The sequence below is a fragment of the Quercus lobata genome, chromosome 5 (assembly GCF_001633185.2).
Source record: "Quercus lobata isolate SW786 chromosome 5, ValleyOak3.0 Primary Assembly, whole genome shotgun sequence".
Classification (NCBI taxonomy): domain Eukaryota; kingdom Viridiplantae; phylum Streptophyta; class Magnoliopsida; order Fagales; family Fagaceae; genus Quercus; species Quercus lobata.
Genome location: NC_044908.1, coordinates 66,000,926 through 66,073,014, shown reverse-complemented (window position 1 = coordinate 66,073,014; position 72,089 = coordinate 66,000,926). Strand labels below are relative to the sequence as shown.

The following is a 72,089-nucleotide window of genomic DNA, read 5'->3' as shown; positions in this document are numbered from 1 at the left end:
TGAAAGAGAAAAAGTCAAAGTCCACAATAGTAGGCAAAATAATTATGGTAATAGTGATAGTGTAGTAAAAGTAAAGATGGAAGTAAAAGGCAAAAAGAGTAATACTTTTAAAGAAGAAATTGATGAGAGACTTAAAACAATTGATAGAACTGAAAATAACAGTTTAATAGAATTGGCTAAAAAGATAGAAATTTTAAGTTTACCAATGGAGACAAACAGAAAAAGAGACATAACAGTTTTAAATACTACAGAGTTATCAGATAATGAAAAAACTGACAGACATGTTAATAGTACTATTTGTCATAAATGCAAAGAATATGGACATACTAAAAAACAATGTGACAGACATAAGAGAATTATTAAACAAATTAGTAAATTAGAATTTGAGAAAGATATAATAAATGAATTGATGGAAATATTTAATGTTAAACAAAAAGAAATAGATCAACTAAAGAAAGAGTTAAAATCAACCAATCCACTTAAAATTAATAAAAGAAAAAGAAAACAAAAAGACATAATAATAAAACTGATAGAAAATCTACCGAATCACCATAAAGACAAGAAAGAATATTTATTAAAATTGAAAGACACTATAAAAATACCTATTGCTTGCATTAGGTGCAGGAAATATGGTCACCATGTTACGGATTGTAGAAAGGAAGAAAAAGCCAAGAAAGAAAAAGAAAAGAAAGAAAAGGTAAAAATGAAATTAAAACAAGATGGTGTAGAGATAAAACCAATAGCTCTACTGACAGAAGAAGAAATGGTAAAAAAGGAAATTAAAGAAATCAAAGAAGAAAATCTGACAGACATAAATGAACATAATATTGTAAAAGAATTTTCTAATTCCATGATAGACCCCTTTGATCCTCCTACAGACAATATTAATGTTTCAAACAATAGTAATAAATTTGATAGACAGAATTTCTTAAGTTTAATTGACAGAGTAATTCTCCAGAAATGGCATATAGAAATTACTAAACAGTTTTCTTTGACAGAAATTGCTTGGACAGATTCAGGTGCTGATATAAATTGTATACAAGAAAGATTAATACCCTTAAAGTATTATGATAAATCATCTGAAAGATTAATTCAGGACAATAGAGAAAAACTGATAATTAATTATAAAATAACTAATGATCATATATGCCATGACAGAATATATTTTGAGACAGCTTTTGTTTTAATTAAAGACTTTCCTTCTAAAATTATTTTAGGAACTCCTTTTATGGCTTTAATTTATCCTTTTTTAATGACAGATAAAGAAATTAAAACTAATGTGTTAGGAAAAGATATATTCTTTAAATTCATTGTACCACCTGTCCTGAAAGAAATACACTCTTCCAAAGAGGTTACTAATTTAACAGATATCAACGAAAGAGGAATCTATAGAACTGAAAGAAGTTTGTCATCTTTAAAGACAGAAATGCTACTTGTTAATCAATTGACAGAAAATGACAAAAAGAAAGATAAGCAAGACAAAGAGACAGAGATATGTTCTTATTCTTCTATTGCTTTCTTACATAAAGTTCAATCTACAGAAGAATTCACGAAAGATGGAAATATGAATATATGGACTAATAGTATATGGACTGACAGATGGCAATTTGAGACTATTGCCCCCACACAAAATATAGATGGTACAATTATTACTTCTTTTAATAATAATGACAGACATACTGATAGACTGATAGAAGTACTAAATGACAAATGTACACTCTTTATAGCATTTTTAAATATTCATATGACAGATATTTTAATAAAAGAATCTTTGACAGACTCTTCTTTATTAATCATTAAAGAAAATATTAATTGTGGTAATTTCTTGAATAATGACAGATTCAATTTCCTAACAGACAGAATTAATTATAATCCCTTGATAGATTGCCCTATTAATGAAAGACTTTACGAAGAAATTTTATCTCACATATTCTCACAAGATGAGATATATAGTAGTACATGTATGGATAGAATGGATAGAATCATATTAGATTTTAACCAATCTCTGAATCCCACTTACTTTGACAGACCCCATCATGACCACTCTAATATTATTGCTACTCAGCAAGAGCACGAAAGTTTACAAAGAGATGTTTGTTTTATAAATATTGTTTATTTTATAAATGCTTCTCTTGTTTTTCTTATAAAATATTTCAAAAGAATTTCACAAAAAGACAGAGGCAAAAGTATTTCAAAAGAAGTTTTGACAGAAAATATTTATTCCAAACATAATCCTTTTCCCAAAACCCAATTGCAGACTACCATGAGTAAAAGATTCTCTCAGAAAGACAAGGGCAAGGCACCAGTGGTGCAACCCAAAGGTACCCGAAAACCTTCAGTAAAAATTTCGGAAATGCATGAAGGCGTCTCGAAAGAGACAATATCCCTTCAGGATACACTGCTAACAGAGGCAATGTATTCATGTGGTAATAAAAGTGTAATTCTGCAAAAAGTGCCCGACAGTGATTTTATGACGGAGAATTTACAGACCTTCCTTTTCATATTAAACTACTTCTTGATAATTTACAGGCAGCCTTTACCCTCAAATAGAAACCCTTATTCCAAATGACCCTTCAGGCTTTGGAATTACATCTTGTTAACACTGGTGCAGTTATTGAAGCACTTAGTTGTCAACTCCCTGGCAAGGAGGATGGAGATTCAAGCTCCACAATGACATAATCACAGTCTCTAAAAAGCTATCTTATGGGAACAAGCTTTTCAAGGCTCCACCCTAAGATTCAGCAAAATACGAGACTTGCCATCACAGCTTTACTTCCTGAAATTCAACAGAAAATATTGACTCATAAAGCCCTAACAAGTTCTTATGACAGATGGATTCATCTTTTCACAATATTAGTTTCTACAGCAATTATCAGGACAGAAGATATGACAGACGATACATGGCTATCTCATAAAGCTACATGGTATGAAAGTTTTGGAAACGCAAATCAGAGTTGTCCTCATCATGCTCGTGGTACACTCCATAACTATTTAATGTATACACTTGTATCTTCCAATTGTCGACAACCCCCAACCCCCTCTTGGGCCGCTTGTCTTAAAGGCAAATGATAACAATTATTTTAGAACCAGATTATTTTTTCGAACACAACTTTTAGCACCAGAGCTAAATAGCCCCCTATAATAGGATAAAAATAATAAACCACCATTCACAGTGGCATCTAATTTATGACTGCCTTAAGTGTAGGGGGCTATGCAGCTCCTTCCCTCTTCCAGCACTAATATGGTTATACCTACACGTATAGGTAGTATTAATTATGCATTTGAAAGTCCAAGGAAGAAGAAAGAAAAAATCAAACATATGTATAGGTTGTAATAATTCTTGATTTGAAAGTTCAAGGAAGAGAAAAAAAAAAAAAAACTTATATATAGTAAATTACTATAAATTCTTGATATGAAAGTTTAAGGAAGAAAACAATTAAATATAGTATTCTCTTTAATTGATATTATTTCTCCAACTTAATTTATACACCTATATCTTCCAACTGTCAACAACCCCCACCCCTCTCTTAGGCCTCTTGTCTTTAAGGCAAATACTAAAGGTTATTTTAACCCCAGATTTTTTTTTTTTGGGCACAACTTTTTGCACCAGAGCTCCCCCTATAATAGTGTAAAAGTAATAAACAATCAGTCACGGTGGCATCAAACTTATGACTGCATTAAGTACAGGGGGCCATTCAGCTCTTTCCTTCCTCCCTCCGGCACTTATACGGTTATACCCACATGTATATGTAGTATTAATTATTGATTGGAAAGTTCAAGGAAGAAAAAAAAAAAAAAAAAAATCAAACCTACGTATAGGTAGTATTAATTCTTGGTTTGAAAGTTCAAGGAAGAAAAAGAATAAATTTATGTATATTTAGTAAGTATTAATTCCTGAATTGAAACTTGAAGGAAGAAAACAATTAAATGGAGTACTCTCTCTAATTAATATTATTTCTCCCATTTAATGCATACACTTGTATCTTCCAATTGTCGACAACCCCCAACCCCCTCTTTGGCCACTTGTGCTAAAGGAAAATGATAACAGTTATTTTAGAACCAGATTATTTTTTGGACCACAACTTTTAGCACAAGAGCAAAATAGCCCAATATAATAGTATAAAAATAATAAACCCCCATTCACAGCAGCATCTAACTTATGACAGCCTTAAGTATAGGGAGTTATGCAACTCCTTCCCCCCTAGGGCACTTATACGATTATACCTACATGTATAGGTAGTATTAATTATGCATTTGAAAGTCCAAGGAAGAAGAAAAAAAACTCAAACGTATGTCTAGGTTGTATTCATTCTTGATTTGGAAGTCCAAGGAAGAGAAACAAATAAAAAAAAACTTATGTATAGTTAATTAGTATTAATTGTTGATATGAAAGTTTAAGGAAGAAAACAGTTAAATAGAGTATTCTCTATAATTAATATTATTTCTCCCACTTAATTTATACACCTATATCTTCCAACTATCAACAACCCCCACCCCCATCTTAAGCCTCTTGTATTTAAGGCAAATACTAAAGGTTATTTTAGCCCTAGATTTTTTTTTTCTTTTTTCTTTTTGGGCCACAACTTTTTGCACCAGAGTTGAATAGCCCCCTATAATAGTATAAAAGTAATAAACAATCATTCACAATGGCATCTAACTTATGACTGCCTTAAGTATAGGGGGTCATTCATCTCTTTCCTTCCTCACTCCGGCACTTATACGGTTATACCCACATGTATATGTAGTATTAATTATTGATTGGAAATTTCAAGGAAGAAAAGAAATCAAAACTATGTATAGGTAGTATTAATTCGTGATTTGAAAGTTCAAGGAAGAAAAAAAATAAACTTATGTATATTTAATTAGTATTAATTCTCGAATTGAATTTTTAAGGAAGAAAACAATTAAATGGAGTACTCTCTCCAATTAATATTATTTCTCCCATTTAATGTATACACTTGTATTTTCCAATTGTTAACAACCCCCAACCCCCTATTGGGCCATTGTCTTAAACGCAAATGATAACAATTATTTTAGAACCAGATTATTTTTCCGACCACAACTTTTAGCACCAGAGTTGAATAGCCCCCTATAATAGGATAAAAATAATAAACCACCATTCACAGTGGCAACTAATTTATGACTGCCTTAAGTGTACGGGGCTATGCAGCTCCTTCCCTCTTCCAGCACTAATACGGTTATACCTACATGTATAGGCAGTATTAATTATGCATTCGAAAGTCCAAGGAAGAAGAAAAAAAAATCAAACATATGTATAGGTTGTATTAATTCTTGATTTGAAAGTTCAAGGAAGAGAAAAAAAAAAAAAAGCTTATGTATGGTTAATTAGTATTAATTCTTGATATTAAAGTTGAAGGAAGAAAACAATTAAATAGAGTATTCTCTTTAATTGATATTATTTCTCCAACTTAATTTATACACTTATATCTTCCAACTGTCAACAACCCCCACCCCCCTCCTAGGCCTCTTGTCTTTAAGGCAAATACTAAAGATTCTTTTAACCCCAGATTTTTTTTTTTTTTTAGGCCACAAGTTTTTGCACCAGAGCTGCCCCTATAATAGTGTAAAAATAATAAACAATCATTCAAGGTGGCATTAAATTTATGACTGCATTAATTACAGGGGGCCATACAGCTCTTTCCTTCCTCCCTCCGACACTTATAAAGTTAGACCCACATGTATATGTAGTATTAATTATTGATTGGAAAGTTCAACGAAGGAAAAAAAAAATCAAACCTACGTATAGGTAGTATTAATTCTTGATTTGAAAGTTCAAGGAAGAAAAAGAATAAACTTTTGTATATTTAATTAGTATTAATTCTTGAATTGAATTTTTAAGGAAGAAAACAATTAAATGGAGTACTCTCTCTAATTAATATTATTTCTCCCATTTAATGTATACACTTGTATCTTCCAATTGTTAACAACCCCCAACCCCCTATTGGGCCACTTGTCTTAAAGGCAAATGATAACAATTATTTTAGAACCAGATTATTTTTTGGACCACAACTTTTAGCACCAGAGTTGAATAGGCCCCTATAATAGGATAAAAATAATAAACCACCATTCACAGTGCCATCTAATTTATGACTGCCTTAAGTGTAGGGGGCTCTGCAGCTCCTTCCTTCTTCCAGCACCAATACGGTTATACCTACATGTATAGGTAGTATTAATTATGCATTTGAAAGTCCAAGGAAGAAGAAAAAAAAATCAAACATATGTATAGGTTGTATTAATTCTTGATTTGAAAGTTCAAGGAAGAGAAAAAAAAAAAAAAAAAGCTTATGTATAGTTAATTAGTATTAATTCTTGATATGAAAGTTGAAGGAAGAAAACAATTAAATAGAGTATTCTCTTTAATTGTTATTATTTCTCCAACTTAATTTATACACCTATATCTTCCAACTGTCAACAACCCCCACCCTCCTCTTAGGCCTCTTGTCTTTAAGGCAAATACTAAAGGTTATTTTAACCCCAGATTTTTTTTTTTTTTAGGCCACAACTTTTTGCACCAAAGCTCCCCCTATAATAGTGTAAAAATAATAAACAATCATTCAAGGTGGCATCAAACTTATGACTGCATTAAGTACAGGGGGCCATACAGCTCTTTCCTTCCTCCCTCCGACACTTATACAGTTATACCCACATGTATATGTAGTATTAATTATTGATTGGAAAGTTCAAGGAAGAAAAATAAAATCAAACCTACGTATAGGTAGTATTAATTCTTGATTTGACAGTTCAAGGAAGAAAAAGAATAAACTTATGTATATTTAATAAGTATTAATTCTCGAATTGAAAGTTGAAGGAAGAAAACAATTAAATGGAGTACTCTCTCTAAATAATATTATTTCTCCCATTTAGTGCATACACTTGTATCTTCCAATTGTCGACAATCCCCCAACCCCCTCTTTGGCCACTTGTGTTTAAGGCAAATGATAACAGTTATTTTAGAACCAGATTATTTTTTGGACCACAACTTTTAGCACTAGAGTTGAATAGCCGCATATAATAGTATAAAAATAATAAACCACCATTCACAGTGGCATCTAGCATATGACTACCCTAAGTGTAGGGGGCTATGCAGCTCCTTCCCCCTTCCATCAGTTATACGGTTATACCTACATGTATAGGTATTATTAATTATGCATTTGAAAGTCCAAGTATGAAGAAAAAAAAATCAAATATATGTATAGGTTGTTTTAATTCTTCATTTGAAAGTTCAAGGAAGGGAAAAAAAAGAAAAAAAAAAAAGAAACTTATGTATGGTTAATTAGTATTAATTCTTGATATGAATGTTTAAGGGCGAAAAGAATTAAATAGTGTATTCCCTTTAATTAATTTTATTTCTCCCACTTAATTTATACCCCTATATCTTCCAACTGTCAACAACCCCTACTCCCCTCTTAGTCTTCTTGTCTTTGAGGCAGATACTAAAGTTTAATTTAGCCCCATTTTTTTTTTTTTTTGGGCCACAACTTTTTGCGCCAGAGCAGAATAGCCCCGTATAATAGTTTCAAAGTAATAAACAATCATTCACAGTGGCATCTAACTTATGACTACCTCAAGTACTGGGGGTCGTTCATCTTTTTCCTTCCTCCCTCCTGCACTTATGAGGTTATACCCACATCTTTATGTCGTATTAATTATTGATTGGAAAATTCAAGGAAGAAAAAAAATCAAACCTATGTATAGGTAGTATTAATTATTGATTTGAAAGTTCAAGGAAGAAAAAGAATAAACTTATGTATATTTAATTAGTATTAATTCTTTAATTGAAAGTTGAAGGAAGAAAACAATTAAATGGAGTACTCTCTCTAATTAATATTATTTCTCCCATTTAATGTATACACTTGTATGTTCCAATTGTCGACAAGCCCCAACCCCCTCTTGGGCCACTTGTCTTAAAGGCAAATGATAACAATTATTTTAGAACCAGATTATTTTTTGGACCACAACTTTTAGCACCAGAGCTGAATAGCCCCCTAAAATAGGATAAAAATAATAAACCACAATTCGCAGTGGCATCTAATTTAGGACTGCCTTAAGTGTAGGGGGCTCTGCAGCTCCTTCCCTCTTCCAGCACTAATACGGTTATACCTACATGTATAGGTAGTATTAATTATGCATTTGAAAGTCCAAGGAAGAAGAAAAAAAATTAAACATATGTATAGGTTGTATTAATTCTTGATTTGAAAGTTCAAGGAAGAGAGAAAAAAAAAAAGCTTATGTATAGTTAATTAGTATTAATTCTTGATATGAAAGTTGAAGGAAGAAAACAATTAAATAGAGTATTCTCTTTAATTGATATTATTTCTCCAACTTAAGTTATACACCTATATCTTCCAACTGTCAACAACCCCCACCCTCCTCTTAGGCCTCTTGTCTTTAAGGCAAATACTAAAGGTTATTTTAACCCAAATTTTTTTTTTTTTTAGGCCACAACTTTTTGCACCAGAGCTCCCCCTATAATAGCGTAAAAATAATAAACAATCATTCATGGTGGCATCAAACTTATGACTGCATTAAGTACATGGGGCCATACAGCTCTTTCCTTCCTCCCTCCAGCACTTATACAGTTATACCCACATGTATATGTAGTATTAATTATTGATTGGAAAGTTCAAAGAAGAAAAAAAAAAAAATGAAACCTACGTATAGGTAGTATTAATTCTTGATTTGAAAGTTCAAGGAAGAAAAAGAATAAACTTATGTATATTTAATAAGTATTAATTCTCGAATTGAAAGTTGAAGGAAGAAAACAATTAAATGGAGTACTCTCTCTAAATAATATTATTTCTCCCATTTAGTGCATACACTTGTATCTTCCAATTGTCGACAATCCCCCAACCCCCTCTTTGGCCACTTGTGTTTAAGGCAAATGATAACAGTTATTTTAGAACCAGATTATTTTTTGGACCACAACTTTTAGCACCAGAGCAGAATAGCCCCATATAATAGTATAAAAATAATAAACCACCATTCACAGTGGCATCAAACTTATGACTGCCCTAAGTGTAGGGGGCTATGCAGCTCCTTCCCCCTTCCATCAGTTATACGGTTATACCTACATGTATAGGTAGTATTTATTATGCATTCGAAAGTCCAAGGATGAAGAAAAAAAAATCAAACATATGTATAGGTTGTTTTAATTCTTGATTTGAAAGTTCAAGGAAGAGAAAAAAAAAAAAACTTATGTATGGTTAATTAGTATTAATTCTTGATACGAATGTTTAAAGGCGAAAAGAATTAAATAGTGTATTCCCTTTAATTAATTTTATTTCTCCCACTTAATTTATACACCTATATCTTCCAACTGTCAACAACCCCTACCCCCTTTTAGTCTTCTTGTGTTTAAGGCAAATACTAAAGTTTAATTTAGCCCCATATATTTTTTTTTTTGGGCCCAACTTTTAGCGCCAGAGCTGAATACCCCCAATAATAGTTTAAAAGTAATAAACAATCATTCACAGTGGCATCTAACTTATGACTGCCTTAAGTTCTGGGGGTCGTTCATCTTTTTCCTTCCTCCCTCCGGCGCTTATGTGGTTATACCCACATCTTTATGTAGTATTAATTATTGACTGGAAAGTTCAAGGAAGAAAAAAATCAAACCTATGTATAGGTAGTATTAATTCTTGATTTGAAAGTTCAAGGAAGAAAAAGAAGAAACTTATGTACATTTAATTAGTATTAATTCTCGAATTGAAAGTTGGAGGAAGAAAACGATTAAATGGAGTACTCTCTCTAATTAATATTATTTCTTCCATTTAATGTATACACTTGTATCTTCCAATTGTCGACAACCCCCCAATGCCCTCTTCGGCCACTTGTCTTAAAGGCAAATGATGACAGTTATTTTAGAACCAGATTATTTTTTGGGCCACAACATTTAGCACCAATGCTGAAAAGCCCCCTATAATAGTATAAAAATAATAAACCACTATTTACTGTGGCATCTAACTTATGACGGGGCTATGCAGCTCCTTCTCCACACACACCCCCCCCCCCCCACGGCCCCAGCACTTATACGGTTATCCCTACATGTATAGGTAGTATTAATTATGCATTTGAAAGTCCAAGAAAGAAGAAAAAAAAAATCAAACATATGTATAGGTAGTATTAATTCTTGATTTGAATGTTCAAGGAAGAAGAAAAAAAAAATTTATGTATAGTTAATTAGTATTAATTCTTGATATGAAAGTTGAAGGAAGAAATAAATTAAATAGAGTATTCTCTTTAATTGATATTATTTCTCCAACTTAATTTATACACCTATATCTTCCAACTGTCAACAATCCCCACCCCCCTCTTAGGCCTCTTGTCTTTAAGGCAAATACTAAAGTTTATTTTAACCCCACATTTTTTTTTCTTTTTTTTAGGCCACAACTTTTTGCACCAGTGCTCCCCCTATAATAGTGTAAAAATAATAAACAATCATTCAAGGTGGCATCAAACTTATGACTGCATTAAGTACAGGGGGCCATACAGCTTTTTCCTTCCTCCCTCTTACACTTATACAGTTATACCCACATGTATATGTAGTATTAATTATTGATTGGAAAGTTCGAGGAAGAAAAAAAAAAATCAAACCTACGTATAGGTAGTCTTAATTCTTGATTTGAAAGTTCAAGGAAGAAAAAGAATACACTTATGTATATTTAATTAGTATTAATTCTCGAATTGAATTTTTAAGGAAGAAAAGAATTAAATGGAGTACTCTCTCTAATTAATATTGTTACTCCCATTTAATGTATACACTTGTATCTTCCAATTGTCAACAACCCCCAACCCCCTCTTGGGCCACTTGTCTTAAAGGCAAATGATAACAATTATTTTTGAACCAGATTATTTTTTGGACCACCACTTTTAGCACCAGAGCTGAATAGCCCCCTAAAATAGGATAAAAATAATAAACCACCATTCACAATGCCATCTAATTTATTACTGCCTTAAGTATAGGGGGCTATGCAGCTCCTTCCCTCTTCCAGCACTAATACGGTTATACCTACATGTAGATGTAGTATTAATTATGCATTTGAAAGTCCAAGGAAGAAGAAAAAAAAAATCAAACATATGTATAGGTTGTATTAATTCTTGATTTGAAAGTTCAAGGATGAGAAAAAAAAAAAAAAGCTTATGTATAGTTAATTAGTGTTAATTCTTGATATGAAAGTTGAAGGAAGAAAACAATTAAATAGAGTATTCTCTTTAATTGATATTATTTCTCCAACTTAATTTATACACCTATATCTTCCAACTGTCAACAACCCCCACCCCCCTCTTAGGCCTCTTGTCTTTAAGGCAAATACTAAAGGTTATTTTAACCCCAAATTTTTTTTTTTTTTTTAGGCCACAACTTTTTGCACCAGAGCTCCCCCTATAATAGTGTAAAAATAATAAACAATCATTCAAGGTGGCATCAAACTTATGACTGCATTAAGTACAGGGGGCCATGCAGCTCTTTCCTTCCTCCCTCCAACACTTATACAGTTATACCCACATGTATATGTAGTATTAATTATTGATTGGAAAGTTCAAGGAAGAAAAAAAAATCAAACCTACGTATAGGTAGTATTAATTCTTGATTTGAAAGTTCAAGGAAGAAAAAGAATAAACTTATGTATATTTAATAAGTATTAATTCTCGAATTGAAAGTTGAAGGAAGAAAACAATTAAATGGAGTACTCTCTCTAAATAATATTATTTTTCCCATTTAGTGCATACACTTGTATCTTCCAATTGTCGACAACCTCCCAACCCCCTCTTTGGCCACTTGTGTTTAAGGCAAATGATAACAGTTATTTTAGAACCAGATTATTTTTTGGACCACAACTTTTAGCACCAAAGCTGAATAGCCCCATATAATAGTATAAAAATAATAAACCACCATTCACAGTGGCATCTAACTTATGACTGCCCAAAGTGTAGGGGGCTATGCAGCTCCTTCCCCCTTCCATCAGTTATACGGTTGTACCTACATGTATAGGTAGTATTAATTATGCATTTGAAAGTCCAAGGATGAAGAAAAATCAAACATATGTATAGGTTGTTTTAATTCTTGATTTGAAAGTTCATGGAAGAGAAAAAAAAAAAAACTTATGTATGGTTAATTAGTATTAATTCTTGATATGAATGTTTAAGGGCGAAAAGAATTAAATAGTGTATTCCCTTTAATTAATTTTATTTCTCCCACTTAATTTATACACCTATATCTTCCAACTATCAACAACCCCTACCCCCCTCTTTGTCTTCTTGTCTTTAAGGCAAATACTAAAGGTTAATTTAGCCCCATATATATATTCTTTTTTTTTTGGGCCACAACTTTTTGTGCCAGAGCTGAATAGCCCCTTATAATAGTTTAAAAATAATAAACAGTCATTCACAGTGGCATCTAACTTATGACTGCCTTAAGTACTGGGGGTCGTTCATCTTTTTCCTTCCTCCCTCCGGCTCTTATGTGGTTATACCCTCATGTTTATGTAGTATTAATTATTGATTGGAGAGTTCAAGGAAGAAAAAAAAAATCAAACCTATGTATAGGTATTATTAATTCTTGATTTGAAAGTTCAAGGAAGAAAAAGAATAAACTTATGTATATTTAATTAGTATTAATTCTCGAATTGAAAGTTGAAGGAAGAAAACAATTAAATGGAGTACTCTCTCTAATTAATATTATTTCTCCCATTTAATGTATACACTTGTATCTTCCAATTGTCGACAACCCCCCAATCCCCTCTTGGGCCACTTTCTTAAAGGCAAATGATAACAGTTATTTTAGAACCAGATTATTTTTTGGACCACAACTTTTAGTACCAATGCTGAATAGCCCCCTATAATAGTATAAAAATAATAAACCACTATTTACTGTGGCATCTAACTTATGACTGCCTTAAGTATAGGGGGCTATGCAGCTCCTTCTCTGCACCCCCCCCCCCCCCCCCCCAACACTTATACGGTTATACCTACATGTATAGGTAGTATTAATTATGCATTTGAAAGTCCAAGAAAGAAGAAAAAAAAAAATCAAACATATGTATAGGTAGTATTAATTCTTGATTTGAAAGTTCAAGGAAGAAGAAAAAAAAAATTTATGTATAGTTAATTAGTATTAATTCTTGATATGAAAGTTCAAGGAAGAAAAAAATTAAATAGGGTATTCTCTTTAATTAATATTATTTTTCCCACTTAATTTATACACCTATATCTTCCAAATGTCAACAACCCCCACCCCCCTCTTAGGCCTATTGTCTTTAAGGCAAATACTAAAGGTTAGTTTAGCCCAAGATATATATATATATATATATTTTTTTTTTGGGCCACAACCACCAGAGCTGAATAGCCTCCTATAATAGTATAAAAGTAATAAATAATCATTCACAGTGGCATCTAACTTATGATTGCCTTAAGTACAAGGGGCCCTTCAGCTCTTTCCTTCCTCCCTCCGGCAGTTATACGGTTATACCTGCATGTATATGTAGTATTAATTATTGATTGGAAAGTTTAGGGAAGAAAAAATCAAACCTATGTATCGGTAGTGTTAATTCTTGATTTGAAAGTTCAGGGAAGAGAAAAAAAACTTTTGTATATTTAATTAGTATTAATTCTCAAATTGAAAGTTGAAGGAAGAAAACAATTAAATGGAGTACTCTCTCTAATTAATATTATTTCTCCCATTTAATGTATACACGTATATCTTTAAACTGTCCACAACCCCCCAAACCCCTTTTTGGCTTCTTGTCTTTAAAGCAAATGCTAACAGTTATTTTGAAACCAATTTTTTTTTTTTTTGGGCCACAACCTTTAGCCCCAAGGCTGAATAGCCCCATATAATAGTATAAAAATAATAAAAAAATCATTCACAGTGGCATCTTACCTATGACTACCTTAAGTAGAGGGGGCTATTCAACAACTTCCTCCCTCCAGCACTTATACGGTTATACCTACATGTATAGGTAGATTTAATTATTGATTTGAAAGTTAAAGGAAGAAAATAATAAAAAATATGTATAGGTAGTATTAATTCTTCATTTGAATGTTCAAGGAAGAAGAAAAAAAAAAAACTTTTGTACAATTAATTTGTATTAATTCTCATAAAAATAAAAGAGTGGGAAGAGATATAAGTACAAGTCTATGCAAATATCAAAACCAACATGACTATTGACTAATCATTCATGACAAGCTTGAAGATCGATTTACAACAATCACACAAAGATGTCATGATTTTTCCCACAAAGATATAAGTGCAAAAATAACAAGCTAAGCTCGAAAATGCACAAAGCCATTTGTACAAAGGTACAAGGCCAAACTCACATGTGATATGTGCTCAAACAAATACGATCAAACTTTTTAAATTTTTCACTTTTAATGTGGTTTTGGATTTTTACTCACACAAAATGAAAACATAAAAGTAAGATAAAAAATGAAACAATGCATACAAATAAATGCAAGATGCACAAAATGCATGGAGTTATGACATTTAATGCATGAAGGGTCCTACAAAGATCGAATGAATTAGATCAAGGACCAAAAGAGCAAAGGCTCAACCATAGGAACCCTTCCTCATCCAAACGGAACGATTGTTTGGAATGAGTGTCTCAAGAGAAGTGAGACGAGGGTTGGAAGAATGAGAACCAGAGATGCACATAGTCAAGGAGTTAAGAGCATCAAACATTTTCTTTAACAACATGTTATTTTCACTCAAAACCGGTTTACTCTTTTTAGCATAACTTCCAAAAAGCTCGAGTTTTCCTTTTCTTTTGATTCTTTTAAGAGCTTGAAACTTAGAGCAATGAGGTCTTAGATGACCAAAGGCACCACAATGGTGACAAACAATGTATTTAGGTCCATTAGGCTTTTTGGGAAGGGATCTAGCAACATGGTTTTGTTCCCTCTTCAACTTATGACATTGAGGTCTTATATGACCAATCACACCGCAATGGTAGCAAGTAGGAACAAACTTAGACCCATTCAAAACCTTAGGTTGAGACCTAAACGAAGGCTTTGACTTAACAGTCTTTCTCTCCACCTTTTGATTTCTTTTATGTGAAGGAATGTACACCGATTTGTCCTTTAAGGTAGAACACACACTAGGCACAAAATCGGGTACCACAACATGATTGCAACAAATATTTTCATCATTTTTAGCAATAGGTTCAGCAATCAAACACTTGGCATGCATCTTAAGAGATTCATTTTCGCATTTAAGATCATCAACAAGTTTGTTAGTCAAAACAAGTTTAGCATCTAAGTCCATATTCAAACATTCAAACTCTTTCAGCTTTTTAAGAGAAATTTCAGCAAGTTTTTTATATTTCTCAACCAATTTATTGGATTCATTGAGCTTAGCAATTAAATCATCATTTTCACAAAATAACTTGCTCAAATTCTTTTGAAACTTCTTAGCATTTTTCTTCAAGAGTTTGTCAACAACACCCATAGATTCAAATAACATGTTATCACACTTATGAGGATTAACACTCATAGAGGCATTTTCACAAACACGTGGCATGTTACATTCATCACCAACCAAATCATGCAAAGAAGCATACAAAGCACAATCCATGAGAAATAAACACAAGGGGTCAAGGATCACACTTAGGTATTAAAACCACAACAAGTGTACCCGCTTTGATACCAATTGAAAGTTCAAATAGTGTAAAAACACCCTTGAACGTTTAGACCCCCAAATTACAACTTAACCAATTCAAGCATTATGTGAAACAACTAGTGTGCGGAAAATTAACATAAGCTATAATATGGAATTGGAAAAACTATCTAAGCCAAATTAAAATCACAACCCATAGCAGATAATAAAAGGCAAAGATAAAAGGGAAGGAAGATGCAAACACAAAGACAACACGCGATGTGTTATCGAAGAGGAAACCGAAACCCTCGGCGTAAAACCTCTCCGCCACCCTCCAAGCTGTAAACAATCCACTAGAAAATGAAGTTGGGATACATGGACAACAATAGACCCTCCAAGCCTAGTCCACCCAGTGCACCTAAGCCCTCCAAGTTTCTTGCTCCAACGAGGTTGCGCCGAATCTTTTTCTTTTCTAGCTTACTGGATTCTGCTATAATCCATAGCATCCGCCATCCTTGGCATCTTCCAATGCTTCCCAAAGCTCCAAAAACACTCAACACTCTAAATGGGTGTAGGTAGTGTTTGGATAGAAATCTCCTCTCAATAGGTATGACAATGAGAGAGGGAATGAGAAGAGACTACAAAGATTTCTCTCTAAGAATAAGTAGCTCTCTCTAATTGGGTGGGTGTTTTGAAGAAACCTCTCTTAGGATTTTTCTTTCTGAATGACCACACATATTTTGTGGGAATGACGGGTATTTATACTGGTGTGAGAATGGAATGCAAAGAGTCAGTTTTTCCAAAATAGGGCTGGCTGGCAACTTGACCTCGCGACTTGACTGAGTCGCGAGTTCAAGCCGCGAGCTAGCTGAATGGCCAGTCTGGATTTTTGTCCTGTAGTGCTCCAGCTGGCATGACTGTTCAGCTCCCTTGCATGCTTTGCACGTGTGTAACTTTTGGCGGCTTGTAAGCCACGAGCCTCCCGCGAGTCCTAGCCGCGAGTCTCTGCTTCACTGCACTGTCTTGAACATTTTTTAACACTTTCTCACACACTACCCTTACATGATTCCCACCTAAATACAGGGTTTCTAAGTGCTGTATTACAAGCAAATTTGTCATGGAATAAAGCCAACACATGGTTGATTAAATTCAACCTTACAACCTTGAACCTCTTCCTTTACCAGTTTTTTGAACGATTCGAGTCTGAAAACCATGATTAAGTTCTCCACTTAAATTCAATCATGTGATCTTAGAAGCTACAAATACTCACAAGAAAATGCATTGGCCAATAAACCAATAAACCATATATTTGTACTCTATCAACCAATAAGCTCTATGCTTGAATTTAATCCAGAAACCTAAGTTATAACACAAAGAATTATACCTAAGTATGTTTCATGTCAATATGAATTGTATAACCCCAATACATCCGGCCTAAAATGAATTGAAAGTTTGACCCAAGGGCATTGTAGTTAGTTGGTCATATACAAAACTACGATATCCCTTGTATCCCAGTGTACACGCTTTGAGCATTAGAAAGAAAAGTTTATCAAGGACTTGCTGTGAAAATGGACTGAAACGTTTTGTACTGCCAGATCTTTTTGGGGTAATAAATCTTAAGAGCAGTCAAGTCATTGGATTCGTTGGAACTCTTCATCAAAATTTAAAGAGAATACGCTATTTGTTTCTACAATTTACATTATTCACGGTGAGGCTTTTGTGGCCAATTCTTAAGAGCAGTCAAGTCACTGGTTAGTTGGAACTCTTTATCAAAATTTAAAGCAGAATACGCTATTTGTTTCTACAATTTACATTATTCACGGTGAGGCTTTTGTGGCCAATTCTTAAGAGCAGTCAAGTCACTGGTTAGTTGGAACTCTTTATCAAAATTTAAAGCAGAATACGCTATTTGTTTCTACAATTTACATTATTCACGGTGAGGCTTTTGTGGCCAATTCTTAAGAGCAGTCAAGTCACTGGTCAGTTGGAACTCTTTTATCAAAATTTAAAGCAGAATATGCTATTTGTTTCTAAGAGCAGTGAGGCTTTTGTGGCCAATTCTTAAAAGCAGTCAAGTCACTGGTTAGTTGGAACTCTTTATAAAAATTTAAAGCAGAATACGCTATTTGTTGAGTCTTTTGTCTAAAAATTGCAAAAAAAATGGAGTTTATTGTTGTCATAGGTACTGTTCAAAGTTATTTGGTAAAATGAGGAGAGAAATTGAATTTTGGCAACGGTGTTGCCGAAATTACAAGAAAAAGTACAATGTGTCGGGGGAGAGAGAAAATTGAATTTCGGTAATGAGATTACCAAAATTCTTGTCCTGCCTGTACTGTCCGAAATGGAAACCAATTGTGGCAATGGCATTGCTGAAAATGGGAGGAAAAAAAAAAAAATTGTGGCAACTAAGTTGCCGAAAATGGAGGGAAGAAAAAAAAGATGCTACGTGCACAACATTTTTCACAACAAATTACAGGTGATTGGTTGTTATTGGTTCAAATTTGAACCTAACACTAAGATTACTTTTTTGCCCTAATAATAACAATCAGTAACAACTTGCCACTTAGGATTTGTTGTAAAAATGTTGGGAAATGTTGTGGACGTATCATTTCTAAAAAAAAATTGTGGTGCCAAAAGAGAAGGAAAAAAAAAGTGGCAAATTGTTTTGTGGCAATAGCATTGCTGAAAGAGAGGGAAAAAAAAAAATACAATTTGCCACTTTTTATTTTTTATTTTTATCCTTCTATTTCGGCACCACAATTTTTTTTAGAAATGATACGTCTACAACATTTTCACAATATTTTTACAACAAATCCTAAGTGGCAGGTTCTTACTGATTATTACTATTGGGGCAAAAAAGTAATCTTAGTGTTAGATTCAAATTTGAACCAATAATAACTAACCACCTGTAATATGTTGTAAATGTAGCATCTTTTTTTTTTTCCCTCAATTTTCGGCAACTTAGATGCCACAATTTTTTTTTTCCTCCTATTTTCGGCAATGTCATTGCCACAATTGGTTTCCATTTCAAGCAATGCAGGCAAGACAAGAATTTCGGTAATCTCATTACCGAAATTCAATTTTCTCTCTCCCCTGACACATTCTACTTTTTCTTGCAATTTCGGCAACATCGTTGCCGAAATTTAGTCTTTCTCCTCATTTTACCAAATAACTTTGAACAGTACCTATAACAACAATAAACTCCGTTTTTTACAATTTTTAGCCAAAAGACTCCTATTTGTTTCTACAATTTACATTATTCACGGTGAGGCTTTTGTAGCCAATTCTTAAGAGCAGTCAAGACACTGGTCAATTCTTAAAGCAGAATACGCTATTTGTTTCTAAGAGCAGTGAGGCTTTTGTGGCCAATTCTTAAAAGCAGTCAAGTCACTTGTTAGTTGGAAATCTTTATCAAAATTTAAAGCAGAATACGCTATTTGTTTCTAAGAGAAGTGAGGCTTTTGTGGCCAATTCTTAAGAGTAGTCAAGTCACTGGTTAGTTGGAACTCTTTATCAAAATTTAAAGCAGAATACACTATTTGTTTCTACAATTTACATTATTCACGGTGAGGCTTTTGTGGCCAATTCTTAAGAGCAGTCAAGTCACTAGTCAGTTGGAACTCTTTTATCAAAATTTAAAGCAGAATATGCTATTTGTTTCTAAGAGCAGTGAGGCTTTTGTGGCCAATTCTTAAAAGCAGTCAAGTCACTGGTTAGTTGGAACTCTTTATCAAAATTTAAAGCAGAATATGCTATTTGTTGAGTCTTTTGTCTAAAAATTGCAAAAAAAATGGAGTTTATTGTTGTCATAGGTACTGTTCAAAGTTATTTGGCAAAATGAGGAGAGAAATTGAATTTCGGCAATGGCGTTGCCGAAATTACAAGAAAAAGTACAATGTGTCGGGGGAGAGAGAAAATTGAATTTCGGTAATGAGATTACCAAAATTCTTGTCCTGCCTGTACTGTCCGAAATGGAAACCAATTGTGGCAATGACATTGCTGAAAATGGGAGGAAAAAAAAAAAGAAAAAGAATTGTGGCAACTAAGTTGCCGAAAATGGAGGGAAAAAAAAAAAAGATGCTACGTGCACAACATTTTTCACAACAAATTACAGGTGATTAGTTGTTATTGGTTCAAATTTGAACCTAACACTAAGATTACTTTTTTACCCCAATAATAACAATCAGTAACAACCTGCCACTTAGGATTTGTTGTAAAAATGTTGTGGAAATGTTGTGGACGTATCATTTCTAAAAAAAAATTGTGGTGCCAAAAGAAAAGGAAAAAAAAAAGTGGTAAATTGTTTTGTGGCAATAGCATTGCTACAAGAGAGTGAAAAAAAAAACAATTTGCCACTTTTTATTTTTTATTTTTATCCTTCTATTTTGGCACCACAATTTTTTTTGGAAATGATACGTCTACAACATTTTCACAATATTTTTACAACAAATCCTAAGTAGCAGGTTGTTACTGATTATTATTATTGGGGCAAAAAAGTAATCTTAGTGTTAGATTCAAATTTGAACCAATAATAACTAACCACCTGTAATATATTGTGAATGTAGCATCTTTTTTTTTTTCCCTCAATTTTCGGCAACTTAGTTGCCACAATTTTTTTTTTCTCCTATTTTTGGCAATGTTATTGCCACAATTGGTTTCCATTTCAGGCAATGCGGGCAAGACAAGAATTTCGGTAATCTCATTACCGAAATTCAATTTTCTCTCTCCCCTGACACATTCTACTTTTTCTTGCAATTTCGGCAACACCGTTGCCGAAATTTAGTCTTTCTCCTCATTTTACCAAATAACTTTGAACAGTACCTATAACAACAATAAACTCCATTTTTTACAATTTTTAGCCAAAAGACTCCTATTTGTTTCTACAATTTACATTATTCACGGTGAGGCTTTTGTAGCCAATTCTTAAGAGCAGTCAAGACACTAGTCAATTCTTAAAGCAGAATACGCTATTTGTTTCTAAGAGCAGTGAGGCTTTTGCGGCCAATTCTTAAAAGCAGTCAAGTCACTGGTTAGTTGGAAATCTTTATCAAAATTTAAAGCAGAATACGCTATTTGTTTCTAAGAGCAGTGAGGCTTTTGTGGGCAATTCTTAAGAGCAGTCAAGTCACTGGTTAGTTGGAACTCTTTATCAAAATTTAAAGCAGAATATGCTATTTGTTTCTACAATTTACATTATTCACGGTGAGGCTTTTGTGGCCAATTCTTAAGAGCAGTCAAGTCACTGGTTAGTTGGAACTCTTAATCAAATTACGGCTCATTTGGATGGTTCCACAAGTCCAAGAAGACTTTCTGACTGAATAAAAGTTTATAAGAGCATTTACATTCGCTAGTGCAAATTTTTTTTATCTATTTTAATGTAAGAACCTATTTTATTTACTTTACACAACAATTTTTCAAAAACATCCATATCAAATTATCTAGTTTATATTACATTTCATTATACTACTAAATAATAGATTTACAAGTGAATAGTAACAGCCATGTAAATATACATAGTTATTGTGACAGCAATGTAAATATACACATTTATAAACTGATTGATGTGGATAATTTTTGGACTTAAATATATAAATTTGGCATATTTTTCTATTATAAATGCGTTGATATTAGTGCTCTAAGGTTTCAAGGTAGACTCGTGGACTTGGATAAATATAAATGGGAAATGTCTTTTACACACACACACACACACACACACACACACATATATATATATATATATATATGTTAACACACACAATACATACGCACATGTTATTGAACTAAGAAGTCACAATTTCTATGCAAAAGTAGTGTGTATAATAGACATCATTCAATTTAAATTATTGAGTATGAATGTGTTAGTGAGTTTCAAGTGAAGAAAATAAAATAAAAATTTAAATAATTTTTTGATACATCGATAGTTGGGTGTAGGGGAATTTAAATCTTAAATGCCTTCATTGGGAAAACAAAGAAGTGTTAATCAAAGTTTTGAATTCCATTCCAGATGTCATTTTAGGTTGATCGTGGGAACATAATATTCTGGTATCGGTGTGGGCCAATGCACCGTTCCGAAGTTACGTGCTGGATACATATATATTATTATAATAATAAGTATACTATAAATAAATAAATTTAATAAAGTTTTTTTTTTTTTTAAATCCTAGTAAAATGAATCAAATTGGACTGAATAAAGTAATATTAATATTAATTAAATCCAAAGTTTAGTAATTAATTAATACTTTGTCCTGGGATTGAATTATATGTATGCAATTCCATGATAAATTATATCCTCGATCAATAGTGTTACAAGACATTATTATATTTAATTTGGACTGAAATTAGAACAACTAAAATTAAGGGTTCATCACCACGCACCCTTTGTGTAGTGGTTATTCCACAAATATAAGTGCTTGTGGGGTGTGGGGGCAAGGATCGGAGTTCAAGTCTCCAAGAGTGAGTTTCACACACTTATACACTTAGATTAGATTAGAGTAGAATTTCTATCTTGTATTAAAAAAAAAAAAAAATTAAGGTTTCCTAATCACGTGTGGTCGGGACTTAATTCATGCAAGTGCACATTAATCGTTAAAACTTGATTTAATGATATCTTTCAATCAAATTGTCCAATTAAGGCTCATGACCTTTGATTTTAATCATTATGACTTCAAGATTTATTTCATGCAATACAATTAGAAATCAAATAGTCAAAATATTAGTTTTACCCCTAAGATGTGAAATGATTGTTGTGATGAAATGAGGTTAAATATAAGTTGCAAAATGGGGTGTTTACACAACTAAATTAATAAAGTAGAGGTAAAGAAATGCAAATCACAAGAAAACATCGAATGTTTTTTTGAAAAAAAAAATTGAAGTTCTTGGGGTCAAAATCTCTTTGTGGCACCACTGTCAAACCTCCACTAGTGAATAGTTGCAATACAAATTTACAATAGATCTTTCAAGCCTAAAGCTAGCCTAGAAATCGAGTCCTCCATGCTCTTATTTGCAACTGACTTTGCTGAGTTGTTTCTTCACCTTGTCTTTGGAGTACGCATGTGGAGTGGCCGGAAGCAAGCCACCAAGTTCTCTTGGAATTGTGGTATTACTCTCCAATGATTCCCAACACCAACCACTCAACCAAAGATCCCTGAAAGGTAATATGGAGTGTTTGGAAAAACTCCTCTCATGGCTTGGAAATGGTAAGTGAGAAAGAGAATAAAGAATGGTAAAGATTCATTGAGGGAACATAGGTTCTCTCTCTCAAATGGATGAAGTCAATAATGCTCTAAAAAACTCTCAAAGATCTCTATGGATTTTCTCACCAGCTCTTGCTAATTGGAATGGGGTAGAGTTGACTAGAATTGAACTAGCTAAAGGATAAGGATGCAAGATGTTAGGACATATGTAGAACTTGTTAGAACATATGTTATGTAAATTGGCTAATCCTTTGACAAAATGCACTTTACTTGTAATTGGGTAGATCTAGGATGGTTTAAGACGTTCAAGAAACATGTTGTTCAAGTCAAGTGTTAAAGCCATGAAGATTGGACCAAGAAACAAGTTAAGAAAAGCTATTCATTAAAGCTGGATAGAAGTTCGACAGAATCTCGACAGAAGCTCAAGATCAAGCTTTAATGAACAAAGCTCAACAGAAGCTCGATAGAAAATCTATCGAGATCTACGAAATCAGAATTTCCAAATCTGATTTTCGGCCCATGTTGACATGTATGTGTAGGGTTTCTTTTCTCACAACCCTAGACATATATAAAGCTTATTTTAAAGGCCATCAAATAGGAGAATACATAGAAAACACATACAGAAAGTGATCGAGTGCCTTATTCTCTCTGAAAGAAACTACTGCGTCTTTCCGCCTAAGGGTTTTGTAACCAAATGCTTTTTGATCTTCACTGTTGATGAAGTCAAAATCTTTGCAGCCAACAACATCTTCAAGTTGCTGGAGTTAGTCACGTACTGGGAGCCGTGCATCATTGGTTAGTCACGTACTGGGATCCATGCAAAAGGGTGATGCTCATATATTGAAGAGTTCAGAGATATTGAAGAGTTCAGAGGTTCTGAAGTGGTAGAATATTTCTACTGTAAGTTCATCTACGGGGATTATAGAGTCTAGAGACAAAGGTTTTGTACTAGATCTGAAACTTCTCTTTACTATAGTGGATTGCTTTTCGGGAAGTTTTTTTTTTTTTTTTTTTGTGAAACTAGTTTGTTTCATTGGTTTTCCTGGGTCATCATATCTTGTCTTATTTACTTTTCCGCTGCGCATGATATTGACATGATATTAATATTTGTTTGTTTTAACAAGGTTTATTCATAATAAATCTAATTAACAACTTGGGTTTAAAATTTGTTAATTCTAACAACCGGGGTCTAAATTTCCCAACACAGGATTAGACTCTATTCTGAAGCAACTCATGAGCGTGACTTGGTCGCGAGTTGCTTATTAGCTACATTGAAAAAGGTTGTTCCTTTTTCTACCATGTGTCCATCTCACGGGCTGCACTCTATCTCATTAGTGAACCTTTCTCTTCAAAGTAATAGTGGTCAGGGCTCAAGTACTTCTACCTAATTAAAAATTAACCCAAAATACATGAAAATTGAGAAGAAAATACAAATAAATTTGGCATGCAAATAAGCCAACAAAAACAAGGACTTAACAGAACTCAAGCTTAATAGAGAAGAAGTTTGGAAGTGCAGCAGCTACAGAGAAGCTTTAAAAAAAATTTATTAAAAAAAAAACCTCTATTATATGCTTTGAGTGGAGAGTGACAAAATTTTCAGCCATTTGCACCAAAAAAATTTAAAAAATTAAGGTTTGAGATTAAATATATATATATATATATATATTTATATATTTTTTTTTTTACTTCAATATTTTTTGTTGAGAGTAGTGTGTGTATATTTTAGCTTCTGGGAGATTAAGTACTTTTAGACTCTAAAACTGCATGGAGAAAACAAACGGATAGTAGCACATCCAATGAAAATATTTTTTATCATTTTTTTTTTTTGAAAATGTTAATTTACTACCATTTTTATTACAAAATGCTTACAAGACTAATGTCACAAATATGATTGGTGACATTTCAATCATATAATAAATGAATGTCAAAATTAATTTTTTTGCAAATGGTGAATAATCAAAATTTGTAATATCTCTAACATCTCTCTTCTTTTTCTTTGATAATAATTTTTACTTGTCGGCTAATATTTGAGTCTTTATTAATACTCACATATAAAGAGATATACTTATTGTTTAATATGAAAGTTCAAATAGTGTAAAAACACCCTTGAACGTTTAGACCCCCAATTTACAAATTACCAATTCAAGCTTTATATCAAACAATTAATGTGCAGAACATGAACAAAAGCTTAATACAGAGTTGGTAAACAATCTAAGCCAATTAAAATCACATCCACAGTAAAAAATAAAAGGCAAAGATAAAGGGAAGAGAGATGCAAACACAAGGACAACACACGATGTGTTATCGAAGAGGAAACCGAAGCCCTCGGCGTAAAACCTCTCCGCCGCCCTCCAAGCGATAAACAATCCACTAGAAAATGTAGTTGGGATACATGAACAGCAATAGACCCTCCAAGCCTAATCTACCCGATGTACCTAAGCCCGCTAAGCTTCTTGCTCCAACGAGGTTGTGTCGAACCTTTTTCTTTTCTAGTTTACCGGATTCCGCTATAATCCATAGCATCCGCCATCCTTGGCATCTTCCATTGCTTCCCAAAACTCCAAAAACACTCAACACTCTAAATGGGTGTGGGTAGTGTTTGGATAGAAATCTCCTCTCAATAGGTATGACAATGAGAGAGGGAATGAGAAGAGACTACAAAGATTTCTCTCCAAGAATGAGTAGCTCTCTCTAATTGGGTGGGTGTTTTTAAGAAACCTCTCTTAGGGTTTTTCTTTTTGAATGACCACACATATTTTGTGGGAATGAGGGGTATTTATACTGGTGTGAGAATGGAATGCAAAGAGTCAATTTTTCCAAAACAGGGCTGGCTGGCGACTTAACCTCGCGACTTGACTGAGTCGCGAGTTCAAGCCGCGAGCTAACTGAGTGGCCAGTCTGGATTTTTGTCCTGTAGTGCTCCAGTTGGCATGATTGTTCAGCTCCCCTGCATGTTCTACACGTGTGCTGCTTCTGGCAGCTTGAAGCCGCGAGTCACCCACGAGATCCAGCTGCGAGTCCCTGCTTCACTGCACAGTCTTGAGCATTTTTTCACACTCTCTCACACACTACCCTTACATGATTCCCACCTAAATACAAAGTTTCTAAGTGCTGTATTACAAGCAAATTTGTCACGGAATAAAGCCAACACATGGTTGATTAAATTCAACCTTACATAATATTTGGGGGTCTAATTCCACCTGGATTCTTAGGTGATCGCTTAACTCGACTAGTAATTGGGTCGGCATTGCTTTTAGTTACATAATTTTTTTAATTAATCATGTAATTTATTTAAATAATACATATGGATGATCTTATAACTTGTTAAAAAAAATTCCTCCAATGTCCAAATCAATTTAAAAACAAACTGTCCCTACTTGAATATTTCCAGCCAAAAACAAATATTAGGCTCAAGCTAACCGAGTTAATGGTTTAATTGAAGCCACATCTTCACATATACAACATCACTCTCACATCACATTTAAATGTACCTTATCTCAAGTCCTTCATGTGAGATCCCAAAGTAACGTAAAGCCACCTCTTCGCTAAATTGACAAATTGGTGATCATTTTGAAGTTGTAAAAGCTAGAAATACCAAAATCCTATCCAAATGATAATGAACGTTACCCAGTTGAAACCTCTTTCTTTTGTTAGGTACCCAATTCCTTCGAGTTTTTAATATCTCTCTCTTTCTCTCTGTTCATTGAAGCAAAAATATGGATTTGCTTCACAAATTCTTGAACATTGTACTCCTTCCTATAACTCTCACCGTATTACTACTCTTCATGCCACCATTTCTTTTTCTCAAGTTTCTTTGGTCCTTTAAAAGATCCATATATAGAGAAAATGTGGCTGATAAAGTCATACTCATCACTGGAGCTTCTTCAGGAATTGGTGAGGTAATTTTTTTATATGTATATTTAGTCATACCAATAATTTTCTAAATTCTATTTCAAATAAAAATTTTCTAGCAATTTAAAATAAATTAATATTTAGTTTAATTACTTTGATTATATATCATAATTTTACATTAATTTTGATATTATAAAATCTACACATTACATTCCTTGCTTGGATGAAGTAGCTCAATAAATTTACCTACTATACTTCACAAAATTAATGTGTTTTTTTATTATATGATTCACTAATTATTAATATAATTTTAATTTATTTATATATAATTTTCAATTAAGTCATACATCGTACATACATTATAATAGTTTTCAAAAAAATTTGACACAAAATGACATGTTGTGATCGTTAGAATTGTGTAGTTAAATTATTAAATTTACCATGTCCCAATATCTTAAACTTTTGGGAGAATCGGAGATTTAACATGGTATCAGAGTGGCCCATGTCTCCTTTGCTCTACCTCCCTTTTAAAATCCCACTCGTTAGACCTCATCTATTAAAAAGGTAGTTTCGGCCCACAAGTGAGGGGAAGTGATGGAATTTGTGGTTAAATGATTTAATTTATTATATCCCAATAACTTTAGCTTTTGGGAGAATTGGTACATAATTTAGCATTGATTAGTACTAACTGTTTGTCTAAACAAGTCTAAACAAGACTAAAACGTTTTGATCATGGTTTGCCAACATTACAAAATGAAGTTCTAATACATTAGTTCCTAATTCCTTAGAACCTAACACTAACAAAATAAAGTAATGTCAATGACTCAATGGTGGAATCATGTAAGAGTGAAGTTACGTCAATCACAATATCATGGGAAAATTTTAAGCTTATAATTTTTTTTTAAAACTTTTCAAACTCTTTTACTATATTTTTACCTTTTAACATTAATAATCCACATTTGCTTATCTATGTCATCCATTCAACTATGTAGAATAAAAAAATAAAAGTTCTAATAAACACTATATTTTAGTATAATTAGTGGTTTCTAAGACCTCATGAGATTTTGGGTTTGAAACATCTTGTCAATGTCTTGGCGCCACCCTTAAGGGATTCCTCCCTATAATTAACCGGTGTGTATGGGACGAGGAGACTGCATACAGCCGAGGGAATAGTCAGATACTTGAAGAGGTTTAGATATCCTTGTTTTTTTTTTTTTTTTTTTTTTTTTTAAATCATCAATTTATTAATTTAACACATTTCTAGTGTCTTGTCACTTGACTATGAATGGTTTTACAAATAATTAATACAAACATTTCTCGTACCACTACATAGACTTGGCCCTAGTGAAAATTTTCTAGTTGTGCCTTTATTAATATATAGATTGATAAATGATAGTAATGTGACATTAATTTTGTGGGTTTGAAGTATGTTGCTTATGAGTATGCAAAGAGAGGAGCTCTTTTAGCCCTTGTTGCTAGAAGAGAAGATCGTCTTCAAGCAGTGGCAGATAGATCCCGTAAGCTAGGGTCACCAGAGGTTGTTGTGGTTCGTGCAGATGTTTCCAAGGTTGAAGAATGTAAGCAGTTTGTTGATGAGATAGTGAACTATTTTGGACGATGTAAGTGTCTTATCTTTGTTTTCACAATGTCTTAACTCAAACGACACATTCTTCCCTTGTAAAAGTAAGGTAAAGGATTATATTGTGAATTCAATACCTATTGAGTGCATGTGTATATAATTAACTTATCAATAAATAATATTGTGCGATGTGTTTTCATTTTCTATAGATTTTTGTGAAAAAATAAATAAAAATTCTAACTCGTGTTATGATTGGTATGGTTTTTGGAACAGTGGATCATTTGGTGAACAACGCTGGGGTAGTACAAATACGCTTGTTTGAAGTGTTCACCCAATTCTCTAATATTGCTTCAGTTATGGTAATAAAACCAGCATGCATGATTGTTATTGTGATTGTTATTAGAATTTAAGAATGAATAGTGATAGCTATTGTGTTTTAGATAATGTCAATTGTTAACCATACAGAAACACCAAAATATTGAAAATTAACGCATGTCTAGGCTTATTGTTAACGGTATTAGGAATCTTTGCAATTAACCTTAAGATCTAAATGAAAGCACGAATTTGTGTGAAAACATAAGAATTGTTTAGACCCCAAATAAAAAATTACGACTCGGTTAATTTTGCTCTAACTCAAACTAAATGCGGAATAGAGTAAATGCGAGCGAACAAACAATAAACTACTCTAAGCCATATTCATCAAATGTCAACAATAAAATGAAAGCTAAAAGAGTAAGGAAGAAGGATGCAAACATAGATAACACCGAGATGTGTTATCAAAGAGGAAACTGAAGTACTCGGTAAAAAACCTCTCCGCCGCCCTCTAAGCAGTAAATCGATCAACTAGAAAATAAGTTGGAGTACACGAATAACAAAAGACCCTCCAAGCCTAGTCTATCCCATGTACTTGAGCTCTCCAAGCTCCTACCACCAACTGACTTGATGAAGCCTTGTCTTCTCTAGCTCTCTGGATCACGTAATTCAGCCTGATTGCATCCACAAAACAAATGGCTTCTTTCAATGCTTCCCAGCTGCACCAAAACCTCACTTTACACTCAAAATGAGTGTGGTAAGTGTTTGGGCTATTAACCTCTCAAGGATTTGGATATGGAGAGGTAGGAGTTAAGGGAAACCACAATGGATTGTGTAGAGGATTGTGGGTATGACAATCTCTAACTCTCAAAGGTTATGGCTAGGGTTTTCTCTCTGAAAAGCACTCCTCTCAATATGTGGGTAATAATTGTATATATAGTGTGGGTGAAGACATAGTGAAGTAGATATGTCAAAATAGCAAAATAGAAAGTTTCGCGGGTATCTCGCAAGAAGGCCTTACCTGGGATATACTTGCAAAAACAAGCTGTCATGACTCTTTGCATTCCAGTCATGTGCTGTGCACATGGCTTCACTTCGCGGGAAGTCTTCTCACGAGCTACCTGCAAAAACTCCTTTGATCTTCAATGTTGTCTTGAGTCTTCACACTCTTTCTCACACATAACCCATACACTGGAATCCCACATAAAATACAGGGTACATAAGATTGAACAAAATTACAATAAAATTTGGCACGGAATTAAAGCTAACACAAAATAGTTGTAAACAACAACTTTACAATCTCTCCCTTTGGCTATTCTGTGACAAAACTCCTAAAACAGACTCTAGACTTAAATGTGAGTTTGGGAACAATGGAAAAATTCACTCACACCTAATCTAGAAGCTGTGAAGCACTTGCACGTATACACCTGTCTCCTGAAATACTTGCACACAAACAAAACTTTCATTAAACTTATGACAAGTTGAATACAAGGTACGTATATAAGCAAGTAAATGCGATCAAGGTAATAAACAATATATAAACAATGAAGCATAACTTGATCAAACAAAAATAGTCATTAAAGAATGACTACACTAAACATTTAGTAGGAAAATCATCATCCAAACACGCAATGCAATTAAGAGCAATGCAGAAATCAATTGCATGTCCAACACACAACCAATGCAAAATACAAGAAGTATTTGCACCAAGGATATACAATCCAACAAAGGCACAAGTGTGTAGTACCAAAGATAATGCAACATAATCTAAAAGTACTTAAAAATGCTACAAAGCAAAGATACAAAACACAAAGTACTAAATATAAACTAAATTTTTGAACTAGAGTACTTTAAAGCTTTAAAAGAAAGTGTAAATATCAAAGAGTTATAAAGACTATAAAGATAAAAGAGTAAACTACTAAAACCAAAGTAAACTACTAAAACACCAACAAAATGAACCAATGTCTATGGAATGTAATGCTATACTCCCCCTTAAAATGTTATGCTATGCTCCCCCTCAAATTGTGCATCTCTACCTCAAACTTTCTCCCCCTTTTTGATCGGAATGGCCAAAGAGCCTAGAACTGCTCAGATTCTGATTCGAATCCCTCTTGTTGCTGCCGCTGCTCCATCATCATGTCTTCAATCTGAGACGATAGCGTAGTAATCTGGCCTTCGATATAGGAAAACTGATCCGAGGTGTGCTACACATGGGATTCTAGCATACCATACATCTGCTCAATCCTTGCAATGAGACGATTAAGACGATCGAGTCCCCGTGCTTGTGCTTGGGAAGATGGTTGTACAAAGCCCTCCGAGGCTGATGTGAACCTGTCAATCTCTTCCTCCGTGTCCCCACCTTCTTCCTCAACATTGCCCCTTGGGATTTGAGAAATGCCAATTTTTGGTCCGGTTATGTGGGCTTTGCTTCAAATCACCGTTTGAGCACCAATCAGATAGTCCCTTTGCATGATGGTAAGACTGCTTGGAATCTTCAGCCTTGTTTTTGCTATGAGAGCCATAATGAGACTTGGGAATGGCAAGATTGTTCTTGAGTTCCTCTTGGTGATGCTTTTGGTCAGGAGGTAGTATATGTGACCGCATATGTCGATCTCCTTATGTGTGAAGAGATCATACAAGAAAATCGTTCTTGGTCCAGACAATGTGGTCAAGTTCGTCACTGGGTAGAGGTTGTGGATCATTATATAAGCCAACGTCCTCATCTCTGTGGTGAAAGGAATTGTGTTCATTGACTTCTTTTTGAGAGAGCCACTGAGGAGATCCGCCATTGGCTCAAGAGAATCCAATCTATCATCATATTGTATAGAAATTTGTTAAGATGGTGGACGAACTTCTAATACCTCTTGAATGGACTCCCTTATGATAATCTCTTTGCCTTACCCAATAGTTTATGCGTTCCCCTTCCATAAGGGCATTTGCAAAGAATTCCCTTATGATGTCGGCAAAGACATTCCCACTTGGGTTCAGCAGCTTTGTCCATGTCCTCTTCTTGAATACCTCAGGAATGAAAGTGTTTTCAAGGGTCTCCATTCTTACAACCCTTTCCATGATGATTGATGCCTTTTTGTAGAAGTCGTTGTAGGCCATGTTTGCCTCAATGCTTTGAAAATTCTCTGAGTCCGAGCATGGATGCTTTGATGATTTCTTTGTGGCAGAATTCTTAGTAGGAGACATCAACAAAAACATTCACAAAGCACAAAGGAACAAGTGCAAAAACACAGAACAAAAAATGCAAACTTGATTAGTACCATGTTAGTCCATAAAACAAACACAAAGTCCAAAAAAAAAAAACATAAACAATGTCACCAAATCATGTTGTAAGAGCTAAACATGTAATAACATATATCTAGCATGATTGATATGCAAAACATGACAAGTGAACAAGTGTGTGTATCAAGTGTACATGTGGTGTGCCTATGTGATGCATGTGCAAAGCATGACGAAGCACATTTAGGTCAAAGTGTATAAAACATGCAACCAATGATCAAAACATGATAAACATGTATAATCATGGTAATCCACAAAGTTTGGTACTCACTGGAGTCCAAAACAACACCAAAATGCCTTTTAGGCATTTTATCAAACACTTGGTGCCCACCAACACAACTAGCATGTAAAGAATGCATGAACATGAGTGAATCTTGCCTAAATACATGTTAAAATGCCACAAAGGGCCAACACAAACACAAACACAAACAAACCAAATGGGACAAAGCCCAATCAAGAAATTGAAATTTTTTTGTCAAAACTTAAAGTTTCCCAACCCTTGTTCAAACCGAACCCAACTCAAGCAAAACCTAGAATCTAAGGCATATTCTAAGTAAATAAATAGAAAATATTGAATAAACATACCTTAGAGATGATTATGAGAAGATTGCACTTGAGATTTGATTGAGTTTTTGAGTGAAAATAGGTTTTAGGTTAAGAGAGGCTTGAGGGAGCCAAAGTGAAGGAAAAATAATTGTGTTTGAAAAACTGTCTTCATCAACCCTTTAAAACTGAAAACACGCATTTTTCACGGGTTAGCTTCTCGCAAAGTTACTTGCGAAAAATGGCTTTGAAGCACAAAAATTTTCCCGAGTAGCCTTTAGTCACGAAACAGTCGTGAAAATTTCTGTCTGAAGTTTGGTGTTTTCATCCTTTGCCTAGCCCATTTTCACGGGAAGAGCTCACTCGTGAGCTTCTCACAAAAATGCCTCTAAAGGATTTTTTGATGAAAAACATGAATAATGCAATTTGAACAAAAACTCAAAACATGAGATTATAAAAACACTTTCAAAAACATATAAAATACTCAAAATTCTTTTTGGGTTTGATCGACAAGCAATTGAGTATACACATCACATTTGAACATGTATAATCACACAAATGAAATAAGCATTCATTGAACAAAAGTCTTGTGTGTTGTGTGTGAATATCAAATGTAAAATAGTCCTTAGTCCAAAGTGAAGCTACAATGATCAATTCAATCAAGTCATACACAACTAGTATTAAGTCAAGTGGTCTATCTCAATTATAGAAATGAACATATATGACCTCCCACAAGAAAATGATTACATAATTTTGAAGCATTTCTTTTGGCTTCAATCAACTCATAACTTTTGATCGTTTAAGAACAGTACATCTCATTTTGAGATCAATGCTTGAAAATATTTGATATTTCAATTTTGAGAGTAAGTCATTGGCTTTTTGGGCACCATACATTTCAATACAAGTCACTTTCCCTTTTTCCTAGTCAAATACTAGTATGTACGACGACTTTTGCTGCTCATTATCTCTTTTCGAGATTTGACATTTGTTGAGCTATAAAGAAAAAACATAAAGATGTGTGAAGGTATATAGGCACAAGTCTATGCATGTATCAAAACCATCAAGAATATTGACTAATCATTCATGACAAGCTTGAAGGTCGATTTACAACAATCACACATAGATGTCAAGAATTTCCCCACAAAGATAGATGTGCATACATAACAAGCTAAGCTCATAAATGCACTGCGCCATTAGTACGAAGGTACTAGGCCAAACTCACATGTGATATACACAACACAAGCGATCAAACTTTTTGGAGATTTTTCAATTTTTATGGGTTTTTGAATTTTTCAACACACTCAAAAACAGAATTAATGCATGGACATGGTCTAAATGCTTATGCATATGTACCCTTCTTCACCCACACGGCACGTGCGTTTAGGGTGATATCCTTAGAGGATCGGGTACTAGAGCTGTGATTCTCAAACTTTTGACTAAATCTTGCCAAACAAGAAGTGATGGTATCTATTATCTTCATCACATCACCAAAACCGAAATCAGCTTCTCGCCCTTTTGATTGCTTGGTGTTCCAATTCCCCTTTCCTTGTCCTCTTAGCCTTTGAGAATCTACTTTCTTCAATGCATGAAGTTTATAGCAGTTAGGTCTTGTGTGTCCTCGAACTCCACAATGGTGGCAAAAATGTTGAACTTGAGGACCTCTTTGAGGCTTTGGCAGAGACTTCCCTTTAGCCTTTGGTTTGGCCACAAATGGTTTTTGAGGTTTTGAGGTTTTGTCAAAACCTTTTGAGTAGTTCCATTTGGTTTTTTTCCACCTTCACATTTTCAACACTTGGAGTCGCTACCATTGGTTCCTTAGCCTTAACAAACTTCATCTCCTTGGACACATTGGCACTTGAACTACTCTCTCTAGTATATCCTAAGCTACTTTTGTCAGAAGCAGGCTTTTGATGAGCGAGCACTTCATAAAGCTTCTTGGAGGCAACCCGCTCCACTTTGGCATTAGCTTGAATCCTTCAAACTCAAGAAACTTGATCTTGGAGTAGGCTTCAGTTAATTCCTCATTCAGTGCCTCAACATCACACTTTGTTTCTTTATACTTCACGAGTATGCTCTTGTAGTCTTGTTCTGCTTTCTTCATTTTTCTGATGGCTGCCTTAGCCACTCTCACATACTCTCCGATCTTCTCAAGAAGAGAATTATAGGATTCTTGCAATCCCTTTGTTCCTTTGTCTTCATCATCAGATTCTTCCCTAATTCCTATAGACTCTACTTCGGTGTACTCATTGAGTTCTTCCATTAGAAGGCTCAAATCTTCCGATGAGTCCACGGGTGCAATGGCCATAAATGCGAAGTAATTTCCTTCTCCGTTACAAATTTGTTTTGAATCTGAATTGGAGCCATCTGAGTCACTAAAGGTAGTTGCAAAAACTTTACCCTTTGCTTTCAAATACGTGGGGCATTCTTTCTTCACATGCTCATGCCCTTTACACTCAAAGCACATGACCATTTGAGATGGAGGGGAATCTTTTGAATCCTTCTTCTTGAAGTCTTTCTTGTCCTTCTTGAAATTCGAGAATTCACCCTTCTTAAATGACTTCCCATCTCTCTTGAACTTTAAGAACTTACGGAAGTTCTTAGCAAGGTACGCCACATCCTTTTCAACCTCATCCTCATCTGAGGAGTCTTGAGCTTCCAATCTCTCATTGATTTTCTTGAGAGCAAGAGATTTGCTCTTTCTTTGTGATGGTAGAGATAGCTCATAGGTTTGAAGAGAACTGATGAGTTCTTAAATTTTAATCTCATCAAGGTCTTTGCTTTCTTTAATGACAGTGACCTTTGTATGGAAGCTCTCCGGCAATGATTGTAGAATCTTCCTCATAATCTTGAAGTCCTCCGTCTTTTCTCCCAAGTTTAATTTCCCAATCACCACTTCATTTAGCTTCCCATAAAATGAGTCGAATGACTCGTCTTCACTTATCTTTTGCTCCTTGAAGCATGTGGTAAGCATTTGCAACTTGGTAACCTTCACCTTTTTGGTGCCTTCATAAGTCGTCTCTAGGATTTGCCACTCCTCCTTGGCAATTGTAACATGAGAGATCTTGTGAAATTCGTCAGGAGAAACACCACAGAAAATAGCATTTAAAGCCTTGCTATTAGCGTTAGTTGCCGCAAGGGTTGCCTTATCCCATGAGGATTTTGCGGCCTTTGGCCTAGTCCATCCTATCTCAACAATGTCCTAAACACTATCATCGATGGAACATAGAAATGCCCTCATACGGACTTTTCAAAATGCATAATTGCTCCCATCAAAGTATAGAGGAGCATTAAGCGATTGAGATTGATCCATCTCAAAAAGGGTTTAGGATCGCACTTAGGTAATGAAACCACAACAAGTTCATCCACTCTGATACCAATTGAAAGCTCGAATTTGTGTGAAAATACAAGAGCTGTTTAGACTCCCAAATAAAAAATTACGGCTCGATTAATTTTACTCTAACTTAAACTAAGTGCAGAATAGAGTAAATGCGAGTGAACAAACAATAAACTACTCTAAGCCATATTCATCAAATATCAACAATAAAATGAAAGCTAAAAGAGTTGGGAAGAAGGATGCAAACACAGATAACACCGAGATGTGTTATCTAAGAGGAAACTGAAGTACTCAGTGAAAAACCTCTCCGCTGTCCTCCAAGCTGTAAATTGATCACTAGAGAATAAGTTGAAGTACACGAATAACAAAATACCTTCTAAACCTAGTCTACGCCATGTACTTGAGCTCTCCAAGCTCCTGCTACCAACTGACTTGACGAAGCCTTGTCTTCTCTAGCTCTCCGGATCATGCAATTCAGCTAGATTGCATCCACCAAACAAATGGCTTCTTCCAATGCTTCCCAGCATCTTCCAGTGCTTCCTAGCAGCACCAAAATCTCACTTTACACTTAGAATGGGTATGGTAAGTATTTGGGCTATCAATCTCTCAAGGATTTGGATATGGAGAGGTAGGAGTTGAGGAAAACCATAATGGATTGTGTAGAGGATTATGGGTTTGACAATCTCTAACTCTCAAGGGTTATGGCTAGGGTTATCTCTCTGAAAAGTACTCCTCTCAATATGTGGGTAATGATGGTATATATAGTGTGGGTGAAGACATGGTGGAGTAGATATGTTAAAATAGCAAAACAGAAAATTTCATGGGTTTGCGGGAAGGCCTAACCCGCAAAATACTTGCAAAAACCAGCTTTCATGACTCTTCGCATTCCAGTCATGTGCTGTGCACATGGCTTCACTTTGCGGGAAGTCTTCACACTTGCAAGCTACCCATGAAAACTCCTTTGATCTTCAATGTTGTCTTGAGTCTTCACACTCTTTCTCACACATAACCCATACATTGGAATCCCACATAAAATATAGGATACATAAGATTGAATAAAATTACAATCAAATTTGGCACGGAATTAAAGCCAACACAAAATAGTTGTAAATAACAACTTTACACTAAAAAACAAAAAACCTTAATAGTGAAATAAAATTTCTCCATATTTTAAGCAAAATTTAGAGAATCATATTCCAATATTTACATATTTGTCAAAGTGAAATAGGTATTGTGGTTCAATTCAAATCCTTTAGGTTATTCACACCTAAAAACTTTGCAACAAAATTGCAAACCTTAGAATTCAAATTTTTAAACTATATTTTGTTTGAGTTTTAGGTTGCATACTCGCCCTAACTGACTCTAAATTCATGCTTTTAAGGACATAAATTTCTGGGGTTTAGTGTATAGCACCCATTATGCAGTTCCACACTTAAGAAAAAGCAAAGGGAAGATTGTTGTAATTGCTTCAACTGCAGCATGGTTAGGTGCTCCAGGATTGAGCTTCTACAATGTAAGAAATCTCGTAATTTGTGTTACTCCCATATTTTCCTTCTCACTAATTGCTTGTGAAATCTGTGATGGCTTCAGGCAAGCAAGGCAGCCCTGATATCCTTTTTTGAGACATTAAGAACTGAATTTGGACAGGATATTGGAATTACAATTGTTAGTCCTGGAAAAATAGAGTCAGAAATAACACAAGGCGAATTTTTTTTACAGGTAGGCTTTAGAAAAAGTATATTGTTAATTATCTAACTTAACTAATTGTTTACCCTACCATTTTTTGTTGCATTTACATTATATGCATTGAGGTGTTTAACCCATACCAAGAGGTTTCTAAGGTCTTTGAAAATTTGTTCTTTCCAAAAAGCATCAGCTATTGGTATATGGCTAGAGTTTATGGAGGAGAGGGGGAAGGTTTTGGAAGAACATCAAAACAGAATGATGCCTAATTTCTATTTTTCACCTGTGTTTGACAAAAATGAGCTCTTCTTTATAGCCTATCAGTATCAATCAAACCAAAGCTTGTATTAATATATATTTTTAAAATATTTCCAGCCCCCATGTGGATGTGCAAGAAAATCTTGCGCTTATATCATTAACATATGCCAATTCATCAAGGGATTGTTGGTGAACTTGATTTTGTTTTGCGAATATACCTATTTCATAACACAAATTACACTGTTCAATTCTGACCATAATTGATTTGTTGAGAATCTATAGTCAACCTCAAATTTTTGAACTTAAGACTTTATAGTTGTTTGGAGTCCGACCGGATGGTTATCTGACAACATGAGTACCTAGGCCTAACAATAACTGTGCTAACCATTTTGTACCCTGTTCAGCATAATAATTGGTAATGGCCTCTACTATGTGTGATTTCTATTGCCAACTTAGCCATTATCTACAATTCAATTCTTATTCTCTAAAAAAAAAGAGGTATCTTTTTCATTTTCTTAATGTGATTTCTGGTTAGGCTCAAGCTAATTGGATCCCAACTGAGACAACAGAAGGGTGTGCCAAGGCAATTTTGGATAGCACTTGCAGTGGAGACATGTATTTGACTGAGCCATCTTGGATGAAGGCGGGATTTTGGGTCAAAACCGTGTGTCCTGAAGTATTTGAATGGTGTTTCCACTCACTTTTTGTCAATTGGCCTTGGACTTCAAAGGACTAGTGCTGTAAATGAATAGACAGTTTGAGCTTGACGTGAGAGAAAAACTTAAATATGTTCATTTATTTAACAAATAAGCTAAGCTTAAGCTTATTTTACCCTCAACTATGAATAAGCCAAGCTCAAATAAAATAAAGTATTCTTGAACAAGTTCATGATTATGAAAGTTCGAGTTAAATATATATGACATTATATGTTTATATGTATAGATGTATAAATATATACTTATATAAACTTGATATTAGATTATGTAGGTTTGTAATTAAAGTCATAAGAGATTAAATCATTATTTATAACTTAATGATAATATAAATAGTTTGATTTGTAGTAAAATTATATATAATTTATAAGTTCATAAACATAAATTATTCTAACTTATTAACTAAAATAATATAATTTATGGAATAACTGTTATTTATTTATTATTATAGCATATATTTGTGAACAGGTAATAAATTTTAGTTGTAGTATACTAGTTTTTATTATATATGGAAAAGAAACAAGTTAATCAAGGAAGTTGAGTCCATAGTATTAGGTTGGCAAACCATGAACAAATGTATCCATATTGAAAAGTCTTAGTGCGTCTTGAAGTGTGCTTGAAGTCTTTTTCAATTCCAAGACAAGACCAAGATTCAACTCAAGGAGAACTGCTAGTTATGTGATCTTGATGCATGTTGGACACCAAGCAGCTTGACCAATCAAGATTCATTAAACTTGATCCATTGAGATCAATTCTCAACCAATCAAAAATATTGTTGAACAAAATCCATGTTTAATTAAGTTCTTAGGAAATGATGGATTTAATCACTTAACCACATAATTCTAACATCACTCGTAGAAGAATTCATGGTCTTGGAGATTAATAACTAAGCCCACACAGTAATTTTTCCATCTGTTTTTCTATGTCACCATATGTTGTGTTATTTATTTAGTTGTTCATTGTACTCCATATGGTGTATGTTATACTATATGGTAATTAATCTTGAAATCAATCTAAATTAATAAAAAATAATTTGTTAAAGTTGATTAATTCCGCTTTAAAATAAAGGTGAAAATACATTGTTGGTCCTTGAGGTTTACATAATAAGTGTTTTTGGTCCTTAAAATTTCAAATGAGCGTTATTGGTCTAGTTTAAAAAATGAGTACTATTGGTTATTATTTTAACTTTCATTAGCATTTTTTGCTTACGTGGTTAATGAAACAATGAAGTGGTATCTTTTAAGTGATGTGGCAATACTTAGTGACTTGAATTGTATTTTAACCTAAAAAAGAAATCTAGGGGCCTAAATTAGGCCCAATACTCACCATTCACTCAGGAAGCTAGCCGAAAAAATATGTATATATAGGTGCTAGATTTGACAAAGTAGGCCGCAAATTTTATTTCATCATTGAATTCCAAAACGGCACTTTAATATTGCCCACCAATGAAATAAATATCAGGTTGAAGCTAACTGAATGGCTAATTAATTGTTTCTCAAAAAAAATTAATAAATAATAATGGCTAATTAATTCAAGCCACATTTTCACATGTACAACATCATTCTCACATCACAATTCACATGTACTTCATCCTAAAGTAAGTTAATTGAATCCTCTTTCTTTTGTTAGGTAGCCAAGTCCTTGGAGTTTTTAATATATATATATATATATATAATATATATATATCTCCTTCTCTCTGTTCATTGTAGCAAAGCTATGGATTTGCTTCATAATTTATTGAACATTGTACTCCTTCCTTTAACTCTCACTGTGTTATTTCTCTTCACGCCTCCATTTCTTTTTCTCAAGTTTCTTTGGTCCTTAAAAAGATTCATATATTTTGAAAACGCGGCTGACAAAGTCATACTGATTACGAGAGCATCTTCAGGAATTGACAAGGTATTTATATTAATATATATAGACAGTGGCAGAGGAAGCTTATTTAATCCCTCCTATTTTTATCAAATTCATTCCCCAACTTAGAGATTTTATATATTTATATGTATAAAAGTAAAAAAATATAATGTTTAATATTATATAGATAGTGGGTCACAACTATGAGACTCGATTAAACAAGTTTGTGGCAGAACAAGCTCACGAAAACATTATTATGTTTGAGCTCAACTTATTTAATAATTGACCTTAAACTTAGAGTTGAGATTGACTCATTTTATAAATTAATGAACACAAACAAATATTTTTGCACGAGAAATGTAAATTATTTTATAAACAACTTAGTTTATTTACAAAATAAGAAGTTACTTTTCACTTATTAGCAATGTGAGACTAAGCATACCGGGAAGGACATATTCCATCCTGTGGATTAAGTTCCACTTTGTAATGAGTGTAGAGTCGAGCTTACAAGTGTATAAGTTACTGAGAATTTCTTCTTTGAGTGGACGTAGAACCAACAATAAACCACATTTACATATCTATGTCATTCATTCAACTAAGCATAACAAAAGAAAGTTATATATATATATATATATATATATATAATTGTGTGCGCCTAAAATGAGGCTATTGGGCCCGACCTCACTTGGACTCACAACTTATTTGTAAAATGGGTTTAGGATTTCCTATTTTGGGTTGTTCTCGGCACAGAGACTCAGTGAAGCTGCCTCTCTCTCTCTCTCTCTCTGAGTCACTCTTTTTTCTCTACTCTCTATTTCCTTGAGAACCTTTCAACAACCTTTTTCTTCCTCCATCTTCTCATATTTATAGCTCTAAATTAGTGGAGAGATCATGATTACTACCATGGTTAGTGCAATGGGAGGTCCAATATCATTAGTTGTAAGTAGATGGTAAGGAGGGAGTGGATTGTGGTGAGAGTGGCCTTGGAACTTGGTTCCCACTCCAATAGACATGCTTGGCAACGATGCTTCCTAAGGCATTGCCAGGTATGTGAAGGATGGTGTTTGAACATTATTCTTTCTTTGTTGTTCGCGAATGGTTTACTGAGTAAGGACCAGGTGACAAAACTTGGGCCTACAGTTTGTGTGGGTTCGGGTTGGGGTTTTGGGTAGAAAGAGACTGGGGCCATGGGCCATGCTGCTGGGTCAGAATTGAAGGCCCAAATGGATCTGGGTACCATGGTGTCGTACAATAATCAATACAACTTATCAATTTATAAATTATTTTAGCACATCACACACACTCCTACGAGCTATGTAGAACCAACACTACTAAACCACATTTACTTATTATCTATGTCATTAATTTAACTCAGCAAAACGAAAAAAAACAGTTTCACTATATTTCATTATAATCAATACAATTTATCAATTTATAAATTTTAGCGCACCCCACACTTCCACGAGATAATATCTTGAGAAGACTCCAAGGAGTATATGTTATATTAATTCTTCATTTTTTTACTATTTATTAAGGAAATGGATTCTTAAATTTTTTTTTTTTTTTTTGCCATGTGAAGCGTGAGGGTATATAATATATTTCTCGTACTATTAAATAGCCTTTTGGCCCGTTTGGATAGGCTGTTCACAAAACCTTAACGCGCGTTTTAGACAAAACGTGATTTGCCAAATCATTTGGCTCCACAAAATCAGCACGTTTGCGTTTTCAAAATCCAGATTTTTCACGTTTACAAAACACTGCAAAGCTTTGCCTTTTCAGAGACGCAGATGGGCTAAACGGTATTTTTTTCTTCAGAAAACAAAAATAGCGCTAATACGATAGGAAATACTAGCTTTATCCCTTCCCCATGTACAAGGGCAGCCCAACATAATTTGGGGCCTAAGGCAAAAAATTTATGCGGGGCCTTTAATATGTAAATATTAATTAAACAAAAAATTATTTAATACTAATCAAATTAAAGTTAATTTGATACATTAAATACATAAATAATACCAACTAGACTAATGTTAATTTCATATAGAGAATTGAATATCATAGTTGAATTATAAATATTAATAAAAAGAAATAAAAATATGTTGCGATTGAAAATGATACTTTATTTTGGATATAAGACGATGCATAGTTAAATAAAGTTGTAATCTAATTTTTAATTTTATATTTTGATTTTATTTGGTGTGTGGCTTTGTAGGATATTAGTTTACAAAAATCAAAGTCTCAAACTATCAAGGGAGATTAATTTATAATTGATGATTTAACACATTTGCAACATCTTTTTGAAATATTTTAGGGTTTCAATTGAGTTAAGGTTCTATTGGTCTCGTAATTTGAGAGTCTTAATAGAAATGAAAAAGAAAAATACGCTAATTAAAAGCACTATAAAATGTTCAAAATATAATGTGACATTGTCTCTCATTGATGAACTTCATCAATTTAACTAATGAATGTTTATATCACTTTTTTGTGATTAATAACATGACAATTTGTAAGCCGATAGTAAAATTTGTAGTACCCTTAACATCACTAATAAAAAAAAATGTACAACCTTTAGAAAATATATATATATAATTTTATAAAAATTTGGATCTTTAACTATGAAAAGTGGGGCATTTTTCTTAAGAAAATTTTTGTTTTTTGGTGGGGCCTTAGGTGTAGGCCTAACCTGCCTAGGCCTTGAGCCGGCCCTGCCCATGTATACCGTACCGGAACCTTGGCCGGTACAGGAACGCTAGTATTTCGTTCCGGTTTAAATACCGGCCGTACCGGAATCATTCCGGCAATACCGGAGCGAATACCGAATTTTGGATATTGGATTTCTAAGAAATTGAAGGTCTTTGAAGAAGAATAAAAATCGAAGAAGCAGTTGAGGCTTTTGTGAATCTTTGAAAAAAAATTTCACTTGTATTTGCAGATCAATCAAGCTGCTGCTTCTTCTCATTTCCCTGATGCTACCTCATGAACTTCTTCTCCTTCTTTTACTTCTAGCAAGTTCCTTCTCCCCCACTTTTTCTTTTTCTTTGTTTTATCTGGCTGTGAATCTCAATGCAAAATTTTGAAACTTGTGGTCAGTGATGACAAGTGAGAAAGACAAGCCTTCAAGTTCACTTTTTAGTTTTTACCCATCCAAATGTCATGTCACTCACGTGGCCTGTGGATGGTGTATTTTTTATTCCCTTTAACTGTGTTATAGTACTACTCTTTAACTCAAAAAAAAGAAAAAGTACAATAGTATATATATACTGGTTATCAAAAAAAAAAAAAAATTATAATAACTATATATTCTATACATTAGTTAAATAGTATCAAATATTTGTTAACAATGATCGTTATTGGCTCATTGCTGCTAAGAGATTTTGGGAAAAAAACTTTACCATTGTTGGTAGAAGTATAGATTCTTTGATGAGGTTGATAAAAAAAAATGACAACCTTGAATACTCACTTTTTTAAAATTATATGGATGACTTAATAACAACCCGAAAGGAGCAGCATAATTAGTTAGGGACCTTTACCTCATGAAATGGAGGTCATTACTGTTCCTCTTCCTTGGGGCCAAAACTTGTTTATCTTAAAAAAAATTTATGACTTAATGACAACATTATCTACCTCCACTTTCAAGTTTCAACACTTTGTCAATGACTTTGATGAGCTCTACTTATTTCATGATCTTAAATTTACTTTAATACTTGTTTGATTCCCTTGAGTTATACCAATTAGTTTTGCTTATTTTTTTTTAGTAATTATTTTAATATAATTATTTTCCTAATCATTTTAATATCTTCCTCTTGATGGTTTTTTTTTTTTTTCAATTTTAAATTATATAAATTTCTCTCCATGATTCCAACAACGACAACATCATTATTGTTATTATTAATGTAATTGTCAGGCTTAATTACATATTTTCAATAATAATTAAAAAAAAACTGATTAAAGGAAAAATGACAAAATAACCTGGACAAAATAGTTAAGTCCTTTTTTGGAATTTATACTCCAAACAGCCATTTTTAAAACAACTTATCCAAATGCTTAATGTAGCTTTAAAAATAAAAAACGCATATTTTCACATTTTTACCAAATGCTTATCTATGGTTTTTAAAATGATGTTTTCAAAACGCACATTTTAAAAATGCTTGTTTTTAAAACGCACCTTTATGAACAGCCTATCCAAACAGGCCCTTTATCCCCTTTGAAATTTCTTGGCTCCGACTTTGTTTTTTCTTTTTTTTCTTTTTTTTTTTTTGGAACTAGTTTAAAAATACTACTAAATAGATACTTCACGTAGTGATGGCTCTAGCCTTTGTTAATATATAGATATCTAACTCCCTTATACATTGGGTATTAATGTTGCATATTGACTTTGTGAGTTTGAAGCATGTTGCTTACGAGTAGGCAAAGAGAGGTGCTCGTTTAGCCCTTGTTGCAAGAAGAGAGGGCTATCTTCGAGTAGTCGCAAATAAAGCCCGCAAGCTAGGATCACCAGAGGTTATTGTGTTATGCGCCGATGTTTCCAAAGTTGAAGAATGTAATAGATTTGTTGATGAGGCAGTGAGCCACTTTGGACGATGAAAGTGTTTGGCTTTTTATTTTATGTTTTCACCATGAGTTTCAACTCATCCTTCCCTTGTAAAAGTAATGTAGAGGTTGATATCATGACTTCAAGACCTACTGAGTGAATGTGCAACTTAATTATCAATGAAGAAAATTGTGTGATATGTAATTTGGTTTTCGGACATTTACATATTTACATTATACTTGCAATATAAATTTACATGGTAGACACAAAAAGTAGTAAATGTTGTATACATTCACAAAAAGTGTATAATATTTATCACTTTTTGCAAATGTGTACAACATTTGTCACTTTTTTGTGTCTACAACGTAAATTTACATAGTAAAAAGAATAATCTCCCTTGGTTTTCTATGGCTTTGTGGAATTTTTTTTTTTAACTTATGTATGGTGGATGGGGTTTTTGGAACAGTGGACCATTTGGTGAATAACGCTGGAATACTACAACTACGCTTGTTTGAAGATTTCTCCCAATTATCTAATATTGCTTCAGTTATGGTAATAAGACCATAACACTGTAACAGTTCTTGTTATTGGAATTTAAAAAATGAATGGTGATACCAATTGTCTATTAGATAATGTCATCCAATATTATTGCATCTCTAGGCCTAGCATTAACCATGTTAGGATTCTCTCTATTTAAAATAGATCTATTTTATAGTTTAGATTAAATGGTGTGACACTTTGTACACTGCCAAATCAAAAAATAAAATTTTAACTATGAAATAGACCTCTATTTTAAGTAGAACTGAGAGGATCATGTTCCAATGTTTATGTGTTTGTCAATATAAAATAGGCAACTAGCTATTCACATCCAAATACACAAAAACTTTGCAACAACATTGCACACTTTAGAGTTCAAATTTTTATTTGATGTTAAGCTGCATTTGTTCAAGAATTAACCTATTTTTTGTCTGAGTTTTAGGTTGCATACTTCCCCTGACTGAACAAACTTTATGTTTTTAAGGATATAAATTTCTGGGTTTCAATATACAACACCCATTATACTGTTCCCCACCTAAGGAAAAGCAAAGGGAAGATTGTTGTAATTGCTTCAACTGGAGCATGGTTAAGTACTCCAAGATTTAGCTTCTACAATGTAAGAAATTAACCTCCTAATTTGTGTTATTCCCATTTTTTCCTTCTCACTGATTGTTTATAAAATCTGTGATGGCTTTAGGCAAGCAAGGCAGCCCTGATATCCTTTTTTGAGACATTGAGGACTGAATTTGGACAGGATATTGGAATTACAATTGTGAATCCTGGAGTGATTGAGTCAGAAATGACACAAAGCGATTATCTATCAGAGGTAGGCTTTAGAAAAAGTATAATGTGAATTATCAAATATAGCTAATCGTTTACCCTACCAGTGTATGTTGCATTTGTATTATGGCTATGGTTAATGGAGGAGAGGGGTTTTGGAAGAGCATCAAAACATAATGATGCCTAATTTTTATTTTTCCCCGTGGTTGACAAAAATGAGCTCTCCTTTATAGCCTGTCAGTATCAATTGAACCAAAGCTTGAATTAAAAAAAAAATAATAATAATAAAAAAAAATAAAACCCTTCCAACTCCCATGTGAACTTTCTCAAAAATATTTAAAAAAAAAAAAAAAAAAAAAAAAAAAAACTGCCATGTGAATGTGCAAGAAAATATTGTGTTTATATTATTGATTTTACATATGCGAATTCGCGTGTTACAATTAGTTTGTTTGTTTTGTTTGTTTTGTTGTTTTTTTTTTTTTTTTTTTTTAAATTTATTTATTATTTTAATTGAATTATTTTTTATATTATCAAATTTGGACTGGCTATGGACAATGAATGGGCTGGATTTTTTTTTGGGTTCCTCTTATCATTTTCTTTTTCTAAAAAGGTTTTTCTCAACAATTTTAAAATTTGAGGAGGCCCAAATGGATTTAAGGGAAGTGTATAAAGTCTCCGCAAACGAGTAAGTAAAAGTGTAAAACCAGTCCTATTTTTTCTTTAAAATCCAGGGGGGCCAATAAGTAAAATTAGAGAGAATTTAAGATAATTTTAAAATCTAATAGCACTGTTGATAGGAACATCAAAAAGTCACGGGGCCATGGCCCCATCCCCCTCTAGCTCCGCCACTACTTGCCTTTACTTCAACATAAAGTGATCATCAAGGATACATCTAAAACACCTCATAAAGCGGTATTATATAGATACAAGGTTTTTATTTATTTATTTATTTATATTCTAGAAAAGCATTGATACAAGGTTAAATTCACTAACACTCACTTTTTATTTATTATTCATTTGTTAATTTTGAAAATCAACTAACATTGACATTTAGATAGACAAATTCTAGCTGTTTCATTCATCAAAATTTACCATAAGGTAACAACTTATGTTCTTTGGTGTATGAAAATATGAAAATTATTAAAGCAGGAACAAAAAAATTGCCTCATTTCTTTTAGCTGTTCTCTTGATTTCTCCCACCAATTTCTTCTCTTGAAATTGTGTTCCACAGAGAAAAAATTGCTGTAAGATAGAAATTTACAATTTGCAATTTTCCTTAGTATATGAACCATCCAATTGTTTTTTTGTGTGGAGAAACCTGTAGTTAGTAATTACCACTTAATTAACTGTTGCTTTTACAAATTGGCACTTTATATGGGTGTGTATCTCTTACTCAACTAAACCTTAATCCGAATTTAATTAATTGGGGTCGGGTCTATGGATCTGCTTCAATAACCTTATCCTTGTTTAATACTTGTACAGTTGTACCATACTGAAGCATTGATATGTCCCTATTATAAATGCGAAAAATGAGACATGTAGCTTATTCCTAGAGCCTCCCAGATGCTAATACTCTAAATGTCTATTTGTCAACAGCCTTTCTTTTAGTTGTTTAGCCTATTTGCTTATTCGTGGATTTTTAAAGCCTTGTTATTTTTATTTTTATTTTTATTTTTTTAGAACTATATTTTGACCAACTTTGAACAAATAAAACAAATAAATTTTCTGCAGAAAGTTACATCCAAATGCACTATTTTTACCAAAATCAGCACAATAATAAAGATACAAAGAAAGGACTCTACGGATTCTGTGACTGTAAATTACAGCCTGTAATTATACCATATAGATAGAAGAAGATTTCATTAGTAAGGGCAAGAAAAGCTTACATACATACATACATACCCCTCTTGTGGCAACAACCATCTGTCAAAACAGAAACGCACTTTTTAATATTATACCAGACAACTTTGAAGTTGCAAATTATCAAGGTTTGTGAAGAATGATTTGGATCTCATGCAATTATTGCACAATGCAATTACCCCAGCAATGTGAGAGTTTTTTTTTTCTTCGAGAGAGAGTTTTAACTTATGGTGTCCGCTCCTGATTATGATAGCTCTTTATTATCAAATCAAGACATTAATTGGTTTTTGGTATAGGCGGAGATTAAACCCCAAATCTATTATTCAACCATCAGTGACCTTACCAGTTAAACTAACTAGAACCTACTGGCGACGTGAGATGTAAAAGTTTAAAAGATTAAAAAAAAAAGTTAAAAATATAAAGATTTAGATTAAAAATGAATTTTCAACTTTCAATCATATTGATCGGTTCATTGTTACATGCTATTAACTTTTGCACCAGATTCAAATCCTATCCAGAATATTTAGAAAAAATTTGTCCTAAAATCCCAAGATTCAATTTTACCTTTTTATTTATTTTTTTATTATTTTAACTTCATTTTTTTGCAACAATTTCTTGGGAAACAACGCAACAATTTTTTTTTTTTTTGGGGAAAAAATGAAGCTAAAATATATAAGGTTTGATTTAGAAAGAGTAGACAAAGAGAGTAGCCGTTTGATTTTGGTTTTGGGAGCGTGCTTGTTTTCCACGTGTACCATCCAATGGTAATCATACCCCCTATTTTTTTTTAAAAGTTCAAAATATTTTTTTCCAAATATTGCTACTATAGGTACTAGAAGTTTTACTATATTAGTTATACAAATTCATGTGTCACCAATTAGAAATAGACAATTCAAAATTCAATTATGAGGTGGTTGAAACTCACTAATCACATTCATTATCATATCAGTTTATAAGCTTTATGTTGTCAATTTGTAGTATTTTTAACATTTTCCCTTTTCCCTAACGCTATGTTTGTTTTGATGGAAAACCTTCTGTAAAGATGGTTTTCCCTTTTTTTCAGTGTTTGGTAGTATAAAAAAAATTAAGTCAAAGGAAAACTATCTTTGGTGAATAGAAAAAATATAGCTTATTTTTAGAGATTATTTTCCATTAATTTTTTTTGGAAAACAACTCTATCTAACAGCAAGTTATATAAGGGAGTTAAAAGATTATTTTTCAACTCATTTAAGGTAATTGCCAAACATAGGAAAATGAGATAGTTTTACAGAAAATACTTTTTAAAAAATGACTCATTTTCTTGAAAATATTTTTGCCTAAACAAACAGAGCGTAAGTTTGAGTTTGACCGAACATTCAAATCCTTACCACTTTCTTTTCTTGTCCCAGATATGTTTCAAAATTGAGAGTTTATGTCCAAGTTTATCCTAATTCTACAAGTCCAATATTTTTCATAATAAAAAATAGTAATTTATAATATTTTTATAAAAGCAATGCTATATATATGAACAAACTATTTTAATTAGTTCTTATAAACTATTATTGTGATAAATTCTTACCAGTTCTTAGTTGCGCCTACTACTAATATTACATTTTTACTTATCAATAACCATTCACCAAATTATCTGTTTGTAAAATAGTTTGTGGTTTTAACATTTTCTTTTTTTTATAAAATCTGTTAAACCAAAACCATGCATATGAACCACACAAGAATCCATTGGAGGCCCTTCAAAATAGAGAGGACCTTCCTAACCAACTCTATTGCTTCAATTCAATAACACCCAATTCTACCTTCCGAACAACCACACCCCAAAAATGAACAAAAGTTTCTTCACTTAAGGACCTCCCATTGGCCTTATCAAAATTCTATTTCACACCATTACTTCTCCAAATACTCTAAATTCAACAAAGCAGATTAATGTTCTTCTCAAAAATTGAATATGCACAAAAAAATCACAAAACAATCACATTATGAATCAATCATTAATGGCCATACGTCTTCAATTTGTGTCACCAACAATAGAGCAGAAAAATATACAAAACGACAAATCTAATGTTGACAAATAAGTTGTGCTAATTTGTTCCCTTTGCAATCACTTATCACATATCTCTTTAATTAAGATTTTATGTGTTTCATCTGCTAGAATAGCTTAAAAAGAATAATTGCTAGAGTTTCACTACAATTCTTCTATAAAACAAAACAACAGCTACAACCCAACTGAGAAGATAAAATTTCTTCCTAAATTTTACAATCAGAGAGAGACCAAAATGAAAAATACATGAACTTGTATAGAAGAGGTAGAAGGTTTGAAAAAATAAAAAAATTAGGGGATTGAGTGGAGACAAAGATGGCTGACGTTTTAGGTGCCCAAATAATTATTTAATCAAACAAATGATTAAGCTAAGCTAAATCAGATGTGCTAAAAAACTTAGATAGCAAAATAAAGCAAAACTTGAAGGTAAAGCAAAACCTATAGGATTGTTGTTAGATTTTGAGGATTGGGAGGCTTTTCAATACTATCTCCACTTTCTTACAAAACCTGTAGAATTTGATTTTCTACGAGTGTTTTCCTGACTTCAACAAAAATTAATAGAGAGAAAAAGGGGTTAGGAATTGAAATCCCTAAATTGACAGAAAAACCTAATTATAAACGAAATCCTTAAATTGACAAAAAAACCATTATGCGCCTAGGCAATCAAATCCTTATGGGGAGGAGTCAAAATCATGGGCAAACTAATAACTTGAATTTTACTTGGCTTCTGGAATTTCATCTCAATATATAAACCCTTCAGCAGTTCTTTTGATAGATTCAAGTCCTCAAAAGTACTTGCCAATGTATATAGGGAATCATTCACAGTAACCTACATCAAATTAACCCCCTAATATATCAAAACCCAAAATTGAAAACTGAACAAAACATATCTATTAGACTCAATTGTACATGTGTGTTTCTGCATTCATGTTCCAAGTAACATAATAATAGGAATTAAAACTAGAGAACACTATATCTATTACCACATTGTATAAGCATCAAAACAAAAAGTAATATCAATGATAAAGATTCAAAACCCTAATTAGGATCTCAAACTATAATCAAAATCAGTACTTTATTATATTTTAACCAAAAGTAGCAGCAAAGGTATTGAGTTGATTGAAACCCTAATTAGGATTAGGCAAATAAAGAAATTCAAATCTTGGTGATGTGAGAGATTGATGGTACCGCAGTGATGTGAGCGTTTTGGTGTTGTCAATGGTCAAGGCCTTGACGTTGACGAAGTAGCCGTGTCCTCCAAAGGCTTGTTGTCTTCTTCGTCGCCTCAGCATTTCCTCTCCGTCTTTGGAATAGGGATTTCCTGTGGCGGTAGTGGCGGAGCAGCAGCAGCAGCCATGGTGTTTTCCTGAGGCGGTGGCGCTGCTGTGGTGGCGATAACGGTGTCAGTGGTGTCAGCCATTGTGTGAGAGAGAGAGTGAGAGAGTGATCGATAAAAAAAAAAAACACTTTTTTTGAGGAGTATATATATTCATAGACGAGGAGTATATATATTTAATAAAAAGAAAAAAAAATCAGATTTAAAAATTAAAAAGAATGCTAACGTGGAAAATTGTAGAGCTAGGCTTCGGTTTTATATATATATATATATAGATGATATGCGATCTAGGGTTCTCAAACAATGTTTGTTTAAAATCAATTCACACTTTTGGTCTATAACTTTAGGCTAATAAGGTGAAATTAGGTGCACCGTTTGGTTACCAATATAGTATGGATATTACGAATGTCCAATGCGAGTGAGTCATATATTGTAACTGTTGCATAGAATTTAAAATTCTAAGATAGATATTTGCTTCTTCTTTCATTGCTTCTTTGAAATCTTACTTTTTCAATGGTACATATATAAACCTTAGAATGCTATCAAGTTTGCTAGTTTCTCTTTGTTGTGCTTTGTGGAGCCTAGTTTTGTTTGATTCGGTTTGACAACTCGACTTGACCTGAATAATGTTGCGTGGTTTTTAATGGGAGATTTATTGAGGCTTAGTCTATGGAGTGGAGGCTTGGGCCGACAGGCCCAAGCTGAAGCGCTCATTGTAAATCCTGTGCGCAGGATATAGAAACCGTTTTTGGTGATTAGGATTTTGTTGTTGTCATTCTTGAGAGACTGAAAACACTATAGCCGCACTTTGTATTTTTCCCTGATAATAGTGAAATCCTTGTAACTCCGTGGACACAGGCAAATTGCCGAACCACGTAAATATTGTCTTGTGCGTGTGATTGTTTTCTTTGACGTGTGTTTTCTCTATTTTCTTTTTTGTTTCTCATAGGTTGGGAATTCGGGTTAATTCCCTACACTCTTCTTCTTCTTTTGACTTTTTCTTTTGGTAATTTTGTTTTGAGAAAAAGTAAGTTGCTATTTTTTTTTTTTTTTGGGTGTTGCTCTATCTAATCACTACAAACCACATTAGTAGTTGCAGAAAAAATTGTGAAAAATATTGCATCTTTAGCATTACTTGTTATAATCCAAGGTGTTGTGACAACATTATAATGAGGTGGGCAAGACAAAAAAAAAATTGTTAGCTTCTTGAAACATAGGCTTGAACTTTAAAATATATGGACCATGTTTCTCTACATCAATTAATGATAAGGGAGTCATAAAATAAGCAGATAGTAAATTGCCATCTCTTGTAGTTCAAAACGACAAAACCTCTCACTTAATTAATACATTTAGTGCTTTCTAAATTGTTCGCATGGTGCATACCAGGTTTCTCTGACTAGTGAAAGTTTCCTCTGTGAACTTCTCCTAGGCTGTAGAATATTGTGTTCCTACGTGTAGGTGCTTTTGTCCCTTAGGATAACAAGTTTATCCTTAAGGCTAATGGTTTTTTCTTTCGGGGGTTAGGGAAACAGTGAAGTCATGGATGATCTTACAAACCATTGTAAAGGTTTGTCGATTTCGGACACAAAAGGGCCAACTTTTGACCTTGAGGAGGAATTGGCTACACCAGAATATATCATTGCTGGTAAATTCTATACAAGAAGGGCTCTGAATATGGAAGCTATAGCTTTGACTTTTATGCCATTATGGAGATCAAGGAATGGCTTCAAGGTCAAAAATATGGGAAACCACATAGTCCTCTTCACTTTTGATAATAAACATGAAGTGGACTACATTCTCTCAAATGAACCTTGGAGCTTTGACAAGCACCTTTTATTGCTGCAATGTTATGACAAGGATGAGCCAATTGAGGATTTGAAATTTAATAGTACAACGTTTTGGGTGTAGGTACATGACATCCCAGTGAGATTCATGAATCCAAAGGTGGTGAAAGGGATTTGTAGTACTGTTGGCACGGTTGTCTGGAAGTCTGAGACGGAGATGAATGGGGGGAGTTTTATGAGGGTAAGTGTTAACGTGGATGTCACTCGTCCACTAAGTTGAGGAAGAATGGTGTCAGTTGGACAAAGCAAAGAAAAGTGGGTCTCTTTCAAGTAAGAGCGCCTACCTAATATTTGCTACTGGTGCAGCTGTCTTAACCATGATGATAGGGACTGTGAGGTGTGGCTTGATAGTGAAGGTTCCCTAAAAGTTGAAGAACAGAAATTTGGCCCTTGGCTTCGTGCTCCACCTGTGAGTCGAGTACAAAAAAATGTAATCTTAGTGCCCAGATTTTTTCACAAAAAGAAAGGAAGCTCGTCCACTCAAAGAGCTCCGGTTCAGCAAAGGCAAGCTTCGACAAAGTCCACGGTGTCCCCTGCAATTGAAACAACACCAGTTTACATGGATTAGTGTTGCGTGGAGCAACGTGGAACATTTACGTGGATCGGTTACAGCTGATGCACTTAATTCTCCTACGGTTTTTGAGCAGAGCAGTCAACAGGTTGGTCCGTTGGAGAATAAATTAGAGAGAGAGAAAGGTGATGTAAAGAAGAATGAAGAGCCACCTATAGGGGAACAGATTGCCAGCCCACCAGAAATCAATCCGCATTTATTCCCTCCCAATAATGCACCTGATCAAGTTATGAAATCAAAAGAATCGGTGCAAAAGGATGCTTTCCTTTCTGAGCTTGCTGAAATTGATGAAGGGCTATTTAAATTAAAGGCAGGACCAATTACAGTTACTGACTCATTGATTGCAAAAATTCCAATCAATGTGCACGTGACTAGTGAGGAAGTAAAGGAGGCGGCTAGGGTTTCTCAAGTCCTAGAGGGTGTCAATCATGCAAACTCACGTGCTGCAACTACTGAAACACAGAATATTCCATCTCCATGGCAACAAGGGTCATAGAAAAGGTTGAACAAGGCAGATTTACCCAAGTTACAAAGAGATTTCTTATGGGGTGATTCCAAGACTCATTTGTTCGGATGGGATAAGGTGCGTATGCCTATTGCCAATGGTGGCTTAGGAATTAGGAAATCAACCACCTTCAATAAAAGCATTATTAGGAAAATGGCTTTGGCCTTTTGGGATTAAGGAGACTCAACTTTGGAGGAGGGTTGTAACTTCTAAATTTAGGGAAGAATTTAGGGGGGGGGGGTGGTGGACTTCCAAGCTGGGAAGGGGTGTTCATGGGTGTGGTTTGTGGAGAAGTATCCGAATGGGAAGGGATGCTTTTAGCAAACACATCCAATTTCAGGTTAGGGTGGGGAATAAAGTGAAATTTCGGACAAATCAGTGGAGTGGGGATCTTCCTCTTCATTTGGCTTATCCGGTCTTATACAATCTTGCTACTAATAGAGTTGCCTATATTGATTCTTTGCTGATAAGGCAAGGAGTGGAGGGTAGGAGAAGTTGGGATGTTCGTTTTTATTCGGGTTGCTAATGATTGGGAGAAAGAAATGGTGGATGATTTCCTTAGGTTCTTGGCTACCAATTTACCTTTAGTGGATGAGGGTGATCGTATGAGATGGAAGTTGATGAACAATGGGGATTTTAATATCCACTTGTTTTATCATAAGTTACATGATTCCTCTTCTATTGTTTTTCCCTAGAAAGGTATTTGGAAGGTCAAGGCACCTAGGCGAGTCTCTTTTTTTGTTTAGACAGTTGCCTAGGATAGGATTCTCACTGGTGATAATTTGTGGAGTAGGGGTTTAGAATTTGTTGACTCATCATGTGTCGTTGTTGTGGGGAGACAATAGATCATTTGTTGCTACATTGTGGGAAGGCTCATCTTTTATGGAGTTTTGTCTTTAGAACTTTTGAGATTCGGTGGGTTCTCTCAAGATCGGTTGTAGACTTCCTTTTTGGCAGGTGGAATTGGTTGTGGAAGCACTCATCTAACATTTGGAATTTAGTTCTGTTGTGTTTGATGTGGTGTATTTGGAAGGAACGTAACCGGTGGACTTTTGAGGACTTGGATAGATCTGATGACCAGTTGCTTGCTTCCTTTATTGGTTCCCTTTTTGATTGGTCTAGGGCTTGGGGACTCATCTCTAGTGAATCTCTCCCTTTGTTCCTTAGTTCTCTTTCTCTTTGTAATTTGTTTCTTTTATCCGTTTTTGCTTTTCTCTCTTTTTTGTAATCTTTGATATGCTTTATGCTTCTTTGCATAAATTAGTTTTTTGAATATACATCTTTCTTACTTATCAAAAAAAAAAAAAAAAGCTTGGCTCAGGCGATTACAGTTGCCTTGGCTGAACATAACCAAATACACATTTTACTCAACATGGATTCCTTTCTGTTCAAAAAAGCCAGATGGAAGGTATGCTGATTAAATTTTTTTTTTTTTTTTTTCCTTTTACTATTTTTAATGATACGTCAACTATTGTTTCCAGTTTCTATGCTTCTTTTATAAAAAATTATGAGCTAGAAAATTCTTTTATATCATATATGGTAATTTCTTTTAGACAATATGAAGAATTTGTTGACCTCAATTTCTATTTTGTCCATAAAGTTAGTATGGTTTTGTTCTTAATATAATAAAACTACTGAAAAAATGAAGGGAAAAAGATTTAATCATTGTGTCTCAGTTTTGTTCTTCCCCTTGAATAGATATTATCAGGTGAACAACATATTACAATTGATTTTACTTATCCAAGTGAGTTCATTTTCATTAATTTCCATTTATTTCTTAATTACAATTTTATGCTAGGAACCAAAGCATAGATAATATAAAATATAGGAGGCTGTGGCTTTTGGAATTTGAATTCCATATTCCTCTATTCATTAGGTTTAAACATTAATTAACTGACCCTCACTAATTTTTTTTTTTTAATAATAATATAGGTCTCTTTTAGCATTGATTTTTTTGAAATTCATGTTGAAAGTGGAAAATGCTGAGACTTGTAAAGAAGTGCTTACTTTATTTGAATATCTTGCAAATGGTTGGCGTCAACCTCTCAGAATGAAAAAACTCTTCCACCATCATGGAACTTCTTCCCAATTATTAGAGCAATACAAAGTCAATGGGTTGCTAAATCTTGTTTGGACGGTTGACATAGTCGAGGAGAATTCATATTATATTCAGATTTTGAAGGTTTGGGATATTTTGCCATTATCTAAAATGCCAAGACTAAAAATTTGTCTTGATGTCTTATTTGAGAATTACACTAGAAAAGATTACCCAAAAGTCTCACCAGGTATGCATTTGTCTGTATTCATGCTTATCGATTAGCTTTCAATAATTTTTTTCCATGATTGTGGAAGATGTGATTTCTGAAGTCAAAATGGTGAACTTTTTTTTTTTTTTTCTTTTCTATTCTACAATCTTTGAACCTTTGACATTGGGTATAGCCACAAATTCAGCTAACCACATATTATAGTTAGATTTTCTGGTTGGAGTCAGATTAAGACACCAATTAGTTTCTGGTATAGACGGAGATTGAACTCAAGTTCTCTTATTCAACCATAAAAAACTTTACCAGTTGAGCAAATTATAGAAAAATATCCCTTAAAAATGACTTCAAGATGCTAATTAAGAGTTTTGAATTCAAAACTTCATGGATTTCATGAAGAATTAAAAACCATTAGACCAAAAATTGAGGTTGGAAATATCTTCCTTTGAACCACGTGTGGCTTCTTTTCATCCATGCATGTATAACTTTCATTGAAAAAACTCCTTATTGTCTAAAAAAGGGTTGGAAGAGACACTATTTTTATTATATCGACATGTATTGCACACACTACTCGCAGTTTGGTGCCATTGTAAGATCTTATGATTTATGCCTCTTCTAAAGAAGATAATAATCAGAGATATAATAAAACTTGACCATTTAGGATTTTCTATATAAAAAAGATTCTTAGAAAATTTAAAAAAAATGTGAGGCACCTCACTCAATATAAAATCATTGATATCAACCCACAGAACATGAATCTGGATTCAGAGACTTCATTTTTATAATGAAAATTTTATTTTTCTTCAATTTAAAGGTGTACATAATAGATATGATTATTTTTCCATTAGATTATATTATGCCACAATGAAAGTAGCAGCAGCAGCAGCAGTAAGAAAAGCGGAGGAGGTGTAGTGCCGAATTTGAATTATGTGGTTCCACTTGACAAATATTTTACATCAACAAACTCATCTTGCATCACTTGCCCTCTTGTTGAGATCCTCAGAGAGCTTAACAAGAGGATTCCTGGAAATATCATCAAATTCTCTGATGATGATCACACTTCCTTCGCCACTTTCATCCCCTGGTATATATATATATATATATATATTTTCATTACCCATTACTTTATTTCTTGATCTAATACTTAAAGTTGCTTAATTTGGTGATTTGATCAAACATATATAGGTACCATGCTAATCGGATGTTAAGCTTCTATGCCCCTGGTTTGTCTATTTCTTCTTTCCTTTCCCTTCTATGTTTATGTTTCAATTTTTCATCTTTTTAATAGGTAGTTATGTTTATGTTACATATATACATGGAGTAAATTATATGTGCCTCATTTTTTAACAATTCCCAACTATTGGATGTGAATCACCATATGGATATTTTATACCTTGTGAAAGTTTTAGACCGCCAAATAACAACTTAATCAATTCAAGCAATATGTCAAACAACTAGTGTGCGGAAACTTAACATATGCTATCATACGAAATTGATTAAATACTATCTAAGCCATAACAAAATAAAATCCACAGCAGATAATTTAAAGGCAAAGATAGAGGAAGGAAGATGCAAGCACAAAGACAACACGCGATGTGTTATCGAAGAGGAAACCGAAGTCCTCGGCGAAAAACCTCTCCGCCGCCCTCCAAGCGGTAATCAATCCACTAGAAAATATAGTTGGGATACAAGGACAGCAATAGACCCTCCAAGCCTAATCTACCCAGTGCACCTAAGCCCTCCAAGCTTCTTGCTCCAACGAGGTTGCGCCGAACTTTTTTCTTTTCTAGCTTTCCGGATTCCGCTACTAGACCGTAGCATCAACCAATGAAGATTGGTTCCTTCCTAACTGCTTCCCAGAAATCCAAACAACAGACTCACAATGATGATGATGGTGAGAACCTGGTTTGGTATAATGCCTCTCAAGGATTTGACAATGGAGAGGAAGAGAGTTGAGGAATTTGAAGAGATTCTAAGGTAGAGATTATGGGTGAAACAATCTGGTTTTTCTTTAGGGTTTCTCTCTCAAAATTCTCTCTGGAAGCTCTCTTTCAATCGTGGGTAATAGGGGTATTTATACTGGAGTGGAGAGGAATGTGAAACGTCAGGTTTTTACAAAACAGGGGTGGCTCGCGGCTTGACCTCGCGGCTTGACTAAGTCGCGAGATCCAGTCGCGAGATAACCGTATGGCCAGTTGTCCTGTTTTGTCCTGTAGTGCTCCAGCTAGCAGACTGTTCACCTTCCAGCATGCTTGGCACGTGAGGTTGCTTCTGGCGGCTTGAAGCCGCGAGTCACCCGCGAGACCCAGCCGCGACACTCTGTTTTCTTGCACACTCTTGAGCAAACTTCACTCTATCTCACTCACTACCCTTACATCAAACCCACCTAAATACAGTGTTACTAAATGCTGAATTACAAGCAAATTTGGCACGGAATAAAGCCAATAAGATGGTTGAATAAATTCAACCTTACAATCTCCCCCTTTGGCTATTCCGTGACAAAACCCTAAAACAGACTCTAGACTTAACATGTGGACTGTTCATCTTCCAGCATGCTTGGCACGTGTGCAGCTTCTGGCGGCTTGCAACCGCGAGTCACCCGCGAGTCCCAGCCGCGACACTCTGTTTTCTTGCACACTCTTGAGCAAACTTCACTCTAACTCACTCACTACCCTTACATCAAACCCACCTAAATACAGGGTTACTAAATGCTGAATTACAAGCAAATTTGGCACGGAATAAAGCCAATAAGATGGTTGAATAAATTCAACCTTACAATCTCCCCCTTTGGCTATTCCGTGACAAAACCCTAAAACAGACTCTAGACTTAACATGTGAGTTGGGAACAGTTGAACAAAACTCACTCACGCCTAACTCTAGAAGCTGTGAAGCACTTGAATCATATGAACATAATACTCCTGAAACACAATAATACACCATGATCATTGTAAGCAGAGAATTATAAAATGCATATGAAACAGGCAATAAGTGATCAAGCAAAGATGGAGTTATGAAACAAACCATGGCTTGATCAACCAAGTGAACACCACAAGGTAGTGATCACAATGCTCATTCACACTTGGAATGAACACAAGGACATACAAGTTAACAAGCACAAGACAAGACACTTGTATGCTCAACACTCAACCAATGCATATCACACAAGTCATATGCATCTAGGAACAATCCTACAAGGGCACAAGAGTGACAGTACATAAACCAAAATGCAGAACATTTAGATTAAAGTACTGATTTCAATCATAGCATAAAAGGCTGCATAAAGCATAGTACAAACCATAAAGCCTACAAATATGCATAAAAACATAATCCTAAAAGCTTACAAAAGCACATGGGTACAAACACATTATATTGAATAAAAACTTAAACAATATAAACTAAAAGTGCTTAAAATTTCTCCCCTTCAAAGTGATGAGAAGCTGTGATGCACTTGGAACATATATATACTTGTACCCTGAAACACTTGCACAAAACACATTAGACTCTCAAGGTAAAACAAGTAATAAATGACAAGTATAATATAACAAGTATAGAAATGATTACAATGATCACATAGCAAAGCAAATGATCATCTGAACATGCATTCAATGAAGCATAATAACATAGGGATATATGCATGTCCAAAGCACAAACATGATGCAATGAAAACACCAAAGCATAACACAAAGCACCATAAAGCCAACAAGAAAACAAACAGAACAAGGTTTTCTAGTTAACACAATGTCTTCTCCCCCTTGGTATATGCATCTCCCCTATGGAATATCTCTCCCCCTACAAATGTGCATGAGAAATAAAATTTCTCCCCCTAAGGATGTGCACAAGAGTCATATAGAAATGACAAAATACTCCGAAACATTCTCTAGAGTATACTCTCCCCCTTTTTGTCAGGAATAGACAAAGGGTCAAGAAGAAACGAGGGCAAGAGATGAAGGTATGAACAATGCTAATGATGCATGAGGGGTGCAAGATGAATAAGAAAATAAAGCTCAAACCTAAGATAAAGTAACATGCTACAAAGCATAAGGTAAGCATGACATGCTAGGATGAAGAAATAAGGTAAAGTCCAATGCATGACAAGGGTAGCAAAGGTGTGTGCAAGAGGTGGCTAAGTGCAATGCATGAAAAATGCACATGTGGGGCAAGGTGTGTTAAATACACAACCAATGAACCAAACATGTTCCTAATGAGGAAACATGAGAAACCCCAAAGTTTGGTACTCATCGGAGTCCAAACAAGCGAGAAAATGTCTAAAAGGCATTTTATCAAACACCTAGCATGCACACTATGAACAAAAATGTGAAACAATGCATGAACATCATGAAATCCACCCTTAATACATGTTCTTTCTGCCGCAAGGGGCCAACATCCAATGCATATCAACAAAAGAAACCAATCCCATGAAGAAAATTGACAAAAAAAAAAGTTTTCCCAACCCTTATGATGAAAATCCCAACCAAGAGCACAAAACTCTCCAAAACATAATCTAAGGATCAAAATCAATGAAAAGAGTTTATAATTACCTTAGAGATGTTAATGGATTGAAAAACCATTCAAATTGGTTGGGTTTTGATGTAAAAATATTGAAAGAGGGGTTTCAGAGAGGATGGGAGAGGTTTAAAACAAGTTTCCCACGAAAAAACTCTTTAAAAAGCTGATTCTGGGCGAGTCGCGACTGGCGAGTCGCGAGACAAGTCGCGAGTGAGCCGCGAAACCTCTCTGTCTGAACTCGCGGCTTAGACTCGAGGCTTGCAAGCCGCCAAACCGAGTAGCCAAAACTGGCAGCTTGCTGGCAGCTCGCGCAAGTAGCCAAAATGAGTGGCCAAAAATTCTGATACTTGTTTTTCAAAACAGAACATGTTTAAACATTGAAAAACAAAGTAAGCACTAAACATAAACACAAAAAAATGATAAAAATCACTTCCAAAAACATATAAAATGATCAAAAATCTTTTTGGATTAATCCATATAAGATTGAGCAAACACACATCACATTTAGACAAGTACAATCTAACAAATGAATAAGACATTCATTGAGCATTAGGCATGTGTGTTGTGTGTGTGTATCAAATGTGGAATAGCCCTTAGTCTAGAGTGAAGCTTCAATGATCAATTCAATCAAGTCATACATAACTAGTACTAAGTCAAGTGGTCTATCTTAATTATAGAAATGAACATATATGATCTCCCACAAGAAAATGATTACATAAGATTGAAGCTTTTCATTTGGCTTCTTTACAATTCATAACATTTGATCATTTTGAATCAAAACATCTCATTTTGAGATTGATGCCTGAAATTTGTGATATTTCAATTTGATGAACAAGCCTTTGGCTTTTTGGGCATCATACAATTTCATATAAGTCGCTTTCCTTTTTTCCTAGTCAAATACTAGTATATGCGACGGCTTTTGCAGCTCATTATCTCTTTTCATTTTGAGATTTACATTTATTGAGCTCTTTCAGCAATAAAAATAAAAGAGTGGGAAGAGATATAAGCACAAGTCTACGCATGTATCAAAACCAACATGACTATTGACAAATCATTCATGACAAGCTTGAAGATCGATTTACAACAATCACACAAAGATGTCAAGATTTTTCCCACAAAGATATAGGTGCAAAAATAACAAGCTAAGCTCGTAAATGCACAAAGCCATTTGTACAAAGGTACAAGGCCAAACTCACATGTGATATGTGCTCAAACAAATACGATCAAACTTTTTGAATTTTTCACTTTTTATGTGGTTTTGGATTTTTACTCATACAAAATAGAAACATAAAAGTAAGATAAAAAAAAAACGAAACAATGCATACAAATAAATGCAAGATGCACAAAATGCATGAAGATATGACATTTAATGCATGAAGAGTCCTATAAAGATCGAAAGAATTAGATCAAGGACCAAAAGAGCAAAAGCTCAACCATAGGAACCCTTCCTCATCCAAACGGAACGATTGTTTGGAATGAGTGTCTCAAGAGAAGCGAGACGAGGGTTGGAAGAATGAGAACCGGAGAAGCACATAGTCAAGGAGTTAAGAGCATTAAACATTTTCTTTAACAACATGCTATTTTTACTCAAATCCAGTTTACTCTTTTTAGCACAACTTCCAAAAAGTTCAAGTTTCTCTTTTCTTTTGATTCTCTTAAGAGCTTGAAACTTAGAGCAATGAGGTCTAAGATGACCAAAGGCACCACAATGGTGACAAACAATGTGTTTAGGTCCACTAGGCTTTTTGGGAATGGATCTAGCAACATGGTTTTGTTCCCTCTTCAACTTATGACATTGAGGTCTTATATGACCAATCACACCACAATGGTGGCAAGTTGGAACAAACTTAGATCCATCCAAAGCCTTAGGTTGAGACCTAAACGAAGGTTTTGACTTAACAACCTTTCTCTCCACCTTTTGATTTCTTTTATGTGGAGGAATGTACACCGATTTGTCCTTTAAGGTAGAACACACACTAGGCACAAAATCGGGTACCACAACATGATTGCAACAAATATTATCATCCATTTTATCAATGGGTTCAGCAATCAAACACTTGGCATGCATCTTAAGAGATTCATTTTCACATTTAAGATCATCAACAAGTTTGTTAGACAAAATAAGTTTAGCATCCAAGTCCATATTCAAACATTCAAACTCTTTCAGCTTTTCAAGAGAAATTTCAGCAAGTTTTCCATATTTCTCAACCAATTTGTAGGATTCATTGAGCTTAGCAATCAAATCATCCTTTTCACATAATAACTTGCTCAAATTCTTTTGAAACTTCTTAGCATTTTTCTTGAAGAGTTTGTCAACAACACCCATAGATTCAAATAACATGTCATCACACTTATGAGGATTAACACTCATAGAGGCATTTTCACAAACACGTGGCATGTTACATTCATCACCAACCAAATCATGCAAAGAGTCATACAAAGCACAATCCATGGCAAATAAACACAAGGGGTCAAGGATCACACTTAGGTATTTAAACCACAACAAGTGTACCCGCTCTGATACCAATTGAAAGTTCAAAAACGTGTACAAAAACACCTTTGAACGTTTAGACCCCCAAATTACAACTTAATCAATTCAAGCAATATGTCAAACAACTAGTGTGCGGAAACTTAACATATGCTATCATACGAAATTGATTAAATACTATCTAAGCCATAACAGATTAAAATCCACAGCAGATAAATAAAAAGGCAAAGATAGAGAGGAAGGAAGATGCAAACACAAAGACAACATGCAATGTGTTATCGAAGAGGAAACCGAAGCCCTCGGCGAAAAACCTCTCCGCCGCCCTCCAAGCGGTAATCAATCCACTAGAAAATATAGTTGGGATACAAGGACAGCAATAGACCCTCCAAGCCTAATCTACCCAGTGCACCTAAGCCCTCCAAGCTTCTTGCTCCAACGAGGTTGCGCCGAACTTTTTTCTTTTCTAGCTTTTCGGATTCCGCTACTAGACCGTAGCATCAACCAATGAAGATTGGCTCCTTCCTAACTGCTTCCCAGAAATCCAAACAGCAGTCTCACAATGATGATGATGGTGAGAACCTGGTTTGGTATAATGCCTCTCAAGGATTTGACAATGGAGAGGAAGAGAGTTGAGGAATTTGAAGAGTCTCTAAGGTATAGATTGTGTGTGAATCAATCTAGTTTTTCTTTAGGGTTTCCCTCTCAAAATTCTCTCTGGTAAGCTCTCTTTCAATCGTGGGTAATAGGTATTTATCATGGGAGTGGAGAGAATGTGAAACGTAGAATTCTACCAAAACAGGGGTGCTCGCGGCTGGACTAAGTCGCGAGAGCCAAGCGCGGATTAAAAACCGTATTGGCCAGTGTCCTGTTTGTCCTGTTGCTCCAGCTAGCATGACTGTTCATCTTCCAGCATGCTTGGACGTGTGCAGCTCTGGCGGCTTGCAGCCGCGAGTCACCGCGGTCCCAGCCGCGGGACACTCTGTTTTCTTGCACACTCTCTGAGCAAACTTCACTCTAACTCACTCACTACCCTTACATCAAACCCACCTAAATACAGGGTTACTAAATGCTGAATTACAAGCAAATTTGGCACGGAATAAAGCCAATAAGATGGTTGAATAAATTCAACCTTACAATCTCCCCCTTTGGCTATTCCGTGACAAAACCCTAAAACAGACTCTAGACTTAACCTGTGAGTTGGGAACAGTTGAACAAAACTCACTCACGTCTAACTCTAGAAGCTGTGAAGCACTTGAATCATATGAACATAATACTCCTGAAACACAACAATACACCATGATCATTGTAAGCAGAGAATTATAAAATGCATATGAAACAGGCAATAAGTGATCAAGCAAAGATGGAGTTATGAAACAAACCATGGCTTGATCAACCAAGTGAACACCACAAGGTAGTGATCACAATGCTCATTCACACTTGGAATGAACACAAGGACATACAAGTTAACAAGCACAAGGCAAGACACTTGTATGCTCAACACTCAACCAATGCATATCACACAAGTCATATGCATCTAGGAACAATCCTACAAGGGCACAAGAGTGACAGTACATAAACCAAAATGCAGAACATTTAGATTAAAGTACTGATTTCAATCATAGCATAAAAGGCTGCATAAAGCATAGTACAAACCATAAAGCCTACAAATATGCATAAAAACATAACCCTAAAAGCTTACAAAAGTACATGGGTACAAACACATTATATTGAATAAAAACTTAAACAATATAAACTAAAAGTGCTTAAAATTTCTCCCCTTCAAAGTGATGAGAAGCTGTGATGCACTTGGAACATATATATACTTGTACCCTGAAACACTTGCACAAAACACATTAGATCCTCAAGGTAAAGCAAGTAATAAATGACAAGTATAATATAACAAGTATAGAAATGACTACAATGATCACATAGCAAAGCAAATGATCATCTGAACATGCATTCAATGAAGCATAATAACATAGGGATATGTGCATGTCCAAAGGACAAACATGATGCAATGAAAACACCAAAGCATAACACAAAGCACCATAAAGCCAACAAGAAAACAAACAGAACAAGGTTTTCTAGTTAACACAATGTCTTCTCCCCCTTGGTATATGCATCTCCCCTATGGAATATCTCTCCCCCTACAAATGTGCATGAGAAATAAAATTTCTCTCCCTAAGGATGTGCACAAGAGTCATATAGAAATGACAAAATACTCTGAAACATTCTCTAGAGTATACTCTCCCCCTTTTTGTCAGGAATAGACAAAGGGTCAAGAAGAAACGAGGGCAAGAGATGAAGGTATGAACAATGCTAATGATGCATGAGGGGTGCAAGATGAATGAGAAAATGAAGCTCAAACCTAAGATAAAGTAACATGCTACAAAGCATAAGGTAAGCATGACATGCTAGGATGAAGAAGCAAGGTATAGACCAATGCATGACAAGGGTAGCAGAGGTGTGTGCAAGAGGTGGCTAAGTGCAATGCATGACCAATGCATGAAAAATGCACATGTGGGGTAAGGTGTGTTAAATACACAACCAATGAACCAAACATGTTCCTAATGAGGAAACATGAGAAACCCCAAAGTTTGGTACTCATCGGAGTCCAAACAAGTGAGAAAATGTCTAAGAGGCATTTTATCAAACACCTAGCATGCACACTATGAACAAAAAAGTGAAACAATGCATAAACATCATGAAATCCATCCTTAATACATGTTCTTTCTGCCACAAGGGGCTAACATCCAATGCATATCAACAAAAGAAACCAAACCCATTTCTAAAACACAAATATATGCGAAAGATCAAGGGGAAAAGCACAAAATCAAGTATAAAAGAGTGGCAGAACAGAAACCCCATACCTGTGACTTGAAGATTTTGAGCTACAAGTATGCAACAATGGAGATTGGAAATGGGAGCACGGAGTGTTTGGGAGGGAGAAGATGTACAGTCACAAATATTCGAGGGAAAAAACTGAAACAAGTTTTAAAACTGCTCCTAATTCTGCCAAACAAGCAAATTTCGCGACTGGATTAAGTCGCCACACAGTCGCCAGCTCAAGCCGCCAAATCACTCAAGAACAAAAATTTGAAAAATTTTTCTAAGTGTTTTTCGCGACTGGAAGGTCTACCCGCGAGTAAGTCGCGAGCTGAGCCGTGAAAATCTCTGAGTGAACCTCGCGACTGGACCTTCCACTCGTGAACAAGTCGCCAAAAATGACCAGCGAAGGTGCGACTGAGGCTCGCGACTTGACATACCCGCGACAGAGCCGCCAAAACAGGGCAAAAACTGGATTTTTGAAATTTTCAGATTTTTCAAACAAAAATACTTTCCAAAAGCACCTAAAACACTCAAAAATCTTTTTGTGCTTGAAATAACAAAGATTGAGCATGTGAAAACACATTTCATCAAGTACAATCACACAAATGAATATGGCATTTATTGAACATAAACTTGTGTGTTGTGTGTGGATATCAACAATGAGATAGTCCTTCGTCTAATGTGAAGCTTCAATGATCAATTCAACCAAGGCATACACAATTAGCACTAGATCATATGACCTATCTCAATTATAGAAGTATGTATATATGACCTCCCACAAAACTTGAAAAACATGATTTGGAGCTTTACATTTGACTCCACTTTCAAACATAACAATTGATCTTTTTGATCTTTTGAGTCAATCACCTCTCATTGTGAGATTGATACATGATATTTTACTTTAATGAATAAGCCTTTGGCTTTTTGAATGAACATTCACTTCAATAGAAGGTCGCTTACCCTTTTTCCTAGTCAAATACTAGAATGTGCGACAGGTTTTTGCAGCTCAATATCTCTTTTCATTTGGAGATTTACATTTGGTGAGCTCTTTTTAGCAAAACAAAAATAAAGAGTGGGAAGATATATAGACACAAGTCTATGCAAGTCTCAAGATCAACAAAACCATTCACTAATCATTCATGACAAGTTTGAAGATCTATTTACAACAATCACAAAGATTTCAAGATTTTTCCCACAGAGATATAAGTGCATGAAAACAAGCAATGCTCGAAAATGCACAAAGCCATTAGCACAAAGGTACAAGGCAAAACAAGTTTTGAGACAAAAGCTCAACAAAGTCAATCAAGCTTTTTGATTTTCTAATTTTTATGTGGTTTTTGGATTTTTGACACAATAAACAAAAAGATTGATACGACAGACTTAAATATATTCACAAGAAGACAAGCAAAGAATCAAACAACAAAAATAGCAAGCAACACAAACAAACATAGTCACAAAGCATAGGAAGTATTAATGCATGGACATGTTATAATGCTTATGCATGAATACCCTTATTCACCCTCACGTCACTTGCGTTTGGGGTGATTTCCTTATAGGATTGGGTACGGGAGTTAGGGCTTTCAAACCTTCGTGAGAAGCTTTCCAAGCAGTTGGTGAATGCACCAATCATCTTCATCACGTTCATCATTCCGGGATCACCATTCTGATCTCTAGATTGATCTCCAGCCCAAATTCTCCTATCATTTCTAGGTCCTCCTGACCTTTGAGGAGTTGCACTATTCTTTGCTCTCAACTTTTGGCAATTCGGTCGAGTATGCCCTTGAAGTCCGCAATAGTGGCACACATAAGTTCCTCTAGGACCTCTTTGTGGTCGAGGACGTGACTTGGCACGAGATTCAGATCTGTCTGCAAACTGATTGCGAGGATTTAACATCCGTTGGTTCACCAAATTCTTCTTCTCCTCCACCTCGAGCTTCTCACCAGTAAGGTTAGCTACAACTGGAGCTTCAGCCTTTACAAACTTCACTCCTTTACTAACATTTCCAGACGAACTACCTCCTCCGGTATATCCCAATCCGGATTTGTTTGAGAAGCTCTTTTGAGATGAGATTACATCATCTAGCTTCTTGGTGGTGACCCTCTCGACTCTAGCATTTGCTTGCACAACCTCACTCTCAAGAAATCTTACTTTTGTGTAAGCTTCGGACAACTCTCCATTCAGAGTGTCTATCTCACATTTGGCCTCCTTATATCGGATTAGGAGACTTTTGTAGTCCTCCTCAGCCTTCTTCATTTTTCTCACAGCAGCCTTGGCCACCCTTGTGTATTCCCCGGACTTCTCCAAGAGTGAGTTATACTTCTCCTGAAGATTCGTTGTACTTCCATCTTCTTCAGCATCCGATTCTTCAATAAGTCCTAGTGATTCATCATCACTATGTTCTCCAAGGTCTCGCACAAGCAGGTTCAGCTCATCTAAAGACTCAACATGAGCTATAGTCATAAAAGCCGAATAGTTCCCCTCTCCATCACAGCCCTCTTCAGACTCTGAGTTAGACGAATCCGAGTCACTCAAGGTCGTGGCATACACTTTACCTTTCGATTTCAAATAATTCGGACATTCCTTTTTGAAGTGTCCATGCCCATTACATTCGAAACAAGTGACACCTTGTGTAGGTTGGGATTCTTTTCCATCTTTCCTTTTGAATTCCCTTTTCTCCCTTCCAGAACTTTGGAATTTTCTTTTATCATCAAATTTGCCATTATTTTTGAATTTCAAAAACTTTTTGAAATTTTTGACAAGATATGCAACATCTTTGTCAATCACATCTTCTCCCGATGAGTCTTGATCTTCTACCTTCTCATTAATGGTCTTTAGAGCAAGAGATTTACTCTTCCGTTGATTGGGCAGTGACATCTCATAAGTCTGCAGAGAACCAACCAGCTCTTGCACTTTGATGTCATCGAGGTCCTTGCTCTCTTCAATTGCTGTCACTTTAGCTCGGAAGCTTTTCGGCAATGATCGAAGGATCTTCCTTACAATCTTCGAGTCCTCCGTTTTCTCCCCCAAGTTGAACTTGCTGACAACCACTTCATTTAACTTCCCATAAAAAGAGTCAAAAGACTCATCCTCACTCATTTTGAGCTCCTCAAACCGAGTGGTCAGCATTTGTAACTTGGTGTCTTTCACTTTCTTCGTGCCTTCATAGGTAGTTTCCAAAATCTCCCATGCTTCCTTGGCCATGGTAATATGAGAAATCCTGTGAAATTCATCTGGAGACACACCACAGAAAATAGCATTGAGTGCTTTACTGTTAGCATTAGATGCAGCAAGTGCTGCCTTATCCCATGTGGATTTGGGTGCCTCTGGTTTGGTCCAACCAATCTCAACAACATCCCAAACGGATTCATCAATAGAACACAGAAAAGCTCTCATTCGAACCTTCCAAAAAGCATAATTGCTACCATCAAAATATGGAGGTGCATTTAGGGATTGAGACCTATCCATCTCAAAAGGGAGTCAAGGATCACACAATGGTAATGAAACCAATATCAGTGTACCCGCTCTGATACCAATTGAAAGTTCAAAAACGTGTAAGAACACCTTTGAACGTTTAGACCCCCAAATAACAATTTAATCAATTCAAGCAATATGTCAAACAACTAGTGTGCGGAAACTTAACATATGCTATCATACAAAATTGATTAAATACTATCTAAGCCATAACAAAATAAAATCCACAGCAGATAATTTAAAGGCAAAGATAGAGGAAGGAAGATGCAAACACAAAGACAACACGCGATGTGTTATCGAAGAGGAAACCGAAGTCCTCGGCGAAAAACCTCTCCGCTGCCCTCCAAGCGGTAATCAATCCACTAGAAAATATAGTTGGGATACAAGGACAGCAATAGACCCTCCAAGCCTAATCTACCCAGTGCACCTAAGCCCTCTAAGCTTCTTGCTCCAACGAGGTTGCGCCGAACCTTTTTCTTTTCTAGCTTTCCGGATTCCACTACTAGACCGTAGCATCAACCAATGAAGATTGGTTCCTTCCTAACTGCTTCCCAGAAATCCAAACAACAGACTCACAATGATGATGATGGTGAGAACCTGGTTTGGTATAATGCCTCTCAAGGATTTGACAATGGAGAGGAAGAGAGTTGAGGAATTTGAAGAGATTCTAAGGTAGAGATTGTGGGTGAAACAATCTGGTTTTTCTTTAGGGTTTCTCTCTCAAAATTCTCTCTGGAAGCTCTCTTTCAATCGTGGGTAAAAGGGGTATTTATACTGGAGTGGAGAGGAATGTGAAACGTCAGAATTCTACAAAACAGGGGTGGCTCGCGGCTTGACCTCACGGCTTGACTAAGTCGCGAGATCCAGTCGCGAGATAACCGTATGGCCAGTTGTCCTGTTTTGTCCTGTAGTGCTTCAGCTAGCAGACTGTTCACCTTCCAGCATGCTTGGCACGTGAGGTTGCTTCTGGCGGCTTGAAGCCGCGAGTCACTAGCGAGACCCAGCCGCGACACTCTGTTTTCTTGCACACTCTTGAGCAAACTTCACTCTATCTCACTCACTACCCTTACATCAAACCCACCTAAATACAGGGTTACTAAATGCTGAATTACAAGCAAATTTGGCACGGAATAAAGCCAATAAGATGGTTGAATAAATTCAACCTTACACCTTGTACATTGTTTGATAATTCAATAGCTACAATGGGGGAAGGGGGTTTGACTCGTCTTCGTTGAAAACACTAGGAAGTGTTAGTTACAAGGCTCTTACATTGAGGGAAAATTGAAGCTCCTTCTTTGCACATTGATGAAGCCACTAAGACCCAGACTTGGCTTAACTATCATTACAAATAGCTCTTAAGTGGAGCAAGACAGGGCCTTCAAGTTGGAGGAAATGACAAACCTTTCAAGTACTCAACGAACTGTCTCTTGACATGCTTGTCCTCAGGATAAATAATATCCATAAACATTTTAAGAACTTGCCTCAATTCAACTTTCTGCATAAACAGCATATTTGATGAGAAAAAGATGTACACCTTCTGTAATCCAATGTAAAAGTTCCAATTTACCTATAGCCAGGTTTTTGTTATGAATTTTAGCTGTGATTCAGGTTGGCACTATATGTCACTTAACTTCTCAAGCCACAAAATACATGGCCATAAACACTCTTCACAACTTAGAGAAACGAAGTTTGATTATAAGAAAACTGCTATTACCCATTCCAATACTCTCATTAAGTTGGGGAAAAAAAAAAAAGATTGATTGTCTCAACAATAAAAATTCTGTTCAAGATTCATAAAATGTGTGGTATTCTAACATAAATACTCCAATACCAACCCCCTCCCCAAATCCCCTGCTAGAGAAATGGGAAGTTTCACAATCATGCAAATAAAAAATGTGGGTTCAAGACCCGCTTGATATTGTATTCAGATCATGTTTAATAATGATATATTAAAAATTGATTTAGTATATGAAAAGTAATTGTTGAAAGCTTTTTATTTCTCTTTTTGTTTTGTGTGTGTGGGGTGGGGGTTGGGGGTGTTGAGGAGCTGAAGGACTAAAGTCTAAGAGTGAGATAGGTCATTTTTATTCAGAGTTTGTATTTAGTTCCTTATATCTTGTCAAGTAAATCATGATAGGGAAGGAGAGTGTGCTATGACTAAATAGTATGACATCTCTAGTTGTTAGTCGTACCAAATAGTTAAATTATTATGATTTGGTTTAACTAATATGATACAAAATTGATTGAAACTCTTGGATGTGGTTACCTATTTATTCTGTATGAAAATTTTCATAAAGAGATATAGTGCTGCAATTATTTTCATA

At 34.6% G+C, this 72,089-nt stretch overlaps 1 protein-coding gene, 1 long non-coding RNA gene and 1 pseudogene across 3 annotated transcripts; 2 read left to right on the top strand and 1 right to left on the bottom strand.

The window, feature by feature from the left end:
- Positions 1-13,347: 13,347 nt before the first annotated feature.
- Positions 13,348-14,135, bottom strand: LOC115992487. The gene is made up of 2 exons (XR_004092533.1): positions 13,898-14,135; positions 13,348-13,486 (listed from the first exon to the last, which is right to left on the bottom strand). It is a non-coding gene; the product is annotated as an uncharacterized LOC115992487 (long non-coding RNA).
- A 12,125-nt stretch (positions 14,136-26,260) lies between these two features.
- On the top strand, positions 26,261-38,543 carry LOC115991547 (11-beta-hydroxysteroid dehydrogenase-like 2). 2 transcript variants are annotated; one of them, XM_031115322.1, is made up of 6 exons: positions 26,264-26,699; positions 28,079-28,271; positions 28,505-28,590; positions 37,090-37,221; positions 37,299-37,427; positions 38,185-38,543. In XM_031115322.1, exons 1-6 carry the CDS (start codon positions 26,517-26,519, stop codon positions 38,383-38,385), a joined length of 924 nt encoding a protein of 307 aa, XP_030971182.1. In that variant the 5' UTR covers positions 26,264-26,516; the 3' UTR covers positions 38,386-38,543. The 2 variants fall into 2 exon arrangements, with proteins under 2 accessions (XP_030971183.1, XP_030971182.1); XM_031115323.1 differs by lacking the exon at positions 37,299-37,427 and having other exon boundaries at positions 26,261-26,699.
- Positions 38,544-40,078: 1,535 nt separating this feature from the next.
- On the top strand, positions 40,079-54,200 carry LOC115990968 (annotated as a pseudogene).
- The last annotated feature ends 17,889 nt before the right edge of the window (positions 54,201-72,089 follow it).

Coding starts and splice junctions, on each gene's coding strand:
- LOC115991547 (XM_031115322.1), top strand. CDS start 26,517: ATGGATTTGCTTCACAAATTCTTGAACATTGTACTCCTTCCTATAACT. Junction 28,591..37,089: donor CTAATATTGCTTCAGTTATG/GTAATAAAACCA, acceptor CATGCTTTTAAG/GACATAAATTTCTGGGGTTT. Junction 37,222..37,298: donor CAGGATTGAGCTTCTACAAT/GTAAGAAATCTC, acceptor TGATGGCTTCAG/GCAAGCAAGGCAGCCCTGAT.